This window comes from Notolepis coatsorum (genome assembly GCF_963971535.1).
Source record: "Notolepis coatsorum genome assembly, chromosome: 10".
In the NCBI taxonomy this organism is placed as follows: domain Eukaryota; kingdom Metazoa; phylum Chordata; class Actinopteri; order Aulopiformes; family Paralepididae; genus Notolepis; species Notolepis coatsorum.
The window spans coordinates 81133336-81205424 of NC_140174.1; positions in this window are offsets into that span (position 1 = coordinate 81133336).

Sequence of the window (72089 nt, forward strand, 5' to 3'; positions counted from 1 at the left end):
AAACAAATACAGAAATACAGACTAAATGCTCAGCATGACCTCAGAATAGCACTTTCAAAAACCAAGCCCAGAATAGATCTGCTGGTTGAAAACTTCAACCAGCCACATACCTCTCATTAGATTTCATTGTGCCATAGATGAAATATTATACCCCTTCTAGCATGCTGTCAGGTCAGTAGAATTTTTAAATAAGTCAGTACAAATTAATCAGAATGTTGCTCAATGTTGGGGTTTAAGGTTGAGGGACGGAGGGAGGGGGTAAGAAATGGAGAGTTGAAAAAGGGGTGAGAAATAGAAAGGAGAGTAGAACATGTTTGTTCATTTAAAAGTGTTGTACATTGTATGTACATATGTTATGAGGTGGTGAGCAACTTAACATTACACTCTGATTATTGCTGTGATGTACTTTTATGATTAAATAAATACATGTCATATACATTTGAAATTCATGGTTTGTTGTGTTCTTTATTAGTAGTTTATTATGTTATGGCAATTCATGATGTATTTTTGTAAGTTTGGGTCCCGGGGAAACACCAAATTTCTCTTTTGGGTCTCGAGCTGAAAAAGTTTGGGAACCCCTGCTCTAGAGTGATGACTCAGCGTCCTCATGAGACCTGGGAGACCTGTCACCCTTCACATCTCAACTATTATCCCTTTTCACCTCTAGTTTCTCCTGTTTGATTTCCCATTATAAGTAAAGTGTATTCCATCAGAATTTGACTAAACTGATGCATTTTGAATGGCTGAATTGACCCCAATCTTGCTGATGGCTGGGGAATGCCAGTTTGTGTATGTGCCACATTCTCTCTCTCTCTCTCTCTCACACACACACACACACACACTCACTCACTCACTCACTCACTCACTCACTCACTCCTCTTTCTCTCTCACACTCACTCTCTCTTCTCCTACTCACTCACACACACTGTTACGCACCGCAGTATGGGAACGCTACACACATGGTAGGTGAGGGTGTAGTGACACAAAACCAGGAAACAGTTTGCCAAAATAATAATATTTATTGACAAAACACAGCAACACGGAGATCAAGGAGGACTACCAGTGGCACCAAATCAATGCACAAAAAAGAAAATACCCCCCCCCCCCTTTAATACACTAGGTTGCAAAATATCAGGGCATTCTAAAACCTCAAAACCTGGCATAACTCTGCCACCAGCGATGTCATTCCCCAACAGAAAAGTGACACCCCTTACTGGTAACAATGGGTGCACGCCCACTTCGAATACCTCCTTTGCTAACCCGCAGGTTAAGTGTATTCGATGGAGAGGCACCGACACAACACCCATCTCGATGCCTTGCACCAACTCACTAGAGCCATTGAATGACTTATCACAAAACGGTATCATGTCTGACACTATAAATGACTGTGCTGCTCCAGTATATCGTAGTATGTGCATGCTGGTTTAACTCACTACCACTGAGAGAAACCAACCCGTCCAACATAAATGGTTCATAACTGGGTCCTAGTTTATCGCACATCTTCTCCGAGACCACTGACATTGGAACTAACACTGTCTGGACTAAACCAACCTCTTTTGGTCGCCCATTTGGCTGAGACTGCTTGTGTTTCAACATAAAACAGTACTTCTTAATGTGGCCCATTTGATGACAATAATAACACTCTCGGTCCTCATTGTAGCGGGGAGCTCCTGAGCGGGGCGGACTAGCCTGTCCAACATAAACCTCACTGCGGCGGACCTGCGGTGGACTAGCGTGCGTTCTAGCCAGAGTTTGAGGAGAGGGATAAAAAGTCCTACCCTCATGTCGTAGAGTACCAAACGTTTGTCTATGGGTTAGCACAAACTCGTCAGCGAGCACCGCAGCCTGTGCCAACGTACAAACTTTTTGTTCACTGAGATACGTTGCTAAACGGTCCGACAGACTACTCTTAAATTCCTCAAGTAACATCAATTCAGACAGAGAATTCAAATCAGCCACGTTACATGCTTTTACACCAACGATAAAATAGAGACTATTTCTACCTCCGCCTCACGAAACTGAGGTACAAGATATATATTTCTACTCACATCAAAAGCTCCCACAGCCGTGGACGAAGGATGAGCAGGACTCCCAGCTTTAGCAGCTTCTAGTTCCACTTGCTTCATTTTAACCTCCGTTTCCATCCGGCGGTTCTCAATGTCAGCCTCCATTTTCCTAATAGCCAACCGATGACTATTCTCCTCCTTCTGTGCCTCGAACTGTAACCGTGATAAACTTAATTTAAGACTGGCCTCCTCAGTACTTCCACCAGGGAAGGGTGAAGCATGTCTTGGCATTGGAGATGTGACACCCATAAGGGGAGGCTTATCCTCTACCCCTTCTGTAACCGGCTCTACCATCTCAGCTTCTTCTTCCTCATGCTCCACATCTGAGTCAGAACGAGGGGAAGAAATAAAAGATGCACCGTCACCCATACCGAGCACCTTCTTATATATTAGCCTCTTCCGCCTATGCGGTCCATCTGGTCATAAATCAATATCTCCAGGTTGTTCTACAAAAGTAGCGTTTTTATTTTCAAACGTATTCAAGTATAAACATCATAACCATGTCACAACAGCATTTATAATGTATATTATCATCTATACGTTAGTTTAGGAATATGTAGCACCCTGAATATTCGACTATTATTCAGAAGTGCTGACTTGGCCTTTTATCTCCCCTTTGTGCACAAAGACATGTTAACCAGTTTCCCTTGATATTCTCCTGAACAATGACGCAAGTTTCTCCTTCTCTCACCGACTGGAATATGGATTATAAACACTAACTGAATCATATTCAATTCACCCCAGTTCTTCCTGTGGGGCTAGTTGGCGGTGCCAGCAGGGGGCGGCGGTGGCAGGCGGAGCGCAGGAGGGAGGCGTCGAGAAGAAGCAAGTCACCTGAACGGAAGTGGAGAGAACCAGCCTCTTCGACGTTGAACGTGAACCTGGATGGACGTGTCGTTGTGGAGCCCCGTAGTAAAGCACGCGGGTGAATGTATTGGACTTGAGTATATTTCGGGTTATAGTAGAAATATAAGCGTAGTAGCGTGTTGAATATCCCAACGGAATAACCCTAGTGATACAGCGAGTTATCCTAGAAGAAAGTGGTATATTAAAGTGGCTAATGCTAACGTTATCCCCTCCAGCGAGGTGCCCCCGGCAAGCGTTGCCTGAAGAGAACTGGTGGTTAGAGGCACCGTGCATTGTTGCATGTTCGACTAGCAGGAGGGCCGTCTAGGACCCACAGAGTAGCTTCAGTTAAGGTAGCCACCAGATTATTACGCGCGTCAACACAGCTTCGACCAGCAGCTTGTCAGCACCGGCAGTCAGCAGCTTGTCAGCACCGGCAGTCAGCAGCCTAGCACGGGAGTGCGTCCCGTCCAGCAGAGGTCGCCATCACCCAGCACGCGCCTCCAGCCCGCTACTGCCCCCCTGCCTAACACAGCTTGCTAGCTCCTGGGACGAGAGCGTTCGATGCCATCTTGGCTAAGTACACTGGCACTTCGGTGACCAGGATCCTATCGTACATTACACAGTGTGTCGCAGCCTACGGGCGAAGCTAATGTTTGCTAACCACAGTGCATAGGGGTACCCCATAAACATTACATGCCGGCATTAGTTAGGACTTTTGTTTGGTAAAGTGGGCCCACCTTTTTCATTTCCTTTGAGTGTGATAACGTGTATGTTCATTAATATTACTTTCCCATCTATTTAACCCTTCCCCTCTTGGGGGTAAACGTAACGCTGCCATATAAGTAAAGCCTAAGAAGAGGTATTATTATTGGTACTAGCCCAGACGTGGGTAAGGAGTCAAGTATATTGAAGTCTACAATATCTGGGTCTATTAACTTTGGGTCTGCAATACCTGAGTCTATACTGTGTGGGTGTACAATATAAGTGTTTGCAAGGTATTGAATTACAACTTGAGTAATAGTAGAACTACCTTCCGTTTGACCCATTGCTATTAAATATTTGTAGATGACCAGTCTTTAAATAACAGTAAAGGATGTAGATGGGAGTCTTGTGTGCGTGTCAATTCCTGAGCCTTAACATTAACCCTTTTGGTGCGGGTAACGTTAATACACTTAACCCTTTCCTACCCAACTTCCCCTTTCAGCTATTAAGGTCTCTAATGTCATCGAGGGAGGGTACTGCTTGCGGGAGGAATGAATCTACTTATTTACATATCAGTCACTAGGTGTGGGAGGGTTAACGGAGGTATTGGGGGAAGTGAGAGCAAGTTGGGGAGTACTGCTGACCGCCCCAGAAAGGCGAGGAAGACCAGAGTACCAGACCAGGTTGGTAAATCCCGGGCCCCATCCACTCTCACTGCTGGCCTCCAGTTTGACGCTCCAGGCCCAAAGACGAGGGTGCAGTCAGACGGAGCTCTACTGTGTCCCGCTACCCAGTGACGGTGCACACCCGTTCCCACGAAGCAGGGATAATCCACCCTGCTACATTAGGTTAAAGTGTTATTAGATAGATTTTCCTTTTCGAAATGTCTGTTTATTTTGCGAGAGGCGACCATTTTGGAAAACCTTGAATCATGAGAATTGTAGTTTTATGCTGCCATTTTGTAGTGGAGATCCATAGCTCTGGATCTGCATTGGAATTTTTCAAAACTACACTTCCTGAAAGGATCTATGGGGTTCAAGGTTCATAGTTCTGTATGCATTTTTTTAATAACTTATTATTCGGGATAATATACCACAAAATTTAACGTTATTGACAAATATTGAAACATAGTTAGTTTCTCTTCCCTATTGTTAGCATGCAGCAACAATTAGATCTGAAATTATTTTCAAAACGGTTGCACCGTGGTGAAAATAAAAAAGTACAGTAGATTTCATTATCTGTTCTTATGCACACCTGGTGATACTAAATGCAAATTGAACTCGGCCATTTGAAAGATAATATATGTGTATATATATATAAATGTGTGAATTCCTTTGTTTCACAATTTAAGCAAGCCTAGTAATAGACACAATATTTCTGACACTGGGAATACATTCACTGAGGTCCATAGATGTCCCTAGATACCAGGGCCCTCATTCATCAACGTGTGCGTAGAATATGTTCTATTTCCACACGTAAGCACAGAATGTAGAATCAGTGTACGCACAGGAAAATCGGGATTCATCAACCGTGCGTACGCAGGTTCTACGCACACCTGTCATGATGAATCTCACCTTGGCCCTGCGCCGAGGCTCGTGCACACTTTCACGTATTTGCATACCAAAACCGCCCCGATTAACCATATACGGTAATGGACACCCCCATGAAATGTGGAAGAATGGACTAAACCGAGGGTGTTGTACACTGTCGGATATTATACCTATTAACTTCCTAAAAGGCCATTGCTGCCTGGACACCGCAAACACTAATAAAGACCATTAACCACTGTTTTGCCGTTGCCCGTTAGTGTCATTAATGCATGCTGGAATAAGAATGCCTTTCTTAATCTATTTTTAATATTAATAATTATTATAATACAATAAAAGACAGCTCCGTCTTTTAATACACATATATTGTACAGTAACGTCAAATAAATACTACAGTCCCCGCTGAAATAAAGGTTCTGCACACATACCAGCAGTGATCTACAGCATAAAAGATAGCCACTTTATAATACTATTCTGAGTAGATAATTCATGTGTATCGCAACAGAGTCACGGATCTGGTCGTGGCAGGTATCATTATGTCGGGAAAATCCTTATGAAATAAACAAAAGTGAATTAAAGAATTTAAGAACAAAGTTTAGCATATTAAATTGTTTTATAAGCTTTCTGAGTAGATAATTCATCTGTATCGCAACAGAGTCACGGATCTGGTCGGGGCAGGTATCATTATGTCGGGAAAATCTTTATGAAATAAACAAAAGTGAATTAAGGAATTTAAAACGAAGTTTAGCATATTAAATCGTTTTATAAGCTTATAGCTTTTTTCGTGCTGATTTGAGAGGGTCCAGCTGCAGAGCCGGAGAGCAACTCTCAGGGCCAAGATAGCACTTATACTATTTTGAGAGAGACAGCAGAGAGACAGACAGCAGAGAGACAGACAGACAGACAGACAGACACTGTTCCACAGTGTGTGTGTGTGTGTGTGTGTGTGTGTGTGTGTGTGCGTGCGTGTGTGTGTGACTACTAGTCTAATAGTAGAGACTCAGCCCCCCCCCCCCCCCCCCTCTGGACCACCTCCTAGTAGAGACTTCTCTAGGAAGAAGACGAAGATGAGGATTAAGGCGAGACACTGCAGGTGAATAGGCAAATATACCTTTTTTGTTGATTTTGAGATTCTGTTATATTTTGCTTCCTAAACATGTCTTCTATGAAACTAGTGACAATAAAACGTCAATAACACACATTTAGTTGTTCATTTTACTTCATTTTGCCTTATTGCATCCATAAATGTCCACATATTTAATGGGGAAGTGCCTCATTTGCATATATAAACATACATTTCAGAAAACTTGTCTCTACTAGGAGGTGGTCCAGAGGGGGGGGGGGGGGGGGGGGGGTCTCTACTGGGAGGTGGTCCAGAGGGGGGGGTCTCTACTAGGAGACTAGTGGTCACACACACACACTGTGGAACAGTGTCTATCTGTCTGTCTGTCTGTCTCTCTGCTGTCTGTCTCTCCGGCTCTGCAGCTGGACCTTGATCAAATAAGCACGGAAAAGCTTTTAAGCTCGTAGCTCCAATTTGGGTCCCAAATTGCGGTACAAATGAAGGAGGTGTCTCGGGTAGTGGACTCTAGTTAATATTATGTTCTCTCTGCAATTAGACTGCCCCTCATTCATCCCTATCTGATGCTATCTCTGAAAACAGTTCCTGCGAGCGCAGTCAGTGCACTCCATAACGCTATATATATAAACCTGCATTCATTCGGAGAGAAAGACCTATTCCACATGCTATTTAGGGTTTGACAATAATTACACTAATATCGCTATTTCACAATGAACTATAATGAATTACGGGGGGTCATACAGAACACGGCCAGTGTCTTTATTTCCGCGTTGGAACGAATGCATGTACTGAGGAGCGCTTGTGCGTAGTAACGATATTCTACCACTGGGCGTCAGCTAAGTGTGCTCTGACCTGTGCGTACACGTAAGCACGGAGTCAAGTTCAAGTTGAAATTGATGAATCCCACTCTTTGTTTAGAAATGATCGTACGCACAGGGTAAGCACAAATCTGTGCGTAAGACATGTTGATGAATGAGGGCCCAGGAATATGCAATACCTTGTAGAAGTGGTGCAATATTCCATTTACTTAGGTATGTATTTTAAGCTGATTTTCAGAAAATAGGCTCCGGGCTTAACACAATGGGGACGAACAACGTATATATCCGTGTTTCGATTCCACCCGTTGTGGACAGAAGCACGGATAAATCCGTGGCAAGTTGTTATTGCTTTTATTCCATATTAATAACCTATTCAAGGTCGCCGAGCGGCACTGCAGATTTACCCTACTCTATGAATTCGAGAAGGTGCAATACCGGCCAGATCCTCTTAGGGGCGCTATCGCGATAATGCAGTGTGCCCTGGCTGAACGGATCAGTCTTTTTTTTTTACTTTCAATGGAGATTTCAGTTGGCAGGATTCTAGATGTGCAGCATGTAGCTTGGATTACGTTTTGCATCGCAGATTTCACCATGCAATAAGGGGATATATCATCAGCCAATGGACATATTGATCTACCAGATGGCGATCGATAACGGGGAAATGCTCGGGGGGATCCCACCGGACCACGATAAGATCTTTTTCACATAAAGTACATCCCGATTGGGCCTTGTTTTGATAGCCATCCAGGCATTCGGCCTATGAGGCTAACGCGGTTATTGGTAATCAATAATCAGAAACGACGTCCCCCACCCCCCCCCCCCTTTCATGCATACATGCGTGAGGATCATGCCGATCATATGCAGTTTTAGTTTTAACTGGAGCGTATCTATAACCGAAATGCCATTGGATTTAACGTTATTAGCTATTAGCCCATTATCTCGGCTTCCAGGAAATATACTAGACCAAATCCGGTATAATGCTTATATTCACGGCGCTATAAAATGAGAACGTATTGATGCAATTTTTTTTTCTTTAAGCCATTTTGAAGGGACGGTTTATGGTCTCAATTCACAATGAGAATGGACAGATAGCAATACTATAAAGTATAGATTTAGCTCTACAAACAGCCCCACGTCTGTTTACATTTCACGGTCCTCTTGAGATTAATTAGACTCATCCCAGTGGCCGCGAAAGTGTTAAGAGGTTAGCAGACGCACTACCTCTTCTCTCAGGTCAGATTTTACCAGGCTCTTTGCAAGGCTGACTGAAAAATATGAGGCAATAGCACACAGATCCTCTTTCCTACACTGGTGAAGATGCTCAACCGAAGGATCACTCAAAAAATCCTCTACACTGAAAGTAGCCATAATTATTAAAGAGCAACCACTGGTGCGGCTGGGTGGCGCAGCGGAGATTGTGCTCGTCACCAATGCAAGAGACTCCGGTCTCGAATCCGGGTGTCAGCATTGCCTCCGGCTTGGGCCAGCCGTCATACTAACTCAATTGGCAGAGTAAGAGGGTGGAAGTCGATGGGTGGGGATTTGGACGTTGTGGACAGCGACTCCCACAGGTCGGTTGGGGGACGCCTGCACAGCAGAGACATGAAGTAGCGGGGGTAGTGTGAGCCTCCCATGCATTACACCTAGCCACTGAGAGTCCGCGCTGGCAGGTGAAAAGATGTGACAGGCTGCCTCCTCGTGTACCAGAGGTGATACGTGATGCAAGGCTTCTATCCTCCCTACAACCGACCAGTGGGGGGCATAGTCGAGCAACGTTCAAGACAGGGGAGGGGAGAATTGGAAACTCGAAATTGGGATGGGAGAATAGAAAAATAAGGAGAAACGGGCGGCTACGTGGCGTAGTGGGCAAGGCACTCGCCACGAAATGCTGGAGACGCTCGGCTCGTCAGTTTGAGCCCAGCGCTCCACATTTGCTTTCAGTTTAGCTGGTCGTCCATACTAATACACATTGGCCGTATTAGGGGGTGGGAAACTGATGGGTGGGGATCGGGCGTTGTGGACAGCGACTCCTACAGGTCGGTTGGTGCGCCTGCGCAGTAGAATCAGGAAGTGTCGGGGGCAGCGTGAGCCTCCCACGCGTTACTCCTCGCCACTGAGAGATCGAGCTGCGCAGGTGAAAAGATGCGACTGCTGTTACCTCAAGTACCGGAGGGGACTTGTGCTATGTATGACTTAGTCCACATTGCAGCCGGCTTGTGGGAGGCAAGAAACAGCGTCCGTGACAGGGGAGGGTTGAATTGGATGATACGAAATTGGGATGGGAGAAAATATATAGAAAAATGGGAGAAAAAGTGGATAAAAAAAATAAAATAAAAATAAGGAGAAAAAGTGGATAAAAAAAATAATAAAGAGCAACCACTGCAAAACCAACCTAACCAAATGATCACTAATTACCAGCCTATCTAACGTGCCCACTGCACACCAAATGTCTGTTGTCTAATTACGAGCCCCATTCTATGTTACGCACCCCAGTATGGGGATGCAACACAAGGCAACAGACATGGTAGGTGAGGGTGTAGTGACACAAAACCAGGAAACAGTTTGCCAAAATAATATTTATTGACAAAACACAGCAACACAGAGATCTAGGAGGACTACCAGTGGCACCAAATCAATACACAAAAAGGAAAAGACCCCCCCCCCCCTTTACAGGCATCAAGCGCCCAAAAGTACAGGTGGTGGTGCTCACTCTAAGCTGGTGTCTCTAACATCAGGTCACCTACGTGATGCAAAAATGTAGACCCCAGGGTATCTTCCTGTCCTCAATTGTCCCTGTGTGCGAAACTAAACGTTAATATACAGAAAGATAAATCACCATAGGCTGGGTGAACAGGGAAATAAACAAATACACAAAGGTTAGGGTTAACAGAAATGTGCAACAAACTATACTGACTCCACAAAAGATATATATCAATAAACACTAAAGATACAGATTTACAATAAAGGATAACACTAAAGATATGGTTCTATAACCCAACAGCGAAACACACCAGAGCTTACACCAGCTCTACCAAAAGATACCTAAGAGCCACAGCTCTATACCAAGAGACAGATAGTTACCACCAAAGACACAGAGAGAGGGAACTGACACAAAGACTGGGACATATGAAGGGGTGTAGAGGTTGATTGCAGATTAGCATCAGCTGCTGCTGGGGAAGGACTGAGGTGCTGATTGACCAGCTGGTGCTGGTGACTGGAAAGGAGATGCATCTGAGATAACAGATATGAGACACAGGAGGGAGACAAAAACAGAAGACAACCAACACAATACATGCCTACACACATAACATAAATCCCCATACATACTGTAACAGGACAGCGTCCGTAACACACACACACACACACACACACACACACACACACACACACACACACACACACACACACACACACACACACACACGTGTTCCCTCACAGCTGTTGACACTCACTCTCTTGGGTCTGACAGGAAGCTTGCTGCTGATGTTTGCCCACTGGATTACAGAACAGTAAAGGCAGACACAAAAATGTGAGCAGCTGTCAAATTGAGCCTGGGAGGCTCATAGGAGATCAATCACTATTCCAACTAAACGACTCACCTCACCTCCCAACACGACTCACCTCACATCCCTACATGACTCACCTCCCTACATGACTCTCCTCCCTAAATGACTCACCTCCTGACATGACTCACCTCCCTACATGACTCACCTCCCTACATGACTCACCTCCCAACATGACTCAGCTCCCTACATGACTCACCTCCCAACACGGCTCACCATGTACTTAATGCTTCCACCTGAACCGTGGAGAATATTAGCATCATATTATAACCATTGCATTCATCTTGAGATTCTGTTTAGCCCTCTCAACGCGGTGGCAGATGAACAGACAGAAGAGCTGTGGCCCATGTCCATATTTATTCACAGGACGCCTCACGTCTCACTCAGATTTACAGGACCTGTCTTGTCGGTGAGCCGCAGCGTGTCAGTGTAAGTCAATGAGGAGGTGTCAGAGACGGAAATGGAGAGAGACCGTCTGAGCATGTGCAAGTGAGCAGACGACCCTGGGATGGAAACAGAGACACGTTGAGAGGTATTTAGTGAAGCCGGGTGTCAGACTGAGTGACAGGCGGACGACAGCTGACGGGAAATCACTCAGATTTACAAGTATGTTTTTGTTGGAGCGGACAGACTGTGTCTCTCTCTCTCTTTCTCTCTCTCTATCTTCCTCTCTCTACCTCTATCTCTCTTTCTTTCTCTCTATACCCACTCTATCTGTTTCTCTCCCTCTCCCCCTCTCTCTCTATCGTTCGTTTAATTTAGGAACCTCACTTTCTCTCTCTCTTTATCCCCCCCTCTCTTTCTCTCTCCCCCTCTTTCTCTCTCTCTGCATCTCCCTCTCTCTTTCTTTCACTCTCTCTCTCTCCCCCCTCTCTCTCTCTTTCTCTCTGTTTATCTCTATCCCCCTCTCTCTTTCTTTCCCTCTCTCTCCACCCCTCTCTCTCTTTCTCTCTGTTTATCTCTCTCCCCCTCTTTCTCTCTCTTTATTTCTCTCCATCTCTGCCTCTCCCCCATCTCTCTCTATCTCTTTCTCTATCTTTATTTCTCTCTCTCTCTCCCTCTATCTTTATTTCTCTCTCTCCATCTTTCTTTCTCTATCTCTGCCTCTCCCCCCTATCTATCTCGTTTTCTCTCTCTCTCTCTCCCACTCTCTCTCTCCCTCTCTTTATTTAACTCTCTCCATCTATCTTTCTTTCTCTCTCTCTCTCTGCACCCCCCCTCTCTCTCTCTCTCTTGCATTGTATTGCAATTATCTCAGGAATTATTAAGTTAACATGTCTATTTTATCATGTTTATTCTACTATTACTATTTACTATTGTATTCTTGCACAAACAAAGCGGGCATGGCCAACCGCATTTCACTGTATGCCCTGGTATGTATGTGATAAATAAACCTCTCTATCTCTCTCTCTCTCTCTCTCTCTCTCTCTCTCTCTCTCTCTCTCTCTCTCCCCCCTCATCTGGTTTTCTGGTGTGTGTTTGTTGTGAAACAAGGTGCTGCTTGTTCACCTAAAAGGCTTTGAATGAGCAGCCTGAGAGCTGAGAGGCCCCTCTCCTCCACACGGCTGCAGAACAGCCCATTGTTCTATCCCCCTGTGGACACAAAGAATGTGATTCACGGACAACAACATGTCAGACCAACACAGACTCCTTGCAACAGCATTGTTTTTATTGAGACCTCTTGTGACCAATGGCACATTGTTACGTTATCATTCCATATGATACATGGCTTTTTTATTGCATCACAATTGGCTCCACCGTGGGCTGAAGGAATGAATTAATCACAAGGTTTTTCTTTTATCAGTGGGAAAATTAATCCATGCAAATGTGTAAAAGCCAAGAGCTCCTGTTTAATAAAAATTACATTCAAATATCCCATTGAGGAAGGGTGTCTAGAACTGTGTGGTGAAGACTGAGGAAACTGTATTCATGCTTGATTATCAAGATCGCTCCATACAGTCTGTTAACACTGGTGATATGATCAAGCAGTGGAATGACACTTTCCTTCAGGCGGATGGATGGATAGAGGGAGGGATGGATAGAGGGAGGGATGGATAGAGGGAGGAATGAAGATAGGGTTGGAGGGATGGATAGAGGGAGGGATGGATGGATGAATAGAGGGAAGCATCTCTCTCCAATGCTGGGGTGAATGTTTGAATCAGGCAACAGGCTGAAAGGTTAGGAGACGCCAAGATCTTGACTTGCGGAATAAAAGTGTTGCTTTTCCCACCAAAAATAATTGATTAATCCAAATGAATGTTGATGTTTACTTGTTGCATACATGTATCCCATCCCTACTTCCCATTTCCCCCAAGTGGAATGCACCTGGTTGGATAAATAACATGCTGGTCCTCTAGTGTGAGATCTAGTGGCTAAATGTCATCTACAGTATAGCACCTTTAATATCTGTGTGAGAGTTGATTGAGAAAATATCAGGACCTCTATAGGCTTGCATCCCTGGTCCCGATTCTGTATTTTTTTTTATTTGTGGGTGTGTGTGTGTGTGTGAGCACAGCGGTGTCTGTGTTGATGATTATTTTATGAAATTGGGACCATATCTTCATTTTACATATATTTTCATTATGTCAAAATATTGTGATTTGAAACGCTCTAAAAAATAGTTATTAATATAGGGTACCTACAGGGGTCCTGGTGTCCAGTTTCATCGCATTCACTTCCATGTTAAAACGCATTTTTTAATCTGCACTCATTCATAAAATTTTAGATAGAATTATCAAATGCATTCTTTTTTCACAATGTGATGGATCAAGCTTTAGTGCTCTGATGGTGTTAACGAATTTCAACACACGGTGGCGCAATTGTTCTATGGCCCACTTTGCCGGCTAGTAAGCCAGCAGGAGGCGGATATTATGCTGGTATGTGGCTGCAGAGCTCAGCAGACTGCTCCGGTGGGGGGGGGGTGCGATAGAGCGATCAGCACGCAGCAACCACTCCTCCTCCTCTGCTCCTCTCCCCTCTATCGCGTGTCACACAGCTGAATCACGAGCCCTCTGATGGGTGGTGCAGCCCCCCCGGCTCTACGCTGAGTCTCTGTAATGCGGAAGAGCGCTGGTGGTCAGCTGAAAGCGAGCGTGTCTTCAGAATCTACCGGGAGAACGAGTAGTGGTCGCCCGCGGAGATAATAATCAATAATCAGTGCTTACTAACGTTAGCGTCTCAGCTATTTCTGACCGAATTAGTCAACTTTTTTTTTATAAGGGCAGTTTCTTATTCACAGGGACTTTGTGCAGGTTTCACACGCTGGAATATGGGGTCTAAAACATATAGAGATATGATAAATATGCCCTTTTCTGCTTTTTTTTCTCCATAAAAACGGACTTACTATCAAACAAACACGAATATAAGTGGTTAAAATTCGGAAATATTTGTAATCTGTCATAGATATATTGAGGTTCGGCTCTTAACCCATTCTCTGCCGGAGCTTATATCCATCTTTGTAGCCTCTCTGCCAGCACTATTTGTCTATGGAGATGTTCACCTTCTTTGCAGGGCTATAACTTTTTAAATTGTATTGCTAAATTGACATTACTATGGCCCATTCAACATCAATTATCTATCGTTCAGGATGTAGGAACGTTTTACTTTTTCATTCATACAATAATACGGTCTAGAGTATAAATATATTTTTATCGTTTTCTGCAGTATTTCATAGAGTGTGAGATATAGCCATAAATGCATATATTAGATCATCAAATGCAGTTTGATACCGATCGACGGCAGATAAAAAATTTCAACTGTACATGGTCCTAGACGTGTTGACTGATCATCTGCGGTTGACCGGAGGGGGGGGTGGGGGGGGGGGGGGGGTCGTTTATAATTCCGTGGCCGACGTTAAATCATTTATGGGTGATATTTTTCTCTGGTAAAGAAAAACGCTGAAACTCACCCCAGTCTCCTCTTACCGTTGGGTGATGAGCGTGGAGCCAAAAGATCACTATTATGGGATGTTGATCTAGGTGATCCAGTTCCGGTTTGTATAATACTAATACACGTCCAATCATGTTGTTTATTGAGTTATGGCAACGGTCGATATGCACGGTGTCTGGATAGAGTCCCGCGAGCGATAGCGAGTGGCCGGACGGAATAGGGGACGGACTAAGCACTTCCGGCCACTTCCGGTTTTGGCAACTCGCCGATCGGCCACCAGGTGGCGGTATTGAAGCGTTGCAGAGTTGAGCGGAGTCCTACAACACCAGCAAAGACTCCGTGGGTGAAATGTGAATACCATGACGAAAATATGAAATATTGATCTCAAAGACGCCGTAACCCGTCATTGGCAGATTACGCATGGCGAGGAATGACGTGTAAACACGTCATCGGTGGAGAAAGGGTTCATGTTAATCGTGGGGATTTTTTTTAAATATTAAAAATACAAAATTATATGATTTTGAACTTGATCCATACTTTCATCCTCTAAGCCTCATGAGCTCCACCAGCACCAGGGATGCACAAGGGTTAAAGGCCTGAAAATCAAATTCACCAGTGATATTTGACTGTGGGGGCGGCTGATTGAAGCACTCACACCTTCCCTGGGTCAAGCTAATCAGAATCAGGAACAGGTTGTGGCTGCACACCTATTATGTATTCATTCTTTCATTCAAACCTTTATTTATTCTCGAAAAGGACAATTATTATAGAAACATCAGGGATATCCTGACACAAATTGTACTTACCTACACTATTTTTTTTTTTTTTTTTTATTGATCTTTTTCCCCCTCCATTTTTCCTCCGATTTTCTCCCATCCCAATGTTAGTCGTATGCCAATTCCCAGTCCCTTCCTGGTCGCTGCGCACTTACCCCCCACAGTCATATCATCTGGGAGAGTGGAGGCTACCACGTGCTTCCTCCGACACACGTCCAGCCAATCACCGCTTCTTTACACCTGGCAGCGCGGATTCTCATTGAGAGGGCGTAGCGTGTGGGAGGATCACACTATCCCCCTCAAGTCCTATCCGCGCTTAGCAGGCGCCCCGACCGAACTGTAGGAGTCGCTGTTTACAACGACCCGGACCCACCCCGCCAGCTTCTCCCACCCTCTAATACAGCCAATTGTATTAGTGTGGACGGCCAGCCAAGCTGGTGACAACCCCGGAGCAGCTGGATTCGAACAGGCGAATCCAGCTCACAGCTCCGGGGTTGGTGACGAACGCAATCTCCGCTCGGCCACCTAACCGCTTACCTACACTATTCTTACCCTGCCTACTTTTATACACTGCCTATCAAATTCATGTGTCGGTTCTATGCTAATTTGATCTCACTACCACCTACTGTATGCACTGTACTGTACATGCACATGAACTATTTTATCACACTTTTTACTTCTTACTGATGACTATTTTTAAACTGAATAATTTTTAACTATTTTTATTATTTGTATTACTGAATCAAACTGTAAATAGAGAGCCTATTGGGATGCTAGATCCTAATGTGAAACACTGTGATTTACCATACCTTGCTATATTCTTACCCTACCTACTTTCATACACTTCCAATGAAATTCATATGTCGGTTCTATGATGTTAGAGTGATGCTCTGTTGTTGTGAGCGACACACTGCTCTGTTGTTCTATAAGGTAACTTAGAACTGTACTTTGTAAAGAAACTCAAAGTGTTAAGAGCGATGGAAACTCAAAGTACTAAGCGATACACTGCTCTGTTGTTATATATTTTTCTTTATTGAACAATCTTATCACACTTTTTACTGTCCGTTATATCTTATTATTTTTTGCCTATTTTAAACTGAATCAAACCGCACTTTTTTTTACTCTATCTAATCTATTCTATTTTATTATTTGTATTGCTGAAGAACTGTGATTTGCCTAACCTTGCTACCTCTCTATCTCTTTGTATTTACATTTTAAATTTTTATGCTCGCTTATGCCTGTATTTTTTACTGTTGTGAAGCACTTTGAACTGCAACCTCTGTATGAAAAGTGCTATACAAATAAAGTTATTATTATTATAATTATTGAGGTCACCCTCATTTTCAATGTCATCGAGACTTACAGACATTTCAATGCATACATTTCTTTACAATATAATAATAATACATATGAATAACTCTATCTATAGCACCTTTCACACATGGACCGCAGCCCAAGGCGCCCCACAGCAAATAGTATAAAATGAACACAGGCATAAAATCAGCATACAGTTGACAGAATAAAAACAATGTATAAAATGCAGACATAAGAATAGGTATAAAATACAATAAAAGTAGTGCAACGTAAAACGTGCAGACATAGGAATAGGCATACAATAAGTACAGTGTTGCTCGAAGGCATGTGAACCCACAGCCCGCATGCCACTCACACCACCATGCACGGCGACGGGGATGCCACACCTGTATCAAAGTAATTGGTCATCCTCACACATGAGGCCTTCTGTCATGACGGTATTTATATCTGCTCTGGCATTAAACATAGAAAATATCAAATCCTAACCTTAACCCTAACATGTCTTAACCATAACCCTTAAGGGAATGTTAAAACTAACCTCAACTCTAACTATAATCATAGTTAAATAGTGGTGAGAGCGCTCGCCCACAACTGCAATCAGGCATGTGCACACATAGAGCCCATAGAGCACCTGCCCTTTTGAGCCTCATAAAAAAGTGGCCTTTTTGGAGATTTTTTTTTATTATAATAATAATATTTCTTTTTATCTTTTTTTTCTTCTCTCGTTACGCATATAGACTGCCCTTCCAACTGAAAAATGTCAGGATAGAATCAAAATATTAGGTAAAGAGAGAGAGATGCCCCATATTCCATTGCAGTTTGCACGGCCTCCTCAGCGTGCCTCTCCTATATATTTTATGCATAGCGTTGGTGGTGATGATGATGATAGAAACCGCTGTGGCGCATACAGTTGAATGCTGGTATTATACTCATTGAGGGACACGAAGAAGTCAAGTCCGATGGTATTTGGGAATCTCAAATACAAATCGGGATTGGAATAAAAAATGTATTTATATTAAACTGTTACGTTCTGGACACCGACCTCGGTCGGTGACCACCCACATTCCTGGCATATGTCACTGGGCTTGTCACCTGTCATTTCCCTGTCAATTAGTGCTGTCACTTAGGGGTGGTTCCTGATTGGCTGTCACGGGGGTGTGTGTGGAATGTTGGTATTTGGTGTCTATGTAACATACCTCTCTTCTGCTTGTCCATTGTCAGGTCTTCACTAATTGCGTTCGGGGATAACGCGGACGGTTCTACTCTGGACCTCCAATAAGCTCCCATTTACCTTATTTTCCACTTGTGCTATTAGCACTTGTTCTCTCTTAGAATTTACTCTGTGTTCTTACTATTAAAGTCGAACCTGTTCAAGAGTAAACACTCTCTGTCTCTGTGATTGCCTTCACCCATTGGAATTCACCTACCTGCATTCTGACAGAAGACCTGACCATCAGAATTCCATGGAGGCCATCATGGAGATGCTCCGGACGCAGGGAGCAGCCCAGACACGGATGGAGGAACATCAGCAGCTGGTCAGCGCCGAGTTAATCCGACTCAATGGGGTCGTCGGATCATCCCAAGCGGTGGCGCAGTCGGCGTTGGCCACAGCCCGACAAGCCCAAGAAGGAGTGGCTGGTGTTCAGTCGGCGGCGGGAGAAGCAGCGCTCCACGCAGAGGAGAGTCGGGGGGTGTTCGGGGTCCAGGAGCGGTCCCGCGAACCACATCTGCAGGCGCCCGCTCGCTATGACGGATCACCGGATGGTTGTCGGGAATTCATCACCCAGTGTCTACTCGTTTTCCGGCTGCAACCACGATCATTTCCATCGGAGACAGCGCAGGTAGCGTATATTATCACACTGCTCACCGGTCAAGCTCTCTCCTGGGCTACGGCGGAATTAGAGGCAGGGGCGATAATCTGCGACAGTCTGGACGCCTTTACCCGGGAATTGAGAAGAGTATTCGATACTTCCCGGGTACTCTCGATCTTCGAGGCTGGTGGTCGTCTTCTCGACTGCCGGCAGGGCCTCCGCACGGTCGCAGCTTATGCTATCAATTTTCGGATCTTGGCTCGGGAGACAGCTTGGGCGGAGAACGTCTGCGTGGTTCTGTTCGTCAGGGGACTCTCAGCGCGGATGCGAGATGCGCTCTCCGCGCGTGAGATCCCCGAGCAGCTGGAAGTGCTGATCAACACCACCATCAAGATGGACAATCGGCACCGGGAGAGGGAGAAGGAGCATGTCAACAACACCCAGCCCCAGGTATGTTTTCCTTCTTCTCCTGGTGTTGATAATTCCATGCATTACACGAGTGGGCCACTGGGTGATGAATCCATGCAGCTTGGAGCGCTGTCGCTCTCGGACGACGAGAGGCAGCGCTTCATCAAAGAGCGACGCTGCTTCCGGTGCGGCCGCACCGGTCACCGCTTCGGCAGCTGTCGGGTCCAGGCTGTATCGGCTCGGCGCCAATCGGGGATGGAAGGTGCGCCGTCGGGCTTCAAAAGGCGCCAGCAGGTGGGCTCATTCCTGCCAAAACCACGGATTCTCGTACATTTTTTGAGGTGGCGATCAACTGTGGGGGTGACATTAGTGGAACTAAGGCTCTCATTGACTCAGGGGCGGCGGGCAATTTTATTCACGTGGGATTGGTGAAGGAGTGGGGAACCCCAGTGGAGGATTTAGGGGTTCCCTTACCAGTTTATGCCCTGGACGGTCGGCCTCTGGGCAGTGGGAGCGTCACCCAGCGCACAGTTCCCTTACACATCCGGGTGGAGGGTGGGGAGTGGGAATGGGTTACTTTTTTTGTCATCTTTTCCCCCTATTCTGTCATGGTGTTGGGTCATCCCTGGTTGTCGTCATGTGTTCGTGTCATTAATTGGAGCACGGGCGAACTCTCAACGGCGGCCGACGTCAAGTCGATCGTCAGCGGGAGTTTGCCCAAACCCTTGTCTCCCCCCCCCTCTTCTCTTTTGTCTCCTCCCTCTTTCTCCAGGATGGTGGGGAGCGTGGCAGATTCTGATCTACCCTCTAATCCCGATTTAATAGGGGTGCCTGAGATCTATTGGGACCTGGCGGACGTTTTTAGCAAGACGCGTGCTAAAGCACTTCCGCCTCATAGATCATACGACTGTCCCATTAATCTTCTACCCGGTACCTCCCCGCCTCGCGGGCGAATGTTCTCTCTCTCACGCCCCGAAACCTTGGCCATGAACACCTACATAGAGGAGGCATTGCTTGCGGGGCACATACGCCCTTCCACTTCCCCTGCCGGCGCTGGCTTCTTCTTTGTTGATAAAAAGGATGGGGATCAGCGCCCATGCATTGATTATAGGGGATTGAATGACGTTTCCATCAAGAACCGATATCCTTTACCCCTCATGGACACGGCCTTTGAGTGCTTACAGGGGGCACAGGTCTTTTCTAAACTTGACTTACGTAATGCATACAACCTGGTCAGGATTAGAGAGGGAGACGAGTGGAAGACTGCATTTAACACACTCAATGGGCACTATGAGTATTTGGTCATGCCCTTTGGTTTGGCTAATGCTCCGACAGTCTTCCAAGCCCTGGTTAACGACGTGCTGCGAGACTTGATTGGGGTGTCGGTGTTTGTCTACTTAGATGATATCCTGATTTTTTCTCGCGATATGGTGCAACACCAAATGCACGTTCGGGAGGTGCTAGACCGTCTCCTCAAGCATCAACTATTCGTTAAGGCTGAGAAGTGTGTGTTTCACACGGACACCGTGTCCTTCCTGGGCTTTGTGTTGACGAAGGGCGATCTGCACATGGATCCAGCCAAGGTGAGTGCAGTTTTGGACTGGCCACGGCCTTCGTCGCTCAAGGGGTTACAACGGTTTTTGGGCTTTGCAAATTTTTACAGGCGCTTTATTCGCAATTTTAGCGCCTTAGCCAATCCCTTAACAGCTCTCACTAAGGCCTCTCTCCCTGGCTTTGAATGGTCGCCTAGGGCTGAGTCGGCCTTCTGCGATCTTAAACGTCGTTTTACATCCGCTCCTGTATTGATCCGCCATGACGCGGAGGTTCCGTTCATTGTGGAGGTGGATGCCTCTGACGTCGCGGTGGGGGGGGTGCTCTCTCAGAGATGCTTAAAGGATGGGAAAGTGCACCCGTGTGCTTTTTTTTCTCGCCGTCTGTCACCAGCCGAGCGTAATTACGACGTGGGTAATCGGGAGTTATTGGCGATCAAATTGGCACTGGAGGAGTGGAGACATTGGTTAGAGGGGGCGGCACATCCTTTCATTATTTGGACTGATCATAAGAACTTGGCTTACATCCAAGGGGCTAAACGCCTTAACGCTCGCCAGGCCAGGTGGACGTTGTTCTTCACACGATTTCGATATACCATCTCCTATAGACCCGGCTCCAAGAATATCAAACCTGACGCGTTGTTGCGCCAGTTTGATCTTCCTGGTCGGGAGGAGCAGCCCCATCCCATTATTCCACCGGCCTTTTTGGCACCCGTGTCTTGGGGCATAGAGAAGGTGGTAAGGTCGGCGCTAACGCGGGAGCCCGATCCTGGTGGGGGTCCTCCGGGACGGTCGTATGTTCCCAAGGTGGCGCGCTCACGCTTGCTACAGTGGGCACATGCGTCATCCCTCACCAGCCACCCAGGGGCAACCAGGACCCTGGAATTTATCCGTAGGAGGTTCTGGTGGCCGACAGTGGAGGGGGATACGCGTTCCTTTGTGGCGGCCTGTCCGGTGTGCGCACGTAGTAAGACCTCTCGACGGGCACCGGCGGGTCTCCTTCGACCACTTCCTATTCCTAAACGACCCTGGTCACACATATCTCTGGACTTTATTTCTGGTCTTCCCCTTTCGGACGGATTCACCACCATCTTGGTGGTGGTGGATCGGTTCTCTAAGGCGGCTCACTTTGTCCCTCTCCCCAAGCTTCCTTCGGCCCGGGAGACTGCTGATTTAATTATACAGCATGTCTTTCGGGTCCACGGGCTGCCAGTAGATATCGTGTCGGACCGGGGTCCTCAGTTCGCCTCCAGGTTCTGGAAGGCGTTTGCCGCCGGCCTCTGCGCCTCTGTCAGTCTGTCGTCTGGGTTCCATCCACAGTCGAACGGGCAGACGGAGAGGGTCAACCAGGATTTGGAGGGGGTCTTGAGATGTTACGTTGCTGGTAGTCCGGCAACGTGGAGTAGGAGGTTGGCTTGGGCTGAGTACGCGCATAATACCCTTCTCTCCTCTTCTACCGGTATGTCTCCCTTTCAGTGCCAGTATGGTTTTCAACCTCCTCTGTTTCCCGAGCAGGAGCAGGAGGCGGAGGTGCCCTCGGCCCAGGCACATGTGGCTCGCTGTCGCAGGACGTGGAAACAGGTTCGGAAGGCGCTACAGAAGGTTTCGGTTAGTACCCAACGGCAGGCTAACCGTAAGCGTCGTCCGGCTCCAGTTTACCGTCCAGGGCAGCGGGTTTGGCTTTCCACCCGGGATCTCCCTCTCCGGGTGGAATCCAAGAAGCTGGCTCCTCGCTTTATAGGACCATTTAAAGTGATTCATCGGGTTAATCCAGTGGCTTACAAGCTACGACTTCCGAGCTCTATGAGGGTTCATCCGACGTTTCATGTGTCCCTGTTGAAGCCATTCCTCTCATCGCCCTTGGCCCCGCCACTGCCTGTGGTTCCTCCGCCCCGGTTTATTGGCGGTCAACCCATTTACACGGTGCGGAGGATACTGGGTTGTAGGCGGAGGGGTAGGGGGTTTCAGTTCTTGGTGGATTGGGAGGGGTACGGGATAGAAGAGCGTTCTTGGGTGCCTCAAAGGGATATTTTAGATCCCAGCCTGATCGTTGATTTCCGGCGGCTGAATCCCGAGGCTCCTAGGTGAACGTCTGGTGCCGTTCGTCGGGGGAGGGTACTGTTACGTTCTGGACACCGACCTCGGTCGGTGACCACCCACATTCCTGGCATATGTCACTGGGCTTGTCACCTGTCATTTCCCTGTCAATTAGTGCTGTCACTTAGGGGTGGTTCCTGATTGGCTGTCACGGGGGGTGTGTGGAATGTTGGTATTTGGTGTCTATGTAACATACCTCTCTTCTGCTTGTCCATTGTCAGGTCTTCACTAATTGCGTTCGGGGATAACGCGGACGGTTCTACTCTGGACCTCCAATAAGCTCCCATTTACCTTATTTTCCACTTGTGCTATTAGCACTTGTTCTCTCTTAGAATTTACTCTGTGTTCTTACTATTAAAGTCGAACCTGTTCAAGAGTAAACACTCTCTGTCTCTGTGATTGCCTTCACCCATTGGAATTCACCTACCTGCATTCTGACATTAAACAATACAGATTATACAGCACTTCTTGGAGTCTGTAGGGTAAGCACTTAATCCCTCCCTCCTGACCATTTATGGAGATGTATGGGCCTTTTAAGTAAGTGATAAAAGTGTCTTTCAAGGATAAGTGAGCTCCTGCACTGATTATTAATACAATACAAAATACAATATTTCTGGCGCACACTACCGATCACACGCTCAACATGAATCCTAACATGAGCAATTTTCCTTGTGGTTTCTAAGTCAATTGGAGCTAACTGCGACTTCCCGCGAATAAAGGCTGGGATTTTGACCTGAGCCATTATGCAACCTAAAGTGTCCTGAATAGTGTCCTGAATATCAAAGCCATATTCAAACTAGCATTTGAAATGTAAGAGACTGTGCCCTGTGGTGTAATACCAATCAAAAATGTTACTGTGTTATGGTGCTTGTAGAAAGACCATGTTTCTGCTCTGGCTATAAGGTTAGATGGACGAACTATAAAAACCTCAAAGCAGTCAACAATAACAACACATTTTTTCCCAAAATGTTTTCTGAATTGCATTGGCATGGTTTTTTGCAAATGTTCTCTTTCTGGCCATATAACAAGTGGTTTCATGCGAATAAACATGACATCAATGACATCAGTAAATACCGTAGAAGCAGTGGATATTACAAACAAAGGCTTCTCCACTAAGTATTGAATTAATTTCAGTTAGTGTGTTCAATACTTTTTTCCTATGTCATTCCACATAACTTTATTTATACATTATACATACTTTATACTGCTATGTATAGGGCCATCTCACAGTGGAATAGGTTGCCATAATAGTAATAGTAATTATGCAATTACTCAAGCAACAAGCAAAGAAAGCTTTAAAAAACAAGTAAAGAGGTTACTTTTGGGTACAGGCACAATGCTTGACATACTAATACCTATGTATTAGCATTTAAATGGTGTGTGTGGGGGGTTGGGCATTCCAATGTCACACCTATACAGTATAGTAACTCTCTACCCCCCCTCTCTGAGTGCAGGGGTGTTAAGAGGTTGAATGGAATCATTGACACAGATACCATCCTTGAAATAGTAGTTCTCTTGACTTTAATGTGGGTCTAACTTAAAAATCAAACACATGAACACACAGTGCACTCGCTCACACCATAGGTCACTTTAAACACAATTAAAACTCTTGACTTGACTTGACTTGACTTGAGGACACTTTAAGAAAATAACTTGTTGTGATTAATGCATAATATAGTTAGTAATAGCAAGTATAGCATAGGGACATAGCAGTAAAACTATATATATTGTACATAGGACCCAGTGCCTTTAAGTAGTAGCTCAACATTGTATTGCAATTATCTCAGGATTTATCAACATTATATTTGACCATGTTTATTCTTATTTTATTAGTGTGGGTGACCTGGTGAAGCCAGGTTGCAACCACACTATAGTAATCTATACTCTTTTTATTTCTTCTTTATTCCGCCGATTTTGCCAACAAAACTCCTCCCAGAGCGTTCGCGCCCCATACACGTGAAAGGTATCAAAACGACCGGCTTGCAAAAACTCTAGTGTCTATTACTTTTCGGAAAGTTTCCCTGCACCGTTAGGCTACAAATCGACTTTAAGCGGGAACATTTCGGTCCCATAGGAAATTAATGGAAAGTTAGAGTGGAGGAGGTGAAATAATTTTTTTCCCACCACCTTGGATAAATTGCGACAGTGATCTCAATTTTGGACGTAGAAAAAAAAAAACATCAAAACGATGACACGGCTGTGACCTCGCTCACAAAAGAAAAATAAATGGAATTGGACATTTTGATCGAAAGTGCAAGTCATTCGTGCCTAATTAGGTAACAGGTATGTGGCTCATGGCTACAACACCTTGATGAACATTGTTGCTCAGCTGATAGAGTTGTGCCCTTCCTGATGGCTTGTCGTACAGAACATGTAAGTCGCTTTGGATAAAAGCGTCAGCTAAATGACTAAATGTAAATGTAAATGTACAGCTGACCTGCCAATGACCTCTCATGGAGTTAACCCTTAATCGCCCCTCTGTGTAGCAGTACTGAATTGCTTGACAGCGCCCTCTGTCTTGCGGGTTGTGTCATTGTACTCAGTAGGGATGTCCTCTTTCATTGGGGGATATCCTCTTTCATTGGTCGATGTTGACCACTCCCCCGATCCTTAGACCACGGCCCCTTAGGCCACACCCCCTTAGTGTATCTCTTGAACCGTTTGTCGTCAAGACTTGCGGGTTGTGCCATTGGACTCGGTAGGGATATCCTCTTTCATTGGTCGATGTTGACCACTCCCCCGATCAGTAGACCACGCCCCCTTAGGCCACACCCCCTTAGTGTATCTCTTGAACCGTTTGTCGTCGAGACTTGCGGGTTGTTCCATTGTACTCGGTAGGGACGTTTTTTAATCCGTTTTTTTTCTTCTTTTTTTCATAAAAGTAAAAAAAGTTAAAAACTGATTTCTAAAAAGGGGGCCAGTACTCCAGATCCAACCACCCTGGACCACTTTCCAGACCGTCTGGAGAGGAGAAGTAGCTGGTGAAGGTCTTACTGCAGCTGCTTCTCTGGAGGCATTGTCCCCTGGGGATGCTCTGCACTGCACTCTGCGACTCTGCTGGCACAGTTGTAGTGCGGGGGACATCCAGGCTAACCTTAGCTACTAACTAAGTTTATTGTTGTTTTAATTGTCTGTATGACATGTGAATGTTGTGAGTGTATAAGTCTGTAACTGTATTTTACGTGTTATGGACCCCAGGAAGAATAGCCCCAGCACTGCTGTGGCTAATGGGGATCCAAATAAACTTAAACTTAAACTGTCAGTTAGCCAACACTGTCAGTTCGTATTATCTTAGGTTGATGTTAGCTTGCCGTTTACCTAGGTGTAGCAAGCTGGTAAACAAATGTTTAAAACATACCCTAGTGTATTACTACTGGACTATTCTCCATATGGTTAACTCAGGTAAACTTAAAATATTATGTTATGGATATTAATAATATTATTAAGAGGAGGCAGCAGGCCCCTCAGTTGGGGAATGCCCAGAGCATCTCGTAGTCCCCCGCAATCTGGTACAGGCATGTAGTCGGAGACCATACACTCCCATAGCCTCACACACACTACGCAAAATCCTTGCTACAGTGCAAAACCCCACTCTGTAGCTGAAGGCGATGGAGTGGAAAGAGTCTCCAGTTTGACAGGTACCTGCAACATAAAAAGATTTAGAGAAGAGAACTGGGTATGGAAAATGACATGAAATAGACACAGACTATAAATAGCGAATGCATCTATCTACTTACCTATCTAGACAGACGGCCAATTATTAGGTATGGGAACTGTCTGGATTACTAAAAAAGTTTGCCTTCTTGTCAATACAATTCAATAATGCTTTATTGGCATGACTGCATTTTGTTACAATGTTGCCAAGCAAGTAGCAGTGCAATTGTCTCTGGCAATATTGAATTGATATAACAGACACAGACTATCAATAGCTAATCATGCATCTATCTAGACAGATACAGACAAATAGCTAGCTAGTCTATTGATAGTTATGTACAGTTCAATGTACAGTTTCCTCCCCCTCAAATGTATATATTCTCTTTTAGAAATATATATAGACAGAGTTGTCTGTATATCCTGTATGTCATAAATGTCTGGATGTAACAGTAGTGTATATCTGTATGTTGTGTATGTCATAAATGTCCTGATGCATTTAAAATGGGGGACCCTGATGTAAACAAGACAAAAGTCTTTCTCTGGTTTGTATTGTACCCATTCTGCAATCTGTTAAAGTTTTCAATCAATCAATCAATATATCGTTTAGTAACGGTAGCTAGCTAGCTAGTGATTGATCGATTGAAAACTTTATTAACAGATTGCAGAATGGGTACAATACAATAGCTTAAAGACGTGTTTTCACCATGTTAAGGCTAGACGCTCTGGCTAGGCTAGGCAGCTGTATGCTAAAATTAGCCATTGTGAGATTGTCGACTGACAAAACCTACCGTGCTGTTTTTAGTGGGAACAAAGTCCTTTCGGTTGGTATTCTTAATCCACTTCTGGCGAATATCTTGGTCGTCTGCACGGCCAGGGAATCGATGCAAACGGTATGGTCTCAGACACGGACAGTGGTCGGTCAAGTTGAACACTTGAATAAGTGAGGCACAGAGCCACGAATTTCATAATAAAAGCGGCGACTTAAAAAAAAAATAAAACACGCTTGCGCCCAAAGGACATTTTATAAAACTAGGCATGATACAATACTATACATAAAAGAAGCAGTGAAGCCAGACCAGCACTCTCAGGTTCAAAATTTAATGGCAGCCTGAAACAAACATGTTTCGGAATTACATATTCCTTCGTCAGTGTTATAGCTTGCTATAACACTGACGAAGGAATATGTAATTCCGAAACATGTTTGTTTCAGGCTGCCATTAAATTTTGAACCTGAGAGTGCTGGTCTGGCTTCACTGCTTCTTTTATATAATACTTAATGGGATTTCAGCACCCAGTGTCGTATCTTGAGAGCGCGGTCTAACTTGACATACAATACTATACATACAATACAATACTATGTATTTTAGCCAAAACATGTGGTCAGAACACAACATTGCAGTGCATTTTGTCCATTCGCGCAGAGCTTTTCCTGAGGTAGTGAGCTAAGTTGAAGACATTGGTGTAGGTGTTTCCTATTTCATAATACGAATTTCATAATAAAAGCGGCCGCTTAAAAAATAAATAAATGAGAGCTTGTGCCGTTTCAACGTTGACAGTTATCAATCGCTTGCGCCCAAAGGATATTTTATAAAATGAGGCATACAATACAATACTATGTATTTTAGCCAAAACATGTGGTCAGAACACAACATTGCAGTGCATTTTGTCCATTCTCTCTCTGCCTCTCTCTCCCTTTGTCGAGGGCGGAGCTCCTGAATGAACAGAGAGCAGGCATGTCGGGCACGTCGTCACCAGCTGGTCATTGTTACCGTTAATACGGTGCCCAAACGGTGGTCCAATGACTATTCATGGCTTCATCTGTAGTTCAATATTCAATATTTGATCACCAAAACCCCCCAAAAAGCATAAAAAGGGCCCCCCCCCCCCCCGCCCAAAAAGGCTTGTGCGCTATGCGTGCTCGGTTAAAACACACACAGGTATAGTGCCCTTTTCAGCCTTTGAGCACCTGCCCCTCTAAAGTCCTGTGGCACGTCCCTAACTGCAATGATTGTTGGTTCAACTCCTGGTTGCAGCATTTGTTTTGGACTTGCTGATACAATACGTAATATATTACTTATAACACAACATACATTATGTACCTGTATGTGGTCGATTAGTACTTTATTGATGTTTTCTGATGAGACTGTGTTGATTTATACCATCATTGCCTGTGTCTCTGTCTTGGTGAGCCCTGGATGAGCCACTTAAGATGGCGTGTCTGCTTTTATATGCATGAACATGCCTCTCTCAAAGCCACAAACAAGGGAGACAAGACTCTCAAGGTCAACAAGAGACCCATCCTGGAACACTTCTGTTGACAGTGAATGGGAGACGGACTTTGTGGACTCTGTGACGGCACCCAAGGTGATTGTAAGGTGACATGGGCCCTTTTCTGGTAGAATAATTGTTAGTGCTACGATGGGGGGGGGGGGGGGGGGGGGGGGGGGGGGGGGTACTTAAAACAATATCTTATGTTTACACGTACATTTAATCATTTTGCTGACACTTTTATCCAGAGTGACTTACAAATTGTGTACCACAAGTCAGAAGGAAGGGTACACCTCTGGCAGCTAAGGGTAAGTGATATTACATGAATATGTATCTACATATCAGGAATATGTATTGCAGTCACAGATTTCCTGCAAATGATAAGATAATAATGATGGGCAAGCTGCTAGATAATGAAGTCAGCACTACAGAGCACTAGGGTTGGGTACCGTTCACATTTGAACCGATACCGGTACTAGTACCTGTGAATCGATACTGGTATCCAACAGTACCTTTTTTCTGTACTTTATTCTCTAAAAATGTAATCTACATACCTCAGTTGTAAAAAAAAAAATCCAAACTTCAAATGATTTATTCATTATTATTTATTTAGAACAATTTGTTGATATATATATAATATAATATTGCAGCCAGCGTTGTCTGCATCTAGCTTTGTAAAGTGTAACCACACTTGCGACCATTTTCGGCTTGCCATTGCCCCGACTGCTTTGTTGTTGAATCAAGTCAAATCCTAGGTAAGCGTGTATTGTGCACGTGAATGTTTACGTGAACGTGCGGCACACTTCATAGGTTTCGTTTCGCGGTAAACTAAATGTTGACGGCATCAACATTTCTTTTATAAAAAAAGCTGCTAGATAATGAAGTCGACAATACAGAGCAGCTTGGGGGAGGCGAGCTGCTGGATTATGAAGGCAGCACTTATGGTAGCTTTACAATAATATATGATATGTGCGTAACCCGTGCATACGTTTTTTTTTTTGTATTCTCTCAGATTTTTCTCTGATTTCTCCCCGTCCCAATTTAGTCGTTGTGCCAATTCCCCCCCCTCCCCTACCTGGTTGTTGTGCGCATGTTCTCCTACTGGTCGGTACAAGGGAACCCTGAAGTATCCGCACGCTTCCTCCGACACGCGTGGCGACAGCCAGTGGCTCTCTTCTCACCTGGCAGCGAGGGCTCTCATTGGTGAAGTGTAACGCGTGGGAGGTCACGCTGCCTTCCTCAAGTCCTGCCTACGCTGAGCAAGCACCCAGACCTGACCTGTAGGCGTCGCTGTACACAACGCCAGTTTCCCACCCACGGCTTCCCTCCCCCTAACCCAGCCAAATGAGTTAGTATAGCGATCAGCCCAAGCCAAGGCAATGCTGACTCCGGGAGTCGAGACCGCAGCCTCTTGCATTGGTGACGAGCCCAATCTCTGCTACGCCACCTGACCGCCGTATGATCATTTCTAAGCAAAGTGTGGGATTTATCAATTTGAACGTGTGCTTGACTTTGTGCGTATATATACGCACAGCTCTGACTATGCGTACCTGGCGCCCAGCGGTAGAATATGAAGACTGCAGACGGACGGCATTATGCTTTCATTAGTTTCATGCATTAGTTTCAACAATGACATGTTCTGTATTACCCGTAATTCACTATAGTTCATTGTAAAATAGCGACATTAGTGTAATTATTGTCAAACCCTAAATAACATTTGGAATAGGTATTTCCAAATGAATTCAGCCTGGTTCATAGCGTTATTATAGGAATACTTCTCGCGGTGTGCGCTCAGATGTTTTCAGAGATATAGGACAGTCTATTTGCAGAGAGAGAACATAATAATATTAAGTATAGTCCGCTACCCAAGTCACATTCTCCTTGATTTGAGACCCAAATTGGAGCGTGGAGCAAAACGCAGTGTTGGATGTCGATATCGTAATTTCCCCAACCCCCCCAACTACATACAATATCCATATATCAATAACAGGAGGCCAAGAGAGGATTTTACGCCAGGTTACCCAACATCATCGGAGCAATAGACTGTACCCATGTAGCTTTCAAAGCTCCATCAATAAACAAATCCAGTAATGTGAACGGGATTCCACTCGGTCAATGTACAAATAATCTGCGATGTGCATTTTGGCTGATAATGTCGTTTCCGGTGGCTGGGAGGAACACAACTCATTCAGGCCTAATTGTTTTTAATTCAATTGTAATGTTATTACTGGGGTATCTAAAACATCACTTAAATGCAGATCAGGGTTATCCACTGAAGCTAGGCCTGCCACGATAACACATTTTGCTGGGCGATTAATTGCCCCCGAAAATATCGCGATAAGCGATATTATTGCGACCGGTTAGAGAATTTTTTTTTTGGAGAAATTTATTTCCCAAAACTTTTATTTTGAAGCCCACCGCTCCGTCTTTTCCGGTGTTTAAGACTTTTATTTTGAAGCCCACCGACCGGACCGGAAGTATTGTTGTGATTATTTCAGGTACTTTTTGGGTACCAGAAAAGTCACGTGAAACACTGCAGACCACTGAATAGAGACACGTCTCTAGGATTTCATAATCATTATGTTTGCAGCAGGCACAAGTGCAATAAACAAAGGATACAGTCACTGTGTATTCTGCCTCATTTATTGATTAAACAAAACCGACATCAACACAATTTGCCACCGAGCGGAGAGTTTAGTCTCGCAAAAAGATCGCTGACTTGTTAAGGCTTGTTGTTAGGTTAGGTGCTAATGTTGTGCTAGCGTTTTAGCATGGCTATCGTACATAGCGCGATCAATATAACTCGCTATTGATTGTTTGTATGAGTAACGTTAATGCTAGTAGAATAGACACAACGTGAGGTAATCACCATCCATTTTAAACCGGTTATTACCTAATGCTAACGTTAGCAAATAGACGCGACTGGTAACGTTACAGCTTGTTAGCCTAATGCTCGTTAACGTTAGCATAGACAGCCTAGCTAACGTTAACGCTTGTAGAATAGACACAATGAGAGGTAACGTTAGCGTTAGCAGAATAGACACAACGAGGGTCTCGTTAATGTTGTTATTGATTGATTGATTGAAAACTGTGTTTACTCTGTTTGTATGAGTAAAGCCAGCGGCCCGCCTCCCAACACGGACAGTGACTGACAAGGGGCACTGGGTCCGCCTCATTAAAACAAACGCGCAAATAGCAATTAATCGCGCCCGTCAAAATAATTGCATTCATTTTAATTATCGCGGCAATTAATCGATTTATTGCTTATCGCGGCAGGCCTAACTGAAGCCATAATGACTCTGACCAAAACCACGGGCTCACGAGCGCACAATAGGCATTGTAGAGTGCAGAGTTGGCGTGCTGAAATTGATTTCATTTCAGTCATTACAGTGCTTAATGTCGGGTCAGCGTTATTTCTGTCAATGTGCTGGTTCTGTAGCAGGACTGGGTCAGTCAACATCCTTGGCTCCCGGCGCACCGAAGATAATCTACACACTCCCTCCTCCTCAGCGGAGTTGTCTGTGAACTTGACACCTTCATTGGATTTATTTATTCTCAAAAAATATCTATAATCATACGATTAAATATTGTTTAAAATAAAACGCTAAATACTATTATTCTGTGTGTCATGTTTCCAAATAAGATTGGTCACAACGAAATGCTTTCTAGCTTCAATGTGTTGGTTAGAATTAGGCCTGCCACGATAACACATTTTGCTGGGCGATTAATTGCCCCCGAAAATATCGCGATAAGCGATATTATTGCGACCGGTTAGAGAATTTTTTTTTGAGAAATTTATTTCCCAAAACTTTTATTTTGAAGCCCACCGCTCCGTCTTTTCCGGTGTTTTAGACTTTTATTTTGAAGCCCACCAACCGGACCGGAAGTATTGTTGTGATTATCCTAGCAGAACCTATGAGCCGACAACTTGTCTCGTCCGGTTCTGTGTTTTTGAGCTAATGATAAAACAAATATTGAGATTGTTGGTGAACAACTAACTTTAGGTTAGTTTTAACGTTAGCTACTAACGTTAGATGCAGCTACTACAGGCAATCAACGATGAGGAGGAAGCGTCAAAGCAGTATATAATAGAATAGCTGTGGTGCGTAGGCACTGCAGCACGACTCGAAACTACCTACTACGTTATAATAAATGAATTCATGTTTAACTTGTCCCCGTGTCCAGTCCTTTGACTAGCCCCACCCGTTAATTGTAAACAATGATGCATGTAATTGTATTAACGTTATTCTGTGTTGTAGCTATGCTATACGTTGTATTTTGTTTGTTAGCTATTTAGCTAATGTTGTTAGCATTGAATGAGAATCAACACTCGATCTTTCATCTTTATTTAGCAGTCCAGTTTCTCCGGGCAGTAGCGAGTAACTACTTGGGTCTAAAAATAGCTAACGTTACACTATAAATAACGCTACTTGGTTAAAAGGAGCAACACTATTGAGAAATGTAGTTAAGCTATGTGGCGTTTGTAGTATATTCCCAAGCTAAATGATTAGGTTCTGTATTAGAACCTAATCTGATCTGCTCTGCGTTGTGATTCCTGTCCTTTAAAGCCCTGGGAAATACTTTAAACAAAGACTGGAGGGTCTTTGTTATGACGCTCAGCGGTGCAGGCAGGAGGAATCAGGAGGAGAAGGTAGTTATTTCAAACGGAGTGGTTTATTAAATCCACAAAGTTATACAAAAATGATCTGTTTCAATTAAAAGTAAAGAATGCTATAGTTGTGATCAAGACAATATGCCGTCTCTGATCTCAACCAGACTAATATTACAGTAGAGTTGATAAGTCGTTGATGAGCTTTGTTCTCTGGCTGAATGAACAAAGCAGTCTATTTTCCCTCCAAAAGTGATGTCCTTTGTTGTCCTGCTCCTCTGCCCGTGTCGTGTGTAGATGGGTGTGGTTCCTCCTGGTGAGTTGGTTTCAGAGTCCCCCTCCCCATCACAACATCCCATTATATCCCAAGGCCCAGCGTCTCTGTGTGATGACATCATCAGCTGTGGTTCTCCAATCACAGCCTCTCTACGTTTGAATGCAAACAGGGGGCTGTCCTTACACAGCCAACTGAACTTCTTCCTTTGTTTAAGTCACAGAACAACCACCATCCAACAACCTAATACATTGCATTTATTCATTTCATAATATCTATATTTGAATTACCCTTAATTACATGAACCCAGAGATATCATATTTAAACACATTTCTTATCATTAAGCCTATTTTCACCTTAAGTGAAAACTAATCTTATTCTGTAGTGGATTTAAGTTTATACTCTAGCGTTCATTAATAATATACTTTTATACAGTTTAGTATGACTTCAGAATTATTACCACAATGTAAACAGGCCTAATTGTATTTCATATCAAACTAATCTAAGTGTTTTACCAGACATTTGAAGTTATACTTAGTATCTGAGATACTGAATCCTAGTCCCTCCTACGGCAGCTGTCCCCACATGTCGTGTCACAGGGCCAGTTTAACAGATAACACAGGATATGTGACTCTTGATCTATTGTCTGCAGCTGTTGCCAACACTTTGTATGCAAATTCACCTCTGGTTGTGAGCACAAGGTCTCTGTAAACACACACACTCTCCCATCCTGTTTCCCAGGCCACAATGATTAGTGACAGGCTTGTACTAAAAATACATTAGTTTGATTTGAATTCCCGTTATGATCTATGTTCAAAATATACCACAGTTTCCACACTCGGATAGTTTATCTATCCTTAATTATGTCAAACATAGATCCTAACTTCTACTCACTACTATCTGGATAATACTTAAGACATTTTAAATCATACTTGGATAAAATACATATGGTTTGCCACACTCAGATCCTAAAATTCAACCGTACATTCTTTTTCTAAATCTCCTTCTTATGTATACTTATAAATTCAAACACCTTTATTAGCAGTCCATTTCGGTTATTTGTGCCCCGTGTACAGTCTTTGACACATTGTTTCGTACCAAGATCAATTTCCATTGGTTTCCTAATGTGATTTGTCAAATTCTGACTTGGAACAGTGAGGAGGGGGGTCAATGTTTTCTAGATCGACCTGGCCTCCTCCTTATTTCTCAGAGCTGGTGCAGTTCACGACTGCTGAATACTACCACCAACTCTGGGAGGTGGAATTAGAAAGCAAATTACCTTTCTATCACACCCCGTCTTCTGTCGAGACCGCATGTCTCGTGTTGAACTCTATAGGGGTAGGACCCCCTGCTGTATTTCTCTGTTGCTGTCACAGCTGTGAGGAGGTCGTCGCTGGCTGCTCAACCCCCGTTGACCCTCGGATTAGTGGAAGAGGTTTGCTTCTCTCCCCCTCCGCCTGGTCGTTGATAGGGGCGATAGCAGCTCCACCCTTTCGCTTGTTGACCCCCTGGTCAATGGTTAAGGCCTTGCAGCCCATCTGTTGACAGCCGGAGTTGTTGCTAAGGCCTAGCAGCCTGTCTTCTCGTCGGTTGCCTGTCGTTTGGCTCCTCTCGTTCCCCTCTGAAGCCTCAAGACCCGGTCACTGCGTTGGCCGGAACTCTCCAGGCCTGAGAGGTAGGCTTCCCCTGGTTCTTCTCTAGGTGCCCTGCAGTGTTGTGATTCCCCCTGGACCTCTGGGTAGCCACTAGCCAGTGTCTGGTTCCCCAGTACCGATGGAATCCTTGGGTCTGCTTCGTACCACACTCGGATGCATGTCGGTTCCCCAATCTCCCATTTGTATCCTGTAGTGAATATAGATATCGCTTCGGGACAGTGCAGGTTACTTCTACCACAACAATTTATTGAGAATCCATATTTTTCCTCCCTCAGACACTCTTTACTGGTCTGAGTTTTGACAACTTTCTTTTCCAAATTATTTTTCTATATATCTTATGGCTTCCTGATCGTTAATATTCAAAATTCTGAAAAATTCACATGGCTCTCCTTATATTATGCTGTCAAAACAGTATAACCCCACCACCCTTCGATGTGGAATGACATTCAAACATCGTTACCTTCGTCCCTGGACAGCTGCTCCCCGGCCCGGACAGTCAGCACTGACACATCCACTCTCCCAGTAGTCCTAGGTGTATGGCAACAAATCACAGTCTGCCTTAAACACACATCTTCCACACGCTCCGTCAGCCTTCACCAAGCCAACGGAGTCCCCCACAAGCCAATCATCAATTGCACATGTTCACACCCTACACAAAGACTAATTTGACCAATAGCGACCAAACCTATTGAGCTTATCAATGTACAGAGAATCATGCTTCCCAACACTTTCACCAATCACGACACACCCCCAGCTCCTAGAACCGGGTATTTAATGGGCGGAGAACAAAAATCCATGAACCAGCTCATGTCCATTCACTTTGTTCCCAGTCCATTTTATTAGACATATACTACCCCGTCCTGATGTGTCGAGATCACTCCCAGCTTGCCAGGTACCCTAAGAAAAAATATATAGAAAGAAAAGAAACAAAAAACAAAACATACAAAGAAAAACCATGCCTAAACCAATAAATGAAAAAATAAACTAAACTTGTGAGCTTTTCTTTTTTCTTTTCAACTCATTTTTAACCTATTACCTAGAGGCTTATGCACCCCCGTATTAACTAAGAAACAAAAAAGGGAAAATCAAATGAATAAACAAAATGAACGCTCCCGGCCTAAGTCAGGAATTGCTCGTAACACACTAGAAAAGAGAATTTCTACAGAAAATAAAAATAAACACCTATACCTATTACTCATAACTGTTAATATCCGTCTATCAATACTATAAAAAACTAGAAACAACTATGGGTATTTTTAATTTCTTAATCATGCAGTCCACCCTTTGACCAATCTGAATATTGACCAAGCATGGATAATTTACTGACCACTAGCTTCTGCAGTGTCACATCATCACACTGTCTAATATTGAATACCTAATATTAACTGTTTAACATAATTTGATTTTCTTGTTAGTCTGATTAGTTCATGCATTTGTCAGTTAATCACACAACCATTTTAGTAACTTCCATTCATAGCCTAATCACCTAACCCCTCTATTTATTCATTATTCTATTTTTATTCTAATCTAATCAGGAGCATCTATTTTTATTCAATCTATTCCATCCTTACCCTAATCAGTTGCATATATTTTTATTCTGCCGGTGGCCTCTGCAGACATGACCTTTGAAAATGACCTTTCAGTCCACAGATCCAGCAAACCTGTCTGTGTCCCCTGGGTTGTGGGACCCGGTGGGTCGCCCACCTGTGATCGGATGGCCCTGGGGACATCGGGCCCAGAGCATGTCCTTGCTGTATGTCATCACCGTCACGGTTCCCTTGAGCCTGTTCTGAGGAGAAAGCCACGTACCTATTTGGTTCAGTCACAGTTCCTTGGGCCTGTTGTTGGGAGGGGCCCGCTACCAGTTCTTGTACAAACGCTCCCTGTTGTCTATAGGACGACGCCTCTTCCCCCATCTCAGCGCTGGCGGCTTGACTTCCCATTGCTGGGCCCCGCCTCTCATCATGGCTTTGGTGCTGAGGGGGTCATGGACAGGGGGAGCTTGCGGGCTGTGGGCATTGTTCTCGATACTGACCCTGGTTTTGCCCACGCCCACTTCCTCTGTTCACCCATCGAGGGCCTCCTGTCGTGTATAGATAGTCCCACTCACATTCCCGAGAAATGTGTCCGAGATTCCCGCACCGCCAACACACAATTGACTGTGCTCTGGATCTCTTCGCACTCCCTCTCTTGTTTCCACCTCGTCCCCGTGACTGCCAGGGTGTCCCTCTTGGGGTTTGTTGATGTTCCGGCGCAGGACCCCCTTGTGGCCCCAACTGGGCCCGTCTCTGGCCATCTGGTTCTCCGTTGGAACCTGTCTCCCCTCCGGGCTGTGTGGACTGGATTAGGCCTTGGAGGTATTCCACTACCTGTCTAGCCTCGGTTAGCTGTTGTCCTAGAGGGAGGCACGTCTTCCACTCTTCCTCCACCCTGGCCCTTGTTGACTGGCTCCTAGTCATCGGGCCACATCTCTCAGTTTGGTACTGATGGTGGGGGTGGAGGAAACCTGGGCACGAGACACAGGTGGGCTGTAGAAACTGTTCATGTATTATCCCATACCTGTTGTCAGTCTCTATTCCCGCCGTCGCACGGCCAGCGTCAACTCCCTGGGACTGCTGTAACAACATCGCTCTCCTCAGTTGCTTTCGTTGTCCCTTGGTTAACTGGCAGTCTCCCGCAACGGACACTTCAGCGTGGATCGGCTCGGGTAATACAGTTGTCTCTGGGTCGCTCGCTGCAACGACTCCCTGTGGCGGAGTTAAAGACATTATTTCCAGTCCCTCCGTCACACTGGACTCCGGAGGGGAGTCGATCACATTCAAGTCAATCAGGTTAACGTCACTGTTCAATTCGGTCAATGTAATGTCTGCAGAGGTTATCGGCATTACCCCACTACCGGCATAATTTCTTTTCATCACCTTTCGTAATCTCTTTTTCTGCTTTTTAATTTGGGTACGCATTCTATACCGGCCTCCTTTTTTACATTTAAATACAAGGTTCTGTAATGGCCTGAATATCTTTGGCCATTGTTTCGTCACTTTTATTGTGACATTCCCAGTCGTTGAAACAGACAGATTGTCTACCCTTTCTATGGTTAGTGCATCTAACCCTCCAGTTGCTCCTATCTGTGTATTTTCCATTCTCACCCTTTTTCAAACACTCGTAATATCACCATTTGGAAAGCAAGTGTCTCTGTATTCTAACTTATTTTTACAAACTTGAGTTAATTTCACTCACACTGATATATTGGTGCAAACAGGAATTGATAAATCGCTGTGTATGATACTATACCCCGACTTTCAACAGTCCATTTGATTTCCCTGTCTGGAGTTCGAAATTGTCAGCACTGGCCTGTCCGCCCCTGGAGCAGCTGTGAAGAGAGAAGAAAAAGCATACACTTAATTATCAGTGGCATTTCCCGTTCACCATCCATCATTTATCTTTAAGCATGGAATGTCGGGCATCTCCTATACTAAAATCACTTGAGAGCATTTGTGCAATTTTCGTTTTGAATTATCAACGACACAGCCTTAATCGTTTTTCAGTTGTCTCCATTGGAAAACTGGATCTCTCAATCCCGTTGTCATGTTCCTTCTTCACACAACTCCGGGGAACCCAATATTGCATCAGCCTTTTCCCTTCTGTTGGTCAATCAGAAATTTGTTATTTACAGCCTATCATTTCTAAACAATTATCCTTGACATGGTAATTTAGGTGAATAAACTCACTTTAACTCTTATAATTCAGGTGAATAAAAGCACTTTAACTCTTATTGTTCTTTGCAAATGACTATGTGTATATTTAATCCTAATCTTTCCTTCTATGTGTAACTATTTATTTCTATCCGTGAAAGCCTAAAAATGTATTCTGCTCATATTTACATTTTACATACCAGTAATACACATATTTCACACACAATTTTGCACACAATTACTACATTCCCCCGTAACACCTAACCACTTAGGTGTTCAAACGCGCTTCTCACGAGAATAGAAATCAATTTCCAGTGCCTCATGTCACTGAAGTCCCGTGCATTCGGAACAGTGTCATACACAACCTGTTCAATAAACCACAGGCGCCGACACCACCCCCACATTGAAATCCCTGCAGACCAAAGACACCTCACTGGTCAACCTAACATGTAGCCCACGGTGTCCCCCTCCAGCTTGCAAGACCTGGAGCGCGACACCCCGGGCTTCCTACTCAAGGATATCCAAAGTTCATACCACTCTCAACCACTGCCACTCACACACAGCACCCCGACACCAATCAACCACCGTAACCACCGTCACCCAAATACCCACACACAATATAACCCAATGCGCGTAGTGTGGCAGCGAGCCTTCAACGAGTGCACGCATAGCGCATCCCCGTTAATGCGCGGCGGCAGGCAACGAGCCCACCCCCGCCAGCCAATACCACTACCAGCACTAGAAATTCCCTAACAATAACAACAAAACTGAACACTGAACAACAACAAGGCCTCAAACAAGTCCCAAACTCAACCAACTGCCTTTGAATCCTACAGTAAACAGCAATAAACAATAAATCTAGCAATACACTGCGTTTGAAACCTACACAGCACAACCATAAACAATATACAAGACTAAACTATGAGAGAAAGAGAGAGCGTTTCTGGGGGGGCCGAGGGGGGAAGAGAGAATGGACGAGAGGCGGTGTAGGAACGAGAGTCCTCGTTCATATAACACCACATCACAATATAGCCTGTGCCCATAACCATGCGGGGAGTGAGGGGGAGGGAGGGAGCGAGAGGGAGAGAGAGAGAGCGAGAGAGAGAGAGAGAGAGAGAGGGGGGGGGGGGAGGGAGAGGGAGGGAGGAGAGAGAGAGAGAGAGAGAGGGGGGGGGGGTAAGAGAGAGAGAGAGAGAGGGGGGGGGGTGAGAGAGAGAGAGAGAGGGGGGGAGGCGAGAGGGAGAGGGAGAGGGAGGGAGGAGAGAGAGAGAGAGAGAGGGGGGGGGGTAAGAGAGAGAGAGAGAGAGGGGGGGGGGGTGAGAGAAGGAAGGAGAGAGAGGGAGCGAGAGAGAGGGGGGGAGGCGAGAGGGAGAGGGAGGGAGGAGAGAGAGAGAGAGAGATGGGGGGGGGGTGAGAGAGAGAGGGAGCGAGAGAGAGAGAGAAAGAGAGAGGGGGGGGGTGAGAGAAGGAAAGAGAGAGAGGGAGCGAGGAGAGAGAGAGAGAGGGGGGGAAGAGGGAATGGACGAGGGGGAGGGGGGGCCAAGGCCCCACAATCCACCACCAGATTAAAGCACAACAATCTAATCTAACCTTACTAGTACACTAACCTCTAAATGAAAACGTTCTGTGTGCAGAACCCAAAAATAGTCTCAAAAGGAAACCCAGCATGTCCTCCGCTGCCCCCTACCGTATTCCTAAATAAACTCCACCTTCCCCTCAACAATGGACGCCCGGCGCCCCTACCAAGATGGCCGCCTCATCGCGAGACATCCCGAGAGCCGCGTCATGCTATGTCGTCAGCACAGTTAGCTTAGCATATTAGCTTCGTTAGCTTCAACCCAGCGCGCGCAGGTCGCCAGTCCGCGCACCCTTATGACGTCACAACCGGCGACCGCTTTAGCCGTTAGCGCGGCTAGTTAGCATTAGCTTAGCTTCTCCCATGATACCATAAAAACGTTCCCCAACGACCCATCGTCCCGTTTCGCCGCGCGGGCCGACACCTCGCAATGTTAACACAACACCACATTCCCCACAACAGAACCCTAATCCCCTCAAAACGCCAGTGTAGTGATTTAAACAAAAATATAAAAACATAACATCCTATAGGCCCTCACAAAACACTAGCTTGACCCCGCCGCCTTCACTACCGGTGTGCTCAGAACGACTTCCGGGTCCTAGTTACATACCATCCCGATCACCTAAAACATTAAACAACTACTTTATCCGCGTCGAATATGAACATTTTAAAGTGCCCTACACATCCCCGTAATCCCAAGACACTATCGATCGACTTTATACATTCGAGACTACGTCGATACGTCACTAGCATCCTCCGGTCGCCCCCAGGCTAACACAGTAGCTAACCGCCGCTGCGTTCCACCGGCCCTCGAAAAACCGGCGTCATCATTACACATCCCCACGGCTAACCGTGACTTAAATTACATAATAATACAACAATAACCTCATACGTATCATCAATCATACCTAACCATAGCCATCCTCCAAACATTCAATCATACCACCACTCCTAACCACAAATAAAAACACAAACAACCATTCAGACTTACATACTATTGTCCCTCGAACGTCGCGCTGCAGTTTTCACATTCCGTTTCACTTTATTCAATAACTTCCGCACGACTATTAAAAACGAGACTTCGTGTAATCGTACATCTTACTATACTGAATGTTTAAGTTTACAACAGCTTTGTAATCGAATCGCCACTAAGTACTAAGTCAGTCTCTCAACCGAAATGTTTAAGCACCACCGTTCGCCCCTTATTACAGCGCACGTAATCAATTAATATGCCGGCGTGTTTAACGTATCAAACAGGATCTCCTTAGGCAGTTCGGGTTTCTGTAATTCGCAAACTCACCTTGCCAACAACCCTTCCGCCGTCTTGATCCAATTGAATATGTCCTAAAAACGAACATATTTCTTCATTTAATTCGGCCGATAATCCCTGCAGATACCACGTTCCGTCGTAAATGCCGGTCATCACGTTCAGCCAGAAAACTATGTTATTGCAGCCTCGTAAACACTAGCCAGCCCCGCTTATATTAATCTTCCCGTGTTATTCCTGTAACCGCACAACAAGACCCCTGATTTACACCGATCGCCCTTCGTTTCTACTATACCCCATTACATAATCCAAACAGCATTTGAGCCACGTATCCACGTCTCGGTGAAACATCTTGCCCGGTGCCGATTTGAGTACGCGGCACCCCGACTAGACCAGTCCCACTTCCCCGGCGCAAACACACGGCTCCCCTACTGTTCAGACACGCAAAAATTACCAACATTATAGCGCCCGTCTCCTGAGAAATGTATTAGGGTTTCCATAACCCAGGACACGCCTCCGTCGAAAGCCAAATCAGATATACCGAGCCTCGTGATCATTTAAGCCTTTCATCTGTCGCAATCCGACGCCCCGACCAACCCCATAAATCAGTTAGTTGCGCTCCCCCCAACGCCTACATATTTTAATACAATACAAGGTTTCCAACTTCTTCACATAATACTATATGAGGCTTTAACTTTACTTCATATACTCCTATATGAGGCATTAACTTTTCCCACCCCTTGTTCGAACTGAGCTGCCAATTCTCCGTCATCTCTCACCTTTCTCAGGATCGAAGCCCACGCAACTGCGGCCTTCGTTGTCCGCTGATGAGGTCGATGGTTGAAGAAAAAAATTCTCGTTCCTACGGCAGCTGCTCGTTCTAGGGCCAAGGCACCAAAATGTAGTATATTCCCAAGCTAAATGATTAGGTTCTGTATTAGAACCTAATCTGATCTGCTCTGCGTTGTGATTCCTGTCCTTTAAAGCCCTGGGAAATACTTTAAACAAAGACTGGAGGGTCTTTGTTATGACGCTCAGCGGTGCAGGCAGGAGGAATCAGGAGGAGAAGGTAGTTATTTCAAACGGAGTGGTTTATTAAATCCACAAAGTTATACAAAAATGATCTGTTTCAATTAAAAGTAAAGAATGCTATAGTTGTGATCAAGACAATATGCCGTCTCTGATCTCAACCAGACTAATATTACAGTAGAGTTGATAAGTCGTTGATGAGCTTTGTTCTCTGGCTGAATGAACAAAGCAGTCTATTTTCCCTCCAAAAGTGATGTCCTTTGTTGTCCTGCTCCTCTGCCCGCGTCGTGTGTAGATGGGTGTGGTTCCTCCTGGTGAGTTGGTTTCAGAGTCCCCCTCCCCATCACAACATCCCATTATATCCCAAGGCCCAGCGTCTCTGTGTGATGACATCATCAGCTGTGGTTCTCCAATCACAGCCTCTCTACGTTTGAATGCAAACAGGGGGCTGTCCTTACACAGCCAACTGAACTTCTTCCTTTGTTTAAGTCACAGAACAACCACCATCCAACAACCTAATACATTGCATTTATTCATTTCATAATATCTATATTTAGGGATGTCCCGATCGCCTTTTTTTGCTTCCGATCCGATCCCGATCATGTGATTTTAAATATCTATCGATCCGATCGTTTCCGATCCGATCTTTCACATTAGTAATCAATTTTGACGCATTTTTGTCAGAAACTGGCAGAGCGAGACAAGCCCATCTGTTGCCTATAGTCCGGGGCGCGAGTGCGGAGGCGTTTGTTATTACATTCACCCTGAGAAATGTGCTTCTGCTTCATATGAGAAATATTAAAAGTTTCAATATATGTTTGCACATTAGTATACATTCAGTGTTCGACTTACGTAATGGTCCATTCTGGTCTGAAACGCCGACGATAATCCTCAGTCACGTAACGTTATCCTCCAAAAGTTAGTCTGAAAACTTCGCCTCCAGCCGGCTGTCCTCCTTGCAAACATTGCAACTGGCTTGACTTTCTATTTTAAAATGCTTAGTTCCAAACCTCTGACATTAAGTCTAGCTGCTCAAGTCAGTGGATATTAACCGTGTTTCGGGAGCGACGTGTTGTACTGTTGTTGTTGTTGTGATGTGGTCGAGCCGCGTGTAGCGTGTAGCGTCTAAATTAAAGGGGTGTTTGTTGCAACGGTGAAAATTAAAGGGGAATGTGTTTGTTGTGGAAAATTATTCTGCTCTGTGTGACAATAAATACATTAATGATGATATATTATATGTAATTTAAAACCAAAACTAAGGCCTCCGTATGAGTTTAAGACGTGGACATGGTCATGTTTGTTGAATAAAAATTTTCTTTTTTTGACTGCCGATTTTTATTATTATTTTTTCCCGATCCCCGATACTCTGAAAAGCACGTGATCGACGCCGATTCCGATCACGTGATCGGATCGGGACATCCCTATCTATATTTGAATTACCCTTAATTACATGAACCCAGAGATATCATATTTAAACACATTTCTTATCATTAAGCCTATTTTCACCTTAAGTGAAAACTAATCTTATTCTGTAGTGGATTTAAGTTTATACTCTAGCGTTCATTAATAATATACTTTTATACAGTTTCATTAATCATATGATTTTATACAGTTTAGTATGACTTCAGAATTATTACCACAATGTAAACAGGCCTAATTGTATTTCATATCAAACTAATCTAAGTGTTTTACCAGACATTTGAAGTTATACTTAGTATCTGAGATACTGAATCCTAGTACCTCCTACGGCAGCTGTCCCCACATGTCGTGTCACAGGGCCAGTTTAACAGATAACACAGGATATGTGACTCTTGATCTATTGTCTGCAGCTGTTGCCAACACTTTGTATGCAAATTCACCTCTGGTTGTGAGCACAAGGTCTCTGTAAACACACACACTCTCCCATCCTGTTTCCCAGGCCACAATGATTAGTGACAGGCTTGTACTAAAAATACATTAGTTTGATTTGAATTCCCGTTATGATCTATGTTCAAAATATACCACACGTTGCCCCACGGAGCTCCTGTGCTGTGCTCTGTAGTAAAGCCATCGGCCCGCCTCCCAACACGGACAGTGACTGACAAGGGGCACTGGTTCCGCCTCATTAAAACAAACGCGCAAATAGCAATTAATCGCGCCCGTCAAAATCATTGCATTAATTTTAATTATCGCGGCAATTAATCGATTTATTGCTTATCGCGGCAGGCCTAGTTAGAATAGATGACCTCAGTTGAAACTTCACTGACAGCGAGATTGATCACGGAGGACTCGCTCTCAGTGAAGTTTCAAGTCCACTTAGTCCATTATTCTACATTCCATGGGAGTGTTTCATGACCATATATGGATAATCATGCACAAGCATTGATGAATTTTTCCCGATTTTTCTGTGCGTAGAGACATTCTAAATTCTGTGCTTAAGAACGAAAATAGAACACTTTCTAAGCATTGTTGATAAATGAGGGCCCAGCACTACAGAGCAGCATGGGGGATTCTGGATGGGGTTCACACAATCAGTCCCCAATCCATTCTGAATGGAAGAATGACAGATTTAGTCTTTTAAATGATGTCCTGTTGTGACATCCTCGGGCACGACGCAAAACACAAGTAGATTTCTTGAACTGATTTTAATGAAGAAGCTTGATCCAACCTCATCCAAACCTTCATCCAAACCTTCATCCAAATCGTAGTGGCTGCGTGCCAGTACATGAGAACATCGATGCGTTACTGTAGTATGTCTTCTGTCAGTTTCTTGGAAGATTGTCTTGTTTTGTTGGCGTGATGGATTGTTCTTTACTTATTAGAACGCCAGGTAATTCCATTACCATTCAAGTTCATGGTCCAACGCAGAGAGAGAAGGCGGAAACACGTCACCGGATACCAGGTGTGTCAACTCTCGTGAGATGTGGTAATTGCACAAATAAAATAGAAAAAACAGTGCGCCACTAATATATATCTTATACAAAACAAATAAGAAATACATTGAAAAGCAATTGAGTGTATTATTACTATTATACAAAATAAGCATATAAATTGTAAACATAAATAACTATATTAACCAACTGTTAACCATAGCTGCAGTTACACTCCCACCAATTACAAATACCAATAAATGTGGAATGTCTTATTGCACATACTTATAGAATGTGGAATTTCCTATTGCGGATACTTCAAAGAATATGTCACTAGGATCAATTGGATTCAACCAGGTAAGTATCTCTTTTTAGTGTAAAACAAAACAAAAAACAAAACTCCTATTTTTAGAGTAAAAGCAAGCAGAAAATGGGTAAGTGCCAAAACAACTTAATGTTAAATGACTCATTAGTGCTTTAGTCTGCTTCTATCAATGTAATGATCTTGTGTATTGGTCTCTCTAAATACACCGTACTGGTTGTAGCCTTCCCTTTGCTATCGTATGTGGTGTGGCTTGCTAGCAGCTTCAACTTTCTGACTCTACCATCTTGTCCTGGGTAGTAGACTTCAGTGACTCTTGCTAGTCGCCATTCGTTGCGTGGTGTCAATTCATCTTGGAGAAGGACGATATCGTTGACTTTGGAGTTCCTTCTGGTTTTACACCACTTCTGTCTCTGTTGTAAGTTGAGAAGATATTCTTTCTTCCATCTTGTCCAAAACTCGTTGGCCAAATACTGAACTCTGCGCCACCTCTTTTGTAGGTACAAATCTTCTTTGATGAATTGTCCAGGTGGGGGCAGAATGATTGTAGATTTCATCGTTAGAATGTGATTCGGGGTCAAAGGGTCAGGTCCAGATGGGTCATTCAGAAACTCAGCGGAGAGCGGCCTGCTATTTATTATGGACATGACCTCGTACAGGTACGTCCGGAGAGAGGTGCTGTCAAGCCTTTGTGAGGACTGGTCCAGTATGGTAGTCAATATGCTTCTTATCGTTCTTATTTGCCTCTCCCATACACCGCCCATGTGGCTTGCCGCTGGAGGATTCATGAGAACCTCACATCCTCGAGCCTTCAGTCTTTCTTCACTCATTCCCTTCACTCATTCTGTAAATTCTCTTCTTGCGCCAACAAAATTGGTTCCTTGATCGAGTTGGCGAATGTTTCCTCTGATCGCAATGAATGATCTGAGTGCATTGATGAATGAATCTGTAGTCATATCGTCAATCACTTATATGTGAACGGATCTTGAGCATAGACAGGTGAGTATAAGTCCATATCTTTTTAGATCTTTTCTTCCTTCTTTTACGCAGATTGGGCCGAAGCAATCTATCCCGGTGTAGGTGAAAGGTGGAGTTGCTTCCATCCGATCTTGAGGTATGTCGCCCATTCTCTGTTCTTCGTGGGGTTGTCTATACATTCGGCACTTGACACATCTGTAGAGGTGCAACGAGACAGCGCTGCTGCATCCCATAATCCACCATCCATTAGCTCTGAGTGCGTTTGTGGTCATTCCACGCCCTTGGTGTTGGATCTTTTCGTGGTAGTGTTTGATGATTAGGGATGAGATGTGGCTTTTCTGTGGAAGTATCGCAGGATGTTTTATGTGTGGGTGTAGCTCCGCTTGGCCTAAACGCCCTCCCACCCTGAGGATCCCGTTTTCGTCCAGGAAGGGGTTAGCCTTTGTAGCTTACTTCCTTTTGACTTGACAAGTTCCTGCTTTTGCTTGAGTTCTTTGATCTCAGCCAGGAAGACCTCTTCTTGAGCAAGCTTAATGATAGCAAGCTCAGATTCTTTTCTTTCTTCGATACTTGTATTTTCGTTGGTGCGTTCTTTCAGACCTTTATGTTCTTTGGCCATTCGTTTTAACCTTGCCACTGCCTTTACAGCTCTTGTCCAGTCAGAGAACTTCTTCAGGTTGTCTAGTAAAGATCTCTCTTCTTTTGTCTCAGTGTTACACACGAGAGCCTTGCGAAGTTCTGGGTCATCTTCGTTGACCTCTCCCTTCTTGCATTCTCTGAGGAGTGGACCCTTTTGCCAAAGAAACTTTGGTCCGGTGAACCAGTTTGAGGACTTAAGTTGATCTGCAGTCAAACCTCGAGAAGCGTGATCTGCGGGGTTGTCCTCAAAAGCAACATAGAACCACTGTTCAGGTTTTGTACTTGACTTAATTCTTTCGATGCGGTTGGCTACGAAGGTTTGAAATCTTCTAGCATCGTTGTTTATGTAGCCAAGAACAACTTGGGAATCCGTCCAGAAGGACTCTTGTAGATCTTGGATTTCGAGCTCATTCCGGAGCATGTCGCTGGTTCGAACGGCAACAACTGCTGCAGCGAGTTCGAGTCTTGGTATTGTTGTAACTTTCGTTGGAGTGACTCTTGCCTTTCCCATCACTAGACAACAATGGACTTCATCAGACTCGTTGATTGTTCGAAGGTAGGAACATCCGCTGTATCCTGTGACGCTTGCATCTGCAAAGTGGTGAAGTTCGTAACCTTTGACATCGCCGAAATCTGGAGGTACGTAGCATCTTTGTACGTGTGTTTCGGACAAGTTGGGGAGGTCTCTGAGCCATGACTCCCACTGAGGTCTTAGGGCTTCTGGTAGTTCATCGTCCCAGTCGACTTTGTCTCTGCACATCTGCTGGAGAACCTGCTTCCCGAGGAGGACGAAGGGTGCCACGAACCCCAGAGGGTCATATATGGAGGCTACGGTAGAGAGCACGCCTCGTCTTGTCAGTGGATGGGTCTTTACTTGGACTCTGAACTGGAAGGTGTCGGATGTAACACACCACTCTAGTCCAAGAGCTCTTTCCACATGTAGTTCTCCTAGAAGTCCATGTCTTGTTCCTTAACTACAGCACATTCTTCTTCTGGGATGCTTGCCATGACGTTTTTGCTGTTAGAGACAAACTTGTGTAGTCTCAACCTCCCAGTGCTGCAGAGTTCTCTTGACTCTTGGACAAGTCTTATAGCCTTGTCTTCACGCTCCACGCTTGCCAGACCATCGTCCACGTAGAAATCCCTTTGGATGAAGCGTCTGGTTTCCTTGTTGAACTGGCCTTTCCCATGCGCTGCCAGATGTTTTAGGCCGAAGTTGGCACAGCCTGGGGACGAGGCTGCCCCAAACAGGTGGACCTTCATTCTGTAGACTGATGGTGCTAAATCCATTTTGCCATTCTCCCACCATAAGAAGCATAGATAATCTTGATCCTCTTTTCTTACTTGAAACTGGTGGAACATTTTCTCGATGTCGCACATGACTGCGACAGAGCCCTTTCGGAAGCGGCACAGGACACCAACCAGTGCATTTGTTAGGTCGGGACCAGTGAGCAGATGGTCGTCGAGGGAAGTCTCTCGGAAACGGGCAGAACAGTCAAATACGACGTGTATTTTTCCTGGTTTCTGCGGATGATACACCCCGTGATGAGGTATGTACCAGGCCGGGCTGTTGTCTATCTCTTCCTCAGGGATTCTTTCTGCGTCACCACGGGAGATGATATTCTCCATAAAGGTACAGTAGTCTTTGTAATAATTTCCATCTTTGTTCAGTCTTCTTTCGAGACCTTTCAGGCGGTGAATCGCGCTGATCTTGTTGTTAGGTAACTCTGGGCGTTCTTTTTTGAATGGCAAGGGCATCTCAAAGTGACCTCTTTCCTTCTGTGTGATGTTTTCTTTCAGCTTTGATAAGAACTTCAGGTCATCTTGTGAGATGGGATTATCTTCCTTGAACCTTTCTGAGAAGTCGGACTCTAGGGCCTTTAGTATTTCTGTAGGGGTCACTTCTTTCACTTTGAGCCGATTTACATAGTGTACTTCTGTTCAAAGGTTGATTGAAGACTCAACATCCGGTGTCACTTGTTTTACTTCTATATGATGAGTCGTTCCGATGGCATCTCCGAAATCAACACAGGGACTTCCACATCCCACGATGCTCCAACCTAGGTCCGTCCGTTGTGCGTAGGGCTGCTTCGATTTGCCGGATACAACTTCCCTTGGTAGAAGCGCTTGGGAGCAGTTGTACCCAATGAGCAGGCCTACTTCGCAGTCCAACAGAGGTGCTATGTCTTTCTGAAGGTGCTCCAGGTGGGACCAGGACTTTGCTTTTTCTCTCGTTGGAATGTGGGCTCTGTTGACTGGGATGAACTCTCTTATATAGGCTGGTGGCAGGGATATCGTCTTGCCTGTATTGTAGCCACGTACTTGTAGATTACTCACTTTTAGAGAGTTTACTGTAGAGGTTGGAGTCATTGTGGTGAGTCGTAACTTGATCTGGTCTTTGTTGGCTTTCAACGTGTTGGCGACTTCCCTTAGAATGAAGGTCGAGTCGCTCTGGGAGTCCAGCAGCGCGTACACAAGGACTTCTTCTGCTGGGCAGGTTGTTGATGATAGCCAGACTGGAATGATTGCAGAGCCGTACAGTCGTAGCCGCTGTAATGGGTATTTCAGGAGGCGTCGATTTAGTTTCCTCTTTATCTTGGTACTCCCTTTCTCTGACGTGTGTAGGTTTCCTGTATTCCATGGCTCTATCCGAGTGCAGTGATGTAGGGTGCCGCTTGTGGCACACGTCGCATTCACTCTTTTTATTACAATCCTTTGAGAGATGGCCAGGCTTAAGGCAACCGAAACACAGCCTGTTCTCTTTAACGAAAGAGGTTTTTTCTTGTTCTCCTTCTTTCATGAACCTTCTGCATTTGAGCAAGGTGTGTCCATCCCTCTTGCAGAAGACACATGTCATGACCGTCTTCTCGTTGGAGCTTGTAGCCAGTACCTTTGCTCCGACGGTCCTATTTCTTCTGTCTTTTGGGTGCTCTGCTTCGCCTTGTTTGATTGAATGCATGGAGGTAATTGGGTGACAGGCGATCCTTACTTCGTAATTCAGGAACGCGATGAACTGGCTGAAAGTTGGGAAATGGCCATTCCGATCTTCCATTTCAACAGACTTTCTACTCCACCTGGCCATCAACCAGTCTGGAAGCTTGGAGATAATCTTCCTATTCTCGTTACAGTCATTCAGGATTTCCAGGGCCTTTATGTGAATCATAGCCGCCTCACAACTGTGGAGAAAATCAACGAAGCTTCTGAGCTCAAGGCTGTCTTTGTGTCCGATCTTGGGCCACTCGTTGAGCTTCTCTCTATAGGACTGTGCGATAGTGAATGGGTTTCCATATCTCTCGTTCAAAAGCTTCCACACTGCAACATAAGCGTTCTCTGTGCCGAGTAGAAAATAGCCATCGATCGCCTTTCTTGCATCTCCGTTTACATACTTGCGGAGATAGTAGATCTTTTCATTTTCCTTGATGTTCTTCTGATCTATCAGAGTTTGAAATTATAGTTTCCAGTCACTGTATAGTAATGGATCCCCTTTGAATACTACAGGTTCGGGAATGAGGATTCTGTTTGAACTCACTGTGTCAGCTAGGATCCTGACGAGCTCTGAAGTACTTTCACCCAGGAGGGGGGCTACAGTTCTTGGTGCAGAGAGCACATACAGGGAAGGAGGAGTTGTAGGAGCAGGTATTTGGTTGATTGTTCTCCTCTCGCTATCCACTTCGATGCTTAGCTTCTCTTCTTCTTCTGTAGTCGCTACTTGGTTGTACACTTGGATTCTTGCTTGGGCTGCATTTAGACTTTTCATATCCTCCAGGTGCTGTACCCTTATTTTCCTTTCATCCATGGTTCTTTGGAGGGTTGTATGCTGCGATACCAGTTGAGCTTTGATTGTAGCTTCCTCTTCCTCCAGCTGCATTCTTCTTTTTAACTCATCTTCCTCTTGCTGCCTTCTTCTTTTTAACTCATCTTCCTCTTGCTGCCTTCTTCTTTTTAACTCATCTTCCTCTTGCTGCCTTCTTCTTTTTAACTCATCTTCCTCTTGCTGCCTTCTTCTTTTTAACTCATCTTTCTCTCTCTCCAAGCGACGCTGGACAGCTGCTGCTTCTTGTTCAGCTATCTGTACTTTAGCTTCGTCTATCAGCCGCTGTATTTCTCGATGTTCTTGGTGTTGCTCTTTTGTTAGCTTGAGAACAGCTTAGCCTGCAGCGACGTCGGCAGCAGCATCTTGGCGTCTAGCTGTGGACCCTCTCGAACTTGCGGAGGTCTTCTTTGAGTTAGAGAAGTAAGAGTTGTTGCTTCCTGTGAATAGAGTACTGTCTTCAGGATAGTCATCTTCATCTTCAGGTGTTCCATACAGTCGGCTTGAGGCTCTTTTGAAGATGACCTGTGATGTTTGGGCGCACAGATCGACTCTCCTACGGGTTTCCTGATCTGGCGTGTCAACTTGTCGTAGTTCTTCATATGCATGCTGGACATCAGCGGAGAAACCACGGATTTCAGTGATGACTGTTTCGAGTTCCTCAGTTCCTGTCTCAGCTTGCGATAGTATCTCCTTGGCGTTTCTCACATTTAATTTCCATGTCTTGTATATGACTTGGAACTTTCGTTGGAGTCCTATCATTTTCTTCTCTTGCATCCCTCTGCCCTTCTCTGTCAGAGTTATGATTCTTCCACTTTTTCTTGTATTCCTTTCAGCGGTGTCGCCGTCTTTACACCTTTTGGGCTGCTCTTGGGAATCTTCTGTGCTTCTAGGTTCCTCTTCAACCTGTTCGATGATCTATTCCTTTGGAGCTATTGTGTCATCTTCTTGTTCTAGCTCAGTAATCTCTCCTTTACGTGACATGTTGAAGACTATGTGTAAATGTCAAGTTAATATGCAAGACTAATAAGTGTATAAGCCTTGTTATTATTACTTGAAGTGTGATTACTTAATTAGTTGCTTAGTTATAAATGTAGACTTAATTAACCAAGCTAGTTTACTTATTTAACTAGGCTGGTTGACTTATTTAACTAGGCTACTTTACTTGTTTAACTAGGCTGGTTGATTTATTTTATACCAGGCTAATTTACTTGTTTAACTAGGCTGGTTGACTTATTTTATACCAGGCTAATTTACTTGTTTAACTAGGCTGGTTGACTTATTTTATACCAGGCTAGTTGACTTTACTAACTAGGCTGGTTGACTTATTTTATACCAGGCTAGTTGACTTTACTAACTAGGCTGGTTGACTTATTTTATACCAGGCTAGTTGACTTTACGATGCTTAGCTTCTCTTCTTCTTCTGTAGTCGCTACTTGGTTGTACACTTGGATTCTTGCTTGGGCTGCATTTAGACTTTTCATATCCTCCAGGTGCTGTACCCTTATTTTCCTTTCATCCATGGTTCTTTGGAGGGTTGTATGCTGCGATACCAGTTGAGCTTTGATTGTAGCTTCCTCTTCCTCCAGCTGCATTCTTCTTTTTAACTCATCTTCCTCTTGCTGCCTTCTTCTTTTTAACTCATCTTCCTCTTGCTGCCTTCTTCTTTTTAACTCATCTTCCTCTTGCTGCCTTCTTCTTTTTAACTCATCTTTCTCTCTCTCCAAGCGACGCTGGACAGCTGCTGCTTCTTGTTCAGCTATCTGTACTTTAGCTTCGTCTATCAGCCGCTGTATTTCTCGATGTTCTTGGTGTTGCTCTTTTGTTAGCTTGAGAACAGCTTGGCCTGCAGCGACGTCGGCAGCAGCATCTTGGCGTCTAGCTGTGGACCCTCTCGAACTTGCGGAGGTCTTCTTTGAGTTAGAGAAGTAAGAGTTGTTGCTTCCTGTGAATAGAGTACTGTCTTCAGGATAGTCATCTTCATCTTCAGGTGTTCCATACAGTCGGCTTGAGGCTCTTTTGAAGATGACCTGTGATGTTTGGGACGCACAGATCGACTCTCCTACGGGTTTCCTGATCTGGCGTGTCAACTTGTCGTAGTTCTTCATATGCACGCTGGACGTCAGCGGAGAAACCACAGATTTCAGTGATGACTGTTTCGAGTTCCTCAGTTCCTGTCTCAGCTTGCGATAGTATCTCCTTGGCGTTTCTCACATTTAATTTCCATGTCTTGTATATGACTTGGAACTTTCGTTGGAGTCCTATCATTTTCTTCTCTTGCATCCCTCTGCCCTTCTCTGTCAGAGTTATGATTCTTCCACTTTTTCTTGTATTCCTTTCAGCGGTGTCGCCGTCTTTACACCTTTTGGGCTGCTCTTGGGAATCTTCTGTGCTTCTAGGTTCCTCTTCAACCTGTTCGATGATCTGTTCCTTTGGAGCTATTGTGTCATCTTCTTGTTCTAGCTCAGTAATCTCTCCTTTACGTGACATGTTGAAGACTATGTGTAAATGTCAAGTTAATATGGAAGACTAATAAGTGTATAAGCCTTGTTATTATTACTTGAAGTGTGATTACTTAATTAGTTGCTTAGTTATAAATGTAGACTTAATTAACCAAGCTAGTTTACTTATTTAACTAGGCTGGTTGACTTATTTAACTAGGCTACTTTACTTGTTTAACTAGGCTGGTTGATTTATTTTATACCAGGCTAATTTACTTGTTTAACTAGGCTGGTTGACTTATTTTATACCAGGCTAGTTGACTTTACTAACTAGGCTGGTTGACTTATTTTATACCAGGCTAGTTGACTTTACTAATGTAGGCTGAATTCCCCTTTACTCTATATGTATCAAATAAGGTTGAACAATAGAATTACACTTTTAACCTCAAGGCTCTTATTTCAATACATGCATTAATGGGGATCTAAACTACAGAAAAAATACGGTGTTTCAAAACGTTACAAATTAAACACATGGAAAAAGGCGACACCTTGTAGTTGTGACTCACTCCTATCACCCCTCTAATACGTTTACAAAACTACCCTTTGTTAGAACACTAATTCTTATCAAGTGTCCAACCATTTGGCTTTTGCAAATATAATAGTGAAGAATGTGAGCTTAGAACGTTACGCTGATGCCCTCTTCCAGATGCTGTTGTTGATAAACGCTGTCTTGAACACCGGCGCCATCTTGTGGTTTACACCGAGGTCCATCCCACTCGCTGCTCCTTGACGAGCAATGAGGCGAACACCGGCGGCGCCATCTTGCTTCCAACTTGACTTAACGTGCAGTTAAGATTTTACTGTTGCAGCCAATACGATTTTACTGTGACATCCTCGGGCACGATGCAAAACACAAGTTGATTTCTTGAACTGATTTTAATGAAGAAGCTTGATCCAACCTCATCCAAACCTTCATCCAAACCTTCATCCAAACCGTAAAATCTTATTGGCTGCGTGCCAGTACATGAGAACATCGATGCGTTACTGTAGTATGTCTTCTGTCAGTTTCTTGGAAGATTGTCTTGTTTCGTTGGCGTGATGGATTGTTCTTTACTTATTAGAACGCCAGGTAATTCCATTACCATTCAAGTTCATGGTCCAACGCAGAGAGAGAAGGCGGAAACACGTCACCGGATACCAGGTGTGTCAACTCTCGTGAGATGTGGTAATTGCACAAATAAAATAGAAAAAACAGTGCGCCACTAATATATATCTTATACAAAACAAATAAGAAATACATTGAAAAGCAATTGAGTGTATTATTACTATTATACAAAATAAGCATATCAATTGTAAACATAAATAACTATATTAACCAACTGTTAACCATAGCTGCAGTTACACCTGTGGTCACCTGTCAATGGCGTTACCCCTTTTACCCCCTTACTAACCCGCCCTGTAGTGTGACAAACAGCCGTGCCTCAGAGTCCATGATCCCACACTCCTTTACGACGGCATCAAATGCCATCTAAATGGTTAATGGTAAATGTATCACGGTTTTAGTTTTGGAACCCAATATGCAGACAAAGAGAAACGGCAGACAGGTCTGGATAAAACCCAATTGGGTATATTTAATAAGAATGGTCAGTGTCCAGGCAGGGGTCGATACACGGGGGAGATACTCATATAGTCCAGGGTGTGCGCGGGGGCAAGAGGGTCAGAGAGACGGGGGTCAGAGCAGGTACGGTATAGTCAGCCAGGCAGGGGTCAGAGCCGTTACGGGATAGTCAGCCAGACAGGGATCACGACGGAGTAGAGCACAGAGAATTGTCAGACAGGCAGGGCTTCAGAGCAGTTCCTTGTGAGCCAGCCAGTGTCTCCAGAACTTCACCAAGCAGGCTGGGCAGAGAGGACGAGAGCACAGAGTTAGGCACGGTCAAAGAACATGAGATCCAGGGGAACAACTAGATGAATCAGAATAGTGAAAACGAGCATAGTAACACGACTAACTGGTAACAAGAGTTTACGATCTGGCAGCCTCTCAACATCTGGGGTGGGGTTATATCCCCGACATAATAGGCCCACAGACGTCAGATCAGCTGCCACGCTGAACACCACACCTGCACCTACAGTACTTGATCAATAATGAGAGTGGGAGAAGGGGAAAGAGAGAGAGAGAGCACTGCCCGGCAGAAACCATGACAAAATTGTGCATTTATATAGAAGCTTTTAGAGTCATTTTCTGATGACTCTGCGATAGTGGGATGTATAGGGAGGTGTAGTCTGACGTCACTGGTTGTTCCACCCGTATAGGGATTCATCATTGGAAAAATGGATTATCGGCTATTGTAACAATTCTGCCACATGGAAATTGACTAGCTTCCATTTCTGCACAAAATGTGTTCCCTTCTACCACTAACATTATTGTTTAAGCATTTTTGGTTGAAATAAAGGTAGTTATATAAGGTTTTTAATTTGTCGTAAAAAAAGAACTACATTTACCAGTAGGCAGCCTGTTGTTCAGTAGGCAGCCTGTTGTTAGGCTGTCACCTAATCCATGTCACGGTAAGCTGATACCAACGTTAACGTTACCCTGCTAAACGTACTAGACGTTAGCAATGTCTACTCTCGTGAACCCTTTTAAATTGGGGCATGTAGAGGAGTTTCGGGAACGAGTAAAATGTGCAGGTCCTCTTCTCAGACCTGTGCACTGCACGCATCATGCCGGCTAGCAAGCTAGCTAGCTACATGTCACAGCCCGCTGATACCACGATAGTTAACTAACGTTACTGTTACAAGCTCAAAAACCTTATAACTACTCGTGTCCATAAGTTCCCTGGCAGAATTTGTGAGGACAAAAGTATACAAAGAGGAGAGAACCATTTTAAATCGGGGCATGTGGAGGAGTTTCGGGAATGGCTAGCAAGCTAGCTAGCTACTAACGTTATGTAAAAAACAATAACGTTATAAACTATACACAATATGTACAACGAAACAATGATTACATTAGTATTTACAGTGATTTAATATGCAGCGAAATAATGTTATACGATTTAAATTATAAATACAAATATAAAAATAAAATTGTGGTTGACTATAAACTAGTGTTGGGTGAAACAGATACTAGCAACAGATTCAGGGTCAGTTAATTTCCCATTGTACGAATTGTTAAGCTTATCGAATGTAAGGGAAATCTGATCATAGGTCTGCGACTAAAGCCAGGAGTCAACGCTGTGGTGACGTCAGTCAGCAGCGCCAAAACGGCAGTGTAGTTTCCCAGTGAACGAAAACATAAATGTTGTTATTTTGCTACCTTTACGATTAATTGCAAATATTTTCATGTTAAGCTATAGATTGTGGATGAATACGCACAGAAAGGTACACCATGCCAATGTCCATGCTTTATTTCTTTTAAACGAGCCGATTTAGAAATGGGCAATGGGGAAATGCATTTTACCCAGCTCCCGTAACCAACGCAACAGAACAACAACAAAGTATTTTGCGCATTTTCTACTTTCCGTCCTGTGGATTATGGACTTATGGACTATGGACTGAATTCACCACTCAAGCAACAACTCCAGACAGAAGTGGAGGGTAGCGAAAACGCAAAACAGCAGTCCCATTGCGACTTCTATTTGTTAACGGGCACAGAGAGGAAGCATCTAGCCTTCGGAGCCACGGCTATCCACACAGTACTTACTGCGAATCCGGAATGCAAGAAATTACCCCCGACTGGCAAGTTTAATAGGAAATCAATGTTTCTATTATATCTGCTCATGTCGGGTGACATACACCAGAACCCTGGACCCGTAATGACACGGAACCAGAGACGACAGTTAGGTCTGCTGACCCAGGAAGCGGCGGCTAGCTTCGCTAGCACAACAAGACAACTGCTACCTACACAGACGGCGGCTGGTGACACGATCAACGGCAACATTCCTCCTTTACCACCTCTACAAAAGAACCCATGAGAGGCCACAGCGAGAAGGAATGAACCGGGGTTCACAATCAAGGCGCCCAGCATGTCGCGGGACCAAAACAGCGAGGCATCGCCCGATGGCACATTTGTTTTTAAACGGTAAGGCTAACATATTGTGTTTCACAGAAACAAAACTAGACTCATCTGTACAGGATCCAGAGATTGAAATCGAGAACTATTCAATAGTCAGGAGGGATAGAAACCAGTATGGAGGTGGCGTCTGTGTGTATATTCACAAAGATACCAAATTCATCAACTGTACTGACCCCATGACGAGATTGAAACTGTTTGGATTGAAATCTTATTTGAAAGGGTGAAATCAGTACTAGTAGGCACAATCTATAGACCACCAGAACACAGTGGCTTCTATGACACACTTGATGGGTGTTTAGCTGGGGTGGAGGGCGTAGAAAAAATTCTTATTAGGGACTGGAACACGGACATGCTACGTAAAGCAGCACCCGTCTTCAAGGCCTTCAGTAGGTTTTGTGATCTACACGGCCTCAGCCAGCTAATCACCCAACCCACAAGGGTATGTGAATCAACTCTGACTACCATTGACCTCATCCTGACCTCTGACAAGTCCAAGATCTCCAATAAAGGGGTTATAGCAAGTCAAGTCAAGTCAAGAGTTTTATTTGTCACAGCATACAAGTATACAATGAAATGCGGGTGGTCTTGCCCGCAACGATGTGCAATACAGTGGTACAACATATAATAGAATCCAATAAAAACAACATTGTGCAATAAACAGGTAACAGGTAACATAGTGTGACATCTCGGTATCAGTACATAAAAAATATTTACAGAGCATATAGGACATGCTAGGTAGCTTTGGTAGTGCAATACACTGTTACTGTTGTTATACTAATTTAAAGTGGCCTTTCCTTTTGGCCATAAGTGGGTGTGTGCGGCATGAGTGTGTGCCCGCTCATGTTAAAGTGTTAAAGTGGCTGCTAGTGTGTGAGCGTGCACAGCGTGCGTGTCGTGTGTGTGCTTGTGTGTGGATAGTTCAGTGTTCTGTGGCACTCAATGTTCATTGTTCAAGGCTCTGATGGCCTGGGGGAAGAAGCTGAGCCTAAGCCTCTCTGTCCTAGTAGCTGGGGTTCGCAGGCGTCTGCCTGACCTCAGCAGCTGGAACAGGCTGTTATTGGGGTGGTGGGGGTCTTTCATTATTCTGCAGGCTCTGGATTTGCACCTCTTGTTGTATAGAACCTGCAGGGGAGGTAGTGCCATACCCGTGGTACGCTCGGCTGAGCGCACCACTCTCTGTAGGGCCTTCTTGTCCTGTGCCGTGCTGTTTCCATACCAGGCAGTGATGTTTCCGGTCAAGATGCTCTCTACCGCTCCTGAGTAGAAGGGCTGGAGTATCTTCCCCGATACTCTGAACTTCCTTAACTGTCTCAGGTGGTAGAGGCGCTGCTTCGCCTTCTTTACTACTGTGTCTATGTGTGTTGTCCATGTCAGATCCTCTGAGATGTGGACCCCCAGGTACTTAAAGCTGCTCACCCTGTCCACGGTAGCCCCGTTAATCATCAGTGGTGTGTGTGTCTCCTGCTGTCCTCTCCTATAATCCACGATCAGCTCCTTGGTTTTACCAATGTTCAGGAGCAGGCTGTTGTCCTGGCACCAGCGTTCCAGTACCTTAACCTCCTCCTGGTAGGCCTTCTCGTCGTTGTCCGAGATCAGCCCCACCACCACCGTGTCGTCTGCGAACTTCACTATGGAGTTGGAGCTGAACTTGGCCACACAGTCGTGTGTGTATAGTGAGTACAGCAGGGGGCTCAGAACACAGCCCTGGGGGGACCCGATGCTCAGGGTGATGGTGTTGGAGGTCTGACCCCCCCACCCTGACCGCCTGGGGTCTCTCACTCAGAAAGTCCAGTACCCAGGCGCTCAGGGCGGAGCTCAGACCCAGCCCGATCAGCTTGTCCACCAGTCTGGTGGGGACTATGGTGTTGAACGCTGAGCTGTAGTCAATGAACAACAGTCTCACATAGCCCCCCTTCTGACGGTCCAGGTGAGAGAGGGTGCTGTGCAGTACTTGGGAGACCGCATCGTCAGTGGACCTGTTTGGCCTGTATGCAAATTGCATAGGGTCCATATCGCTGGGGAGGGAGGCACAAATGTGATCCTTGACCAGCCTCTCGAAACATTTCATGGCCACAGAGGTGAGTGCCACCGGTCTGTAGTCATTGAGACCTGCTGGGGAGGGTTTCTTTGGTACCGGGATAATGGTAGACATCTTGAAGCAGGCAGGGACCACTGACTCCCTCAGGGATCGATTAAATATGGTGGTGAACACAGGGGCTAGCTGGTTGAGTATGCGTCCTGTTATTCCATCTGGGCCAGCCGCCTTCCTGGTGTTCACCTGCATAAATGCTCTTCTCACACTGTGTACCGTCAATGAGAGAGCGTCCCCGCCCCCCCGCGGATGCCCCCCCCCCTCCACAACAGCCGGCGCACCAGTGACGTCACTAGCCGTTGGGCTAGCAGTGCCACTGTTTGCACCAAACCGTGCGTAGAAGGTGTTGAGCTGGTCCGCAAGGGAGGCGTCGTCGCTCCCCATTGAGGGGGCGCTGACTTTGTAGTCAGTTATAGCCCTCAGTCCTTGCCATAAGCCTCTTGTGTCATTCTGTGCCATTTGTGCCTCCATCTTGTCGGCATACGTCCTCTTAGCAGTTTTAACAGCCTTGCGCAGAGTGTAGACTGTTGTCTTGTACTCTTCCATGTTTCCTGACTCTCTGCCCAGGTTGTAAGCAGTGGTGCGAGAGTTCAGGGCTGCTCTGATAGTACTCTCCACCCATGGTTTCTGGTTTGGGAACACCGTCGCCTTCTTTGTGGGGACAATACTATCAGCCAGCGTTGTTATGAATGACACCACAGCGTCTGTGAACTCGCTGACGTCACTGGTGCTCCTCTCGAACATTCCCCAGTCGGCGACGTCTAGTGCGTCCTGAAGCGTGGCCTCTGATTGGTCGTCCCATTTTTTTACCTCACGTGACACGACGGCGTCACGTGAGCATGCAGGTTAAGTGATCATTATATGATATTCTGTACCCGCAAAAAGCTAAAGCAAAAGGCTGGCTGTCACAAAACAGTCACATCTAGAGACCTCAAAACCTACTCTAGCGAGGCCTTTAACCTTGAACTGGAGAGCCTGGACTGGTCAGATGAGCTCAATGGTACACTGGTTGAAGAAACATGGCTTGGCTTCAAAACCAAATTTTCAACAATACTAAACAACATGGCCCCCCTAAGAACCACCAGGGTAAAAAATCGCGCTGAGCCGTGGATGCACACTGAAATACTGACCGCTATGAAAGCCAGAGACAAAAAATGCTCTGAGTTTCGTAAAAGTCATTCAAAGCTTACCAAAAGCACGAGCAGTGAACTCCAAGCCCACATGACTGAACTCAAACTAAGAAACAGACTAAGAAATGACATAAACTCCATGATCAAAACTGCAAAAAAAAATTCATCAATGAGAAAACTGAGGAAAACAAAAATAAACCATGTGAACTTTGGAAATTACTCAATAATCAACTAGGCTGCAGTAAAAAACCAGGTTCTCAAACATAAACATAAAGACGGACAACACGCTCATCACAGACAAGCTGGATGTAGCCAATTACTTAAACACTTTCTTCACAAACATAGCCACAACACTGGTAAACAAACTACCCTCCCACTCAGGGCATTATGGGGTAGAACACATAGTAGCATACTACAAGAACCTAGGCGTCCACAAAGACGACTTCAAACTGGAAATGGTAACTACAGATGAGGTACTCAAAAAACTGAGCGCCCTCCAACCGAACAAGGCCACTGGCCATGACAACATCCCCTCCAAATTCCTCAGAGACTCAGCAGCCGCCATCACCCCAGTCATCACACACATAATAAACCTCTCCATAAAACAGGGACACGTCCCCAAGGACTTCAAAATTGCGAGAGTAACACCCCTGCACAAAAAGGGCAGCAAATTAGACCCAGGCAACTACCGCCCTGTTTCTATCCTTCCATCCATCTCGAAAGTAATGGAAAAAATAGTATACGAACAGGTCGAAAAGTACCTTGCGGGAAAAAAATCTAATCTAAGAATTCCAATCTGGCTTCAGAACATCCCACTCCACTGACACATGCCTTCTCTATTTGAATGACCACATCAAACATCCCCCCCCTCCCAGTGAGCTGTGGTGTTCCACAAGGAAGCATACTAGGACCGCTACTGTTCCTAATTTATGCAAATGACATGTCGTCAGCTTGTGACTGCAACTTGTTCCTGTTTGCGGACCGCATATGGGCCGTTGCATGTTAACTGGATCGACACTGTACAATTTTATACTTTTACTGTACACTTACTTTATATTTCTGTATATTTTCACAGTATGTTTTATATTTTAGAATGTATATACATAACATAGAAAATGTATATCCCGGACCATATTCTATTCTTATTCTTATTTGTATTCTTATTCATGGCTTTTGTTTTTGACTACCTACATGTTTACTGTTTACTGTGAGTGATCTGTAGTGCCGAATTTCCATCTGGATAAATAAAGTATTTCTATTCTATTCTATTCTATTCTGCAGTGATTTTTCTTGATCACTTCACAGTTCAGTTGGACATGCTTCTAAGCTCCTTACCGGAAGATGGTACCCCTCTGCCAAGAATCTTCGCAAACTGCATGCTACCATGTCCTCCCTCCTCACTCCCCCCCCCCCCCCCACCCCCTCCTTCCTCATCTTTCTCTGCTGAAGACTTTGCGATCTTCTTTGAGGAAAAAGTGGAGAACATCTGCAGCTCCTTCTCCCAACCCCCACCCATTCCAAACACTGAATCGAGAACCTCATCCTTCACTCTGTCATCTTTCTCTCCCATTACAGAAGCCGAGACCCTGACACTGGTAACGTCGAACCGTCCGACTACATGCCAGCTGGACCAGCTACCCTCCCCACTCCTCCAGACCATAGCACCGGACTTCCTCCCATTCCTAACTGCAACCATCAACTCCTCACTCAACTCGGGGGTGGTCCCCACCTCCCTAAAACAAGCCAGGGTCACGCCCCTCATAAAAAAACCAACCCTGAACCCCACCGTCATAGGCAACTATTGTCTTGTCTCTCTTCTCTCCTTAATTTCTAAAACACTTGAACGTGCTGTATCCAACCAACTAACTGCTTATCTCTTACAGAATGATCTCCTAGAGTCTAGACTTCCGGACTGGCCACTCCACAGAAACGGCCCTCATTGCGGTCACAGAGGCACTTCACTTAGCAAAAGCGAAAGGCCTCTCCTCTGTCCTGATTCTCCTAGATCTATCTGCAGCCTTCGACACAGTCAACCATCAGATCCTCCTCGCGGCCCTCGCAGGAATGGGAGTGGCTGGATCTGCGCTGACATGGCTGTCATCACCTCAATGACCACTCCTACCAAGTGTCATGGAGAGGGACCCTGTCGGCCACCCGCCCTCTGCGGACGGGTGTCCCCCAGGGCTCGGTCCTAGGACCCCTTCTCTTCTCTCTCTACACTAAATCACTGGGTAACATTATCACGTCTCATGGCTTCTCGTATCATTGTTATGCCGATGATACTCAACTCTTCCTCTCCTTCCCTCCCTCAGATATCCACGTCTCTGAGCGGATCTCGGTCTGTCTGTCTGACATCTCCGCCTGGATGACGACCAACCACCTCAAACTGAACCTAAGCAAAACAGGATTGCTCCACCTGCCGGCCAAATCCTCCCCCCTGACCGACCTTTCCATCAAGCGTGGATAGGATCTAAGTGGGATAGTGTGATCCTTCCACACGCTACGCCCTCTCAGTGAGAGTCCGCGCTGCCAGGTGAAAAGAAGCGGTTGATTGGCTAGACGTGTGTCGGAGGAAGCACGTGATAGCCTCCACTCTCCCAGACCGACTGTGGGGGGTAAGTGCGCAGCGACCAGGAAGGGGATTGGGAATTGGCATAACGACTAACATTGGGATGGGAGAAAATCGGAGGAAAAAGGAGGGGGAAAAAGATATAAAAAAAAAAAAATGTATATACATACCAGAATGTATATACCGAACCGTATTTTATTCTTTATTCTATTTTATTTTTAATATTATTATATTATTCCTATTTTAGTCCTATTGACTATACCTACGCTAAGGTTTGATTCCCGCTCCTCCCGGGCAGCGTGTCGAAGTGCATGGTTGCCTCCGCCCATCGGTGTGTGAATGTGTCATTTAGCTGACGCTTTTATCCAAAGCGACTTACAAGTTCTGTACGACAAGTCATCAGGAAGGGTACAACTCTATCAGCTGAGTAACAATGTTCATCAAAGTGTTGCGTGTTACAGTGTAGGTTAGTTTAGTGTGTAGTTAGAGACCATTGACCGGAGGTAGGCGGGAGCGGTTCCCTTTGTCGCACGGTATGCTAGGTCGAGGGCCTTGAAGCGGATACGTGCAGCAATGGGGAGCCAGTGCAGGTCCCTAAGAAGTGGGGTGACATGGGCCGACTTCGGTAGGTTTGAGATCAGGCGGGCCGCTGCGTTTTGAACGAGTTGAAGAGGCTTGGTGGCGGTGGCCGGGAGGCCAGCGAGCAGTGCGTTGCAGTAATCGAGGCGGGAGATGACTTGATTGGACGAGGAGTTGGGTGGCTTCTTTTGTCAGGAAGGGGCGGATCCTTCTGACGTTGCTCAGGAGGAATCTGCAGGTTCTGGTTGTCGCTGCGATGTGAGCAGAGAAGTTCAACTGGTCGTCGAGGACAACACCAAGGTTCTTGGCGGTCGGGGACGCGGTCACAGCTGCATTCTCGACTGTGATGGAAAGGTCGGTCAGGGGGGAGGATTTGGCCGGCAGGTGGAGCAATTCTGTTTTGCTTAGGTTCAGTTTGAGGTGGTTGGTCGTCATCCAGGCGGAGATGTCGGACAGACAGGCCGAGATCCGCTCAGAGACGTGGATATCGGAGGGAGGGAAGAGTTGAGTATCATCGGCATAACAATGATACGAGAAGCCATGAGACGTGATAATGTTACCCAGTGATTTAGTGTAGAGAGAGAAGAGAAGGGGTCCTAGGACCAAGCCCTGGGGGACACCCGTCCGCAGGGGGCGGGTGGCCGACAGGGTCCCTCTCCATGACACTTGGTAGGAGCGGTCATTGAGGTATGATGTCAGCGCAGATCCAGCCACTCCCATTCCTGCGAGGGCCGCGAGGAGGATCTGATGGTTGATTGTGTCGATGGCTGCAGATAGATCTAGGAGAATCAGGACAGAGGAGAGGCCTTTCGCTTTTGCTAAGTGAAGTGCCTCTGTGACCGCAATGAGGGCCGTTTCTGTGGAGTGGCCAGTCCGGAAGCCAGACTGATTAGGATCTAGGACAGACCTGGGCATTGTACGGCCCGCGGGCCGCATCCGGCCCGCGGGATGATTCTGACCGGCCCGCGAAAGATTACATGATAATAAAAAAAAATTAAATTTTTTTTTTTTTTTTTTTTTTTTTTACTTTTTTCTTTTCATGTCAACGTTCACACGCACAATATACGCTTAGGAGACATGCTCAGAAGATGTTGGTTCTCTTTGGATCCACCTACATATGTGAACAGACATTCTCATTCTCGTTTACCAAGTCCAGGTACAGATCCTCTCTCACTGATGAACATCTGGCAGCTGTGCTTCGCATCTCCACCTCAGACATGCAACCTGACTTTGATGGACTTGTTAAAGCTCAACAGAGACTGGATTTCTCACACTGAATGAAACAAAAAAGAACTGAAGAACACTAAAATGTGGAAATATAACAAGTGAAATGGGACACTTGATATTTTTTTTTCTTAAATGTTTAATATAGGCATGTAAAGTAAAAAAGGCTACAAAACTGGGACACTTTTCTTTACACAGTTCAGTGACATGTCTTGTTTATTTTTGCTATAAGATGATGTGATGTCTTTAGAAAGCTAAGAAAATCCTTGTTTCAATAGTATATGAAACTCAAAATGCCCTTTGTTATTAATGTTTCACATTTTGTTTATCATTTTGGAAATAAATTCTATTTGAATAAATTATATTTTTGAAAGCTAACCTCACCTTTTAATTGCCAAATAATAACATACACTCTTACCAGGGGTCAAAACAATGCCATTTACTGCTTTTTATATAGAAATAAAATGTATATTATGCATAATTGAGTTTGGAATTTTGGCCCGGCCCCCCAACATATTTTCAGTTGCTCATTCGGCCCCCCGGGAAAAATAATTGCCCACCCCTGATCTAGGAGATCATTCTGTAAGAGATAAGCAGTAAGTTGGTTGGATACAGCACGTTCAAGTGTTTTAGAAAGGAAGGAGAGAAGAGAGACAGGACGATAGTTGCCTATGACGGTGAGGTTCAGGGTTTTTTTTTTATGAGGGGCATGACCCTGGCTTGTTTTAGGGAGGTGGGGACCACCCCCGAGTTGAGTGAGGAGTTGATGGTTGCAGTTAGGAATGGGAGGAAGTCCGGTGCTATGGTCTGGAGGAGTGGGGAGGGTAGCTGGTCCAGCTGGCATGTAGTCGGACGGTTCGACGTTACTAGTGTCAGGGTCTCGGCTTCTGTAATGGGAGAGAAAGATGACAGAGTGAAGGATGAGGTTCTCGATTCAGTGTTTGGAATGGGTGGGGGTTGGGAGAAGGAGCTGCGGATGTTCTCCACTTTTTCCTCAAAGAAGATCGCAAAGTCTTCGGCAGAGAAAGATGAGGGAGGAGGGGGTGGGGGGGGGGGAGTGAGGAGGGAGGACATGGTAGCATGCAGTTTGCGAAGATTCTTGGCAGAGGCATCGATCCTATGGTGAAAGAAAGAAGCTTTGGCATTAGTAATTGTTCTGAAGGTCTAGATTAAAACATAGTCTGCGTTTATTCTTTTGTATAACTTATATATTGTTTATATATATAAGATATATAACTTCACGTCGTCTGTTTTACGTGCCAGTATTTATTATTCGCCTTTTGTATATGTTCCATTCTTAACGCTGTAGGCGCCAGCGCACGCCCCTCAAGACATGTTTGGAACATGCCCAGGCAAGACCACAGAGAGAGCGTATTGATCTGTGTGGGTGAACAGACTCAGTCCACAGAAAACTAACATAAAGTGTGTTGTGGAGAAGTAACGTTTGGCGCAGTTGTAAACGGACAGAAAGGCAACGTATCGTTATAGAGAGCCGAACGGCTAATTAGATACAACCATAATATTGTCGAGCCACTATTGGCACAGTATAGTGACTTGTGTGAGCGAAGTAACGTTTAGAGACTTATAGTTGAACCCAGCGACGTTCTGGATCTAACTACGTATTGAAGACTTTCTGCGGGTTAGCCTTAAGTACAAACGGGGCTAACTAGCTATCATCCATGCCAACAGGCTTTTGGACTAATAGCTATTAATCCTGCCATCGGGCGCTAGGAATACAAGGACCGGTCCGTACGAGACCTTTTCCTCCCCAGCGACGACCGGATTATCCTAAGTGTGTCTGCAGCCCTCTGGAGTAGGAACTCCAGAGGACCACCATCTCCATCCACCATCTTGCTTTTCCCTGTTCTGCGTGCTTCGTCTCAATCCACTCCACGCCTCAATGATCGAGTACTAGTAGTTCAAGACTATCGTTACCTCTGACGTTGTTGCACTGACATTCTATTATTAAAGGAGAGCTGTGTTATATAATATGTATGGTTGCTATTACTATTAAAATGCTTGTTCAACTTGTATCCCTGTCCCCGCGCCGTTAATAGAGTGTCCGCCATTTTGTGTACCTGTAATGTCTGGCTAATTTAATATTCTTTAGTAGTGGTTTAATCTAAACATTTAAATACAGTCAGGGTTGTGTAGCCCCTTAGCTACAATTGGTCCTTCGAGCCATCAGTAATAATAATATTAGTAATAATATGGCCAGCGGCGGACACTCTCCAACCAGCTCTCCCCCATTACCGCGCCCTAGGCGCCAGCGTCAGCCCCCTCCCTACTTGGAGGGCTACGCTGTAAATTTACCTCATAGCTTATCCCAGAGCATGCTAAGCAGGGATAACCTTACTAGCCCAAGCATGCCCAACTTTACCGAGGAGTCAACCCTAGATGTAGAGACCCAAGCTAGTTTAAGTGAAACTGACTTAGCTTACAGGGGGGGACAAGCGGGGCATGACTTGACTATACCCATAGAACACCGCGCCCCCGATATGGACCTCGGAGCGCATGAAAGTAAAGAGTACCGCGCCCCCGAGATGGACCTCGGAGCGCGGGAGAAGACAGAGTACAGCGCCTCCGAGATGGACCTCGGAGCGCGTGAGAAGACCCGGTCACCGCCAAGCCCAGCCAGCTCCAAATCACCATCATCAGCGTCCTCCCCAAGCGAAGCCGATAAGAGTTCTCCAGCACCTCCCTCCAGAGACTAAAGCCACTAGCAGCGAGACCTGGATGGCGCACACCCCAGGCGAAGCGCAAGAGATGTGACCAGAGGGGAGACTTCTAATCCCCCCCGCCTCTCCCTGTGAGGGAGAGGGGAGTTGGGAACCGCGGCGGCGCTCGAGGGGCCGGAGCCACCCCACGCTGGGCCTCGGCCGATAGCAGCAAGCTAACATTTCCTAGCCTAGCCCAGGTAGGCCACCTAGTGATCACAGCAGGCTAGCGCCGCAGCTAACAGCTGACTGGCTAACAGTAGGCCACCACTAGCACGTAAGCTAAGCAGCTATCACCTGAACTTGTACACAATGATATAACACTCACTCAGACAGGCCGCCGTTCTGAAACCCTCCTCACTTTTTAAGAGAAAAGAGAAACAAGATGTTAACACAGTTTTACAACAGTGATTTTACCAACACCCGACGGAGCCAGCACAATACCAAACTGGCCTGTAGCTGACTTGAACACAGATCTTCCACTAACGAACATCTATGCCCATATTTCCTCGTGAGGGAATACTCTCATTTGGATATGAAAGATGGGGTCTACACGGTGACAGAGAAAACATCCACTCGTCCAGAAAACACAGGGATCACCAGTGTTAATGGTCGTGGCCCACTAGTTAACTAAAATGGGCTTCAGACTAAGGTCTTCCGCTGTTGCCTAAGAGGCTGAACAAAAGACTTTAATCTGGGGCCGGTTTTCGTAAACATTGTCAGTTAGCCCCCATAGCACTAACAGACAAGTGGAGCCGCAAGTAAACAGTACTCACCAACCTGAACCTGTGACGAAGACAATATCGCCGTATTTTCTCGAAAATTGTGAGAGAGAAAATAAAGATATGATGTCAACGTATCTCTTGTTCTTCCTTTCCTCGTAAACATTGTCAGCCAATATTTTTCTCCACGTCAAGTGGGCATATGAGCAACACGTTGCTTGTGATGAAATTTGAGAAGGAGATGAGTGTGTGGCACCACCCCTGCTTATGTAGGTAAGCGGATGGGGGTGTGGCCAGATGAATGCTGGCATTTAAAGGTACATTTTGAGATATATGCAATGAGACGCTGAGCGGGAGCTAGTGTGATACAGAACTTTAGTTCAACATTTTGAATTATGAACTATGAACTGAACTAGTTCATGTAGAAAGTGAACTTTCCCAACACTGGGGCCTGCGCTGCCAGGCATTAATGCTAGCATTTGTGATACTGCTCGTTGTCCCGTGAGACAGCTGAGTTGTGTATTGGCGCGAGGGGCAGGATATTTGGGAAAACATGGTCGTCATGACTCTGTTTTGGGTGTTTTCCCAGCTATCCTAGTGCGCGCGACTAATGCTAATGCTACAATGCTGGGTCTCCGTTCTTGTTCCCCGCCGAGGGCTGTCTTTACTAAAAGGTCTTCCCTCCTCTTAACCATTCATGCTGACGGTCAATCTGTGTCTAATGTTGGGAGTTTTGACGGGGGCTTGTTTACCATTTTCATGGGTGGATGAGCTGAGGCCTAGGGCTGGTGTGCTTTTTGTGAATCTATCAATTGTGTGCGGGACTGGTGTTTTTCTCTGGTCTGCATCCCCTTAACATTTGTGTGAATGGGCTAGCGGCTAGCCCATTCTGCAGTGTGTTAGTGGAGTTTTCGTTAATTTATTCATTTACCCCTTCATGGGTGCACACCACAGTGGAGGTTGCTGCATTCCTACTAGTGAGGCAGTGCTTCACTGGTAGTAGACTTTTGTCTGCAGCCGTGCTTGTGAAGCAGGTAGCATCAGTCCTTTGCCTCTGACATGGTGGAACGGTGTCCCGCCCGGCCGACGCCATGAGGCGAGTCGGCCCGGCAGGTGGCTGGTGGGCTGTTAAGCCTATACCGCCACTGTATAGAATTAGCAGCGACTAGCAACATTGTTCGAATTGCTGTTTTTTCTGTCAAAAATGGTGTCGGGTGGTGGGGCCTTAGGGCCAGCCGACGTCGAAACATCGCGCAAGGTTTTTGAGGTTATTAGCTTTTGACCTAGCCGCAAGCTATAACCGCAGGGAGGGCTAGGATGCTGTCAACGCTTGTTTACAGACATCTTGGTTGGATCAGTCTCCCCTTGAGAAGGAGAGAAGGTTTTTCCCGCCTCAGGGCTCCCCTCTCCGCAGAGGGACTTTGGTCTTTCCGCAAGAGCGCGGGCAGTATTTGACCTAGGCCCCACACCGCCTCACACCGCGCAGCCAGAGGTGAGGGCGCGGCCTCGCCAGCGGCTGTGGCGAGGCCCTCAACCAGCGGCCATGTTTCCCCCACCTGAGGTACCCTGGACACAAAGAAAACAGGTTATCGCAAGGCCGACAGCCTTGGCGGCCGAGGGATCGGCTACATTAGATGAGCACGCCCTAAAAAACAGTCGCCGTCTAGCTGTGTCTAGCTCGCTCTCCGGTCACTCCCCCCCCCAACACCAGCGGGATAAGGGCTCTGATTTGTTTCCTTTGGCTGCGGGCCGCGTGCCTTCAATGATGCGCAAGCGGCCCCACGTTTCGCTTCTCATGGGGACAGGGGCTGACACCCAGTTGCTGGCTAGGCCTGGGTCAGTCCGTGAGAATGTTGTGCTGTCAAGCAGCTCCCACGCCACATGTTCTGCGTCTGTGTTTGGTGAGCCTGGTGTTGTGTCTGTCAACAACAAAGGTTGTCAGCGGGGGAGCTCGAGGCCCTTGGGGTCGCAGCGCGAGTTCCCCCAGCCCCGCCCTCGCCAGGCTGGGTATCACGTTAGTGCCTCCCACGGCCGGAAGACCGGTGGTAGTCAGGCAGGCGTGTGTGATTTGGGTGGTAGTAATATCACTGCAGGGCTACGGTGTGTAGGAACCCACCCTATCGGGCAGTGTGGGGACCTCACGTCTTGCATGTCCAGCTGTAGAACAGTTCCTCAGCAATCCATGCCGGGGAGGTGTTCAGTGGGGGAGCTTTTGTCACCCAGTGTGATGTCAGCTTCCCCTGTATCAAACCGGCCCTTTCTGTCGGGGTCCCCCCTTGGGTGCGATTGCCTCGTTGGTAGTGTCAGGGTGCGGTGTCCCAGCTCCATGAGCCGCCCTGCTCGCGCGGTTGGCGAGTCCAGGGTTGGCAACGCACAGCGGGTGGGACCGGGCCGCCTATCTACGGTTTCTGGCAGACCGGCGCCAAGTGGTGGCGGGTGCGCTTGGGATTATTATCATATATGGCAGGGCTATTCAACTAAATTGTTCAGGGGGCCACATTGTCAGAAACCCAAGGGGCCAGGGGCCGGACTGCCACGGCGCCTCCCCGTGCTATGAATATATGTACACTTGACACAACACACAACCACATTTTCACAACTTTTATTTAAAGGGGAACTATTTTACTATTTCTTTCACTATTTGGGCACTTTTATACAATTCCTGTGGGTTTATGGAACACCTCTGTAATTTTTTATTTTTTTTTATTCATTGTTTTGTATTTCTAATCAAGTACTCAAAAACAGCATTTTTCTACCTCAAGATCTTAAGCCGTTTTGAGCCTGGGCTCCAACCACAGTAAGAACTGTGTGGAAACTCAGCTGATTATCATGCAGCGGTGTCTCTCTGACATCACAAATCAGCACATTTTCAGATGACTCAGTTCAGTGAGGGTGAATATTGTGAGAGGAGAATTGGAAGAATGCGCCAATATGAGAATTAGAGACATAGATCATATTAATATAAGTCCACATAGCTAGGAAACAATGCTAAACACTGAAAAAGGCAATTTATAAGATAGTTCCCCTTTAACTACATTGCAAAAGTAGTATACTTTTCAAAAAAAGTGCTTCATTTATGTGCCACATCTGCAACATCTCCTGCAAAAAGTGCTTCATTTATGACTGTGCAACAACTGCAACATCTCCTCTTCAACATTTCAATATAAAAATAAAATAAAAAACAAACAAGTGCATGATGTGCATCTGAACATTCTAACATCAACACTTGAACAAAAAAACACATTTATAGTGCAGCTGAGCTTATGAAAAAGTGCTTCATGTCTGTGCAACAACAGCAAATCACAGCATCTTATTAGCACTTATTGTCGACTCTTAACTCTCAAACATCAGGGGGTGGGGGGCAGACAGGCCTAGCCTACATACACACATCTAATGAGAGTGATTGCACTTCTTTGACTGGGCAATGGCAGAGAAAGAGGGTTCATAGGA